Genomic DNA, 72089 nt, shown 5'->3' on the forward strand with positions numbered 1-72089 from the left:
TGTGCTAGCTGGGCCCTGGTCAAAAGTAGTGCATGATATGGGCCCTGGTGTCACGCCCTGACCTTAGAGATCCTTTTTATGTCTCTATTTTGGTTAGGTCAGGGCGTGAGTTGGGGTGGGTATTCTATGTTCTATGTTTTGTAGTTCTATGTTTTGGCCGGGTAGAGTTCTCAATCAGGGACAGCTGTCTATCGTTGTCTCTGATTGAGAACCATACTTAGGCTGCCCTTTTCCCACCTGTCTTTGTGGGAAGTTGACTTTTGTTTAGGGCACATAGCCTTTAGCTTCACGGTTTGTTTTTGTAGTGTTTGTTGTTTTGTTCGGCGTCATTTTTATTTCAATAAAGGAAAATGTACGCTCACCACGCTGCACCTTGGTCCTCTCCTTTTAACGGCCGTGACACCTGGTCTAAAGTAGTGCACTATATAGGGTACTGTTTGGGACGAAGCCTTTGGCTGGGCCTGGACATGCCTCAGTGTGTTGGGAAACAATGTCTGTGCATCACTGTGTAGCTGCTGGTATTATGTAGAGATACTGTAATTATGCAAAACAGAACCGTATTGTATGCAAACTATAACGTTCATGTAGGATAAGACAAAACTCAAATATGCAAGGTTGGCAGTCATCTAATAATACACAGACAAACAACGTTTTTAGTATTAGGTAACGGGGAAGAGAGGAGAGGAGAGTTTCAAGTTGTATTGGTAGTATGTACAGAATACACATAGTATACAGAATACACATAGTATACAGAATACACATAGTATACACCGTCCAACAAAATGCTTATTGCTGAGGAGGAGAAGAAATTAAAGGGGAGAGGAGAGGAAAGGAGAGGAAAGGGGAGAGGAGAAGAAATTAAAGGGGAGAGGAGAGGAAAGGGGAGGAGAGGAAAGGAAAGGGGAGAGGAGAGGAGAAAAAAGGAAAGGGGAGAGGAGAAGAAATGAAAGGGGAGAGGAGAGTAGAGGAAAGGGGAGTAGAGGAAAGGAAAGGAAAGGGGAGAGGAAAGGGGAGGAGATGAAAGAAAAGGGGAGAGGAGAGGAAAGGGGAGAGGAGAAGAAATGAAAGGGGAGGGGCAAGGAAAGGTGAGAGGAGAGGAAAGGGGAGAGGAGAGAGGAAAGGGGAGGAGATGAAAGGAATGGGGAGAGGAATGGGGAGAGGAGAGGAAAGGGGAGGAGAGGATAGGAAGGAAATGTGAGAGGAGAGGAGAGGCAACGGGAGAGAGGAAAGGGGAGAGGATAGGAAAGGAGAGGAAATAGGAGAGGAGAGGGAAGAGGAGAGGAGAGGAGGAGAGGGCAGGGGAGGAGAGGAGAGGAGAGGAAAGGGGAGAGGAAGGGAAAGAGAGGAGAGGAGAGGAGAGGAGAGGAGAGGAGAGGAGAGGAGAGGAGAGGAGAGGAGAGGAGAGGAGAGGAGAGGAGAGGAGAGGAGAGGAGGAATGGAAAGGAAAGAAAAGGAGAGGAGAGGAGAGGAGAGTCAGACTCATATCACTGTACAAGTTCAGAAATCCACCCGGTCAAAAGTTGTTCCTCGCTCCTTCTCCTCTTCTTCCAGGGTCTGATGCTTCTGGAAGTATGAACTACATCTCCACCTAGTGGCCTCTGTATTTATTTCACCTATCAGCTCTGTAAAGGAAACTGAAAAAAGGACAGAGAAATGAAACACGACCCTTGTTCTCATCTGATGTGGCGTCTCTTTTCTCAGCTGATGTTGAAATACGAGCTGTTTCAAGTTTCAACAACTAGAAAGATCCAAAGATCTCTTCTATCCAGACAAGTAAGTGCAGACGTCAGCCAGTCAGCCGGTTTGTATTGAGCACTTCCTTCGTCGGGTTTGTTAACAGTGTCTGTTGTCTCCAGTGAACATGACGGATAACCTCGTCTCACTAAACATTAGGACTATGGCAGGGGTTTGAGAGGAGTTAACTTCATAACATTTCCAACCATAGTAGAGTGCTTTTCCAAACACCATCAGTTCATGTTCAGTTCAGTCCTGAGGGTTTTTAATGGTGTGTGTGTGTGTGTGTGTGTGTGTGTGTGTGTGTGTGTGTGTGTGTGTGTGTGTGTGTGTGTGTGTGTGTGTGTGTGTGTGTGTGTGTGTGTGTGTGTGTGTGTGTGTGTGTGTGTGTGTGTGTGTGTGTGTGTGTGTGTGTGTGTGTGTGTGGACATGTTTAACTATTCTTGTGGGGACCAAAAGAATAGTAAAAAACCCAAATTTGACCAACTGGGGACATTTTGTTAGTCACCACAAGGTCAAATTCTATTTCTAGGGAGTTTAGGGTTAAAGTTAGAATTAGTGTTATGGTTAGAATTAAGTTAAATGTGAGGGTTAGGAGCTAGGGTTAGATTTTGGGTTAGGAGCTAGGGTTAAGATTAGGTTATTGGGTTAAGGTTAGGATTAGGATTAGGGTAAGAGTATGGGTTAGTGTTAGTGTTAGGTTTAGGGAAAATAGGATTTTGAATGTTACTTTGTGTGTGTGCGCGTGTGTGTTTTACTGATGGAGCAATTCAAACAGTTCAAAAGTAGTTCATCCCGAGTTTTAAGTTAGGCCTTGGAAAGTGTTCTCCTTCCCCATGTTTATTGACATGTCTATCTGTCCTCTTTCTCTGCTCTCTCTGTCTGGAAAGTGACACCAGACATCAGTGTTGATGCGTGTTGTAATATACAATAGCCACTAGATGGAGACTTCTCACCACTGACAAGTACTATCCAACCATTTCCCAGGAAAACTTCTCTAAGTTCTAAACGGCACCCAATTCCCTATATTGTGCACTACTTTTGACCAGAGCTCTATGGGCCCTGCTCAAAAGTAGTGCACTATATAGGGGATAGTGTGTCATTTGGAAAGGATCGGCCTCCTCCTAGAGAGCTATTGTGTGTGTTAGGATAGGGTTTGAGCATAACCCTGCACGCTACATATCAGCTGTTACAGTTAAGAGGTGAGTAGTGACAGGGACAGTGTAACTGCCAGGGGACAGGGATGACAGGGTACAGGGACAGTGTAACTGTCAGGGGACAGGGATGACAGGGTACAGGGACAGTGTAACTGCCAGGGGACAGAGGTGACAGGGGACAGGGACAGCGTAACTTCCAGGGGACAGGGATGCCAGGGTACAGGGACAGTGTAACTGCCAGGGGACAGGGATGACAGGGACAGTGTAACTGCCAGGGGACAGGGATGACAGGGTACAGGGACAGTGTAACTGCCAGGGGACAGGGATGACAGTCCACATGGATGACAGGGTACAGGGACAATGTAACTGCCAGGGGACAGAGGTGACATGGGACAGGGACAGTGTAACTGCCAGGGGACAGAGATGACAGGGTACAGGGACAGTGTAACTTCCAGGGGACAGAGTTGACAGGGTACAGGGACAGTGTAACTGCCAGTGGACAGGGATGACAGTCCACATGGATGACAGGGTACAGGGATAGTGTAACTGCCAGGGGACAGGGATGACAGGGTACAGGGACAGTGTAACTGCCAGGAGACAGGGATGACAGTCCACATGGATGACAGGGTACAGGGACAATGTAACTGCCAGGGGACAGAGGTGACATGGGACAGGGACAGTGTAACTGCCAGGGGACAGAGATGACAGGGTACAGGGACAGTGTAACTTCCAGGGGACAGAGTTGACAGGGTACAGGGACAGTGTAACTGCCAGTGGACAGGGATGACAGTCCACATGGATGACAGGGTACAGGGATAGTGTAACTGCCAGGGGACAGGGATGACAGGGTACAGGGACAGTGTAACTGCCAGGGGACAGAGATGACAGTCCACAGGGATGACAGGGTACAGGGACAGTGTAACTGCCAGGGGACAGGGATGACAGGGTACAGGGACAGTGTAACTGCCAGGGGACAGGGATGACAGGGTACAGGGACAGTGTAACTGCCAGGGGACAGGGATGACAGGGTACAGGGACAGTGTAACTTCCAGGGGACAGAGATGACAGGGTACAGGGACAGTGTAACTGCCAGGGGACAGGGATGACAGGGCACAGGGACAGTGTAACTGCCAGGGGACAGGGATGACATGGGACAGGGAGAGTGTAACTGCCAGGGGACAGAGATGACAGGGTACAGGGACAGTGTAACTGCCAGGGGACAGGGATGACAGGGGACAGGGACAGTGTAACTTCCAGGGGACAGAGATGACAGGGTACAGGGACAGTGTAACTGCCAGGGGACAGGGATGACAGGGGACAGGGACAGTGTAACTGCCAGGGGACAGGGATGACAGGGGACAGGGAAGGTGTAACTTCCAGGGGACAGAGATGCCAGGGTACAGCGATGCCAGGGTACAGGGACAGTGTAACTGCCAGGGTACAGAGATGACAGGGTACAGGGACAGTGTAACTGCCAGGGGACAGGGATGACAGGGTACAGGGACAGTGTAACTGCCAGGGGACAGGGATGACATGGTGCAGGGATGACAGGGTACAGGGACAGTGTAACTGCCAGGGCACAGAGATGCCAGGGTACAGGGACAGTGTAACTGCCAGGGTACAGAGATGACAGGGTACAGGGACAGTGTAACTGCCAGGGGACAGGGATGACAGTCCACAGGGATAACAGGGTACAGGGACAGTGTAACTGCCAGGGGACAGAGATGACAGGGTACAGGGACAGTGTAACTGCCAGGGGACAGGGATGACAGGGTACAGGGACAGTGTAACTGCCAGGGGACAGGGATGACAGTCCACAGGGATGACAGGGTACAGGGACAGTATAACTGCCAGGGGACAGAGATGACAGGGTACAGGGCCAGTGTAACTGCCAGGGGACAGGGATGCCAGGGTACAGGGATAGTGTAACTGCCAGGGGACAGAGATGATAGTCCACATGGATGACAGGGTACAGGGACAGTGTAACTGCCAGGGGACAGGGATGACAGTCCACAGGGATGACAGGGTACAGGGACAGTGTAACTGCCAGGGGACAGAGATGACAGTCCACATGGATGACAGGGTACAGGGACAATGTAACTGCCAGTGGATATGGATGACAGGAGACAGGGATGACAGGGAACAGGGACAGTGTAACTGCCAGGGGGACAGGGATGACAGGGAACAGGGACAGTGTAACTGCCAGGGGACAGAGATGATAGTCCACATGGATGACAGGGTACAGGGACAGTGTAACTGCCAGGGGACAGAGATGACAGTCCACATGGATGACAGGGAACAGGGACAGTGTAACAGCCAGGGGACAGGGATGAAGGGAACAGATATGAGAGGGGATAGGGAACAGTGTAACTGACAGGGGACAGGGATGACAGGGGACAGATATGAGAGGGGATAGGGACAGTGTAACTGCCAGGGGACAGATATGACAGGGGACATTTGTGAGAGGGGATAGGGACAGTGTAACTGCCAGGGGACAGGGATGACGGGGACAGATATGACAGGGGATAGGGACAGTGTAACTGACAGGGGACAGGGATGACGGGGACAGATATGACAGGGGATAGGGGACAGTGTAACTGCCAGGGGACAGGGATGACCGGAGAAAGGGATGACATTTTTTACCCCCATTTTTGTGTATGATATTTTTCTTAAATTGTTTAGCAAAAACGATGTGACACGTCTGTAATACTGTCTCTGTTGAAACAACACCAAGAAAACTGTACTAGTCTACACAGAGCACGGCTCAGGTTGTCATGGTAACTAAAACCCTACAGGACCAGTAGCAGAGCCATGATAAGTAGATAAACCAGATAGCATCAGCCCATGCTCCCACCCCACCACCACACACACACACACACACACACACACACACACACACACACACACACACACACACACACACACACACACACACACACACACACACACACACACACACACACACACACACACACACACACACACACACACACACACACTCACCCATGTTCCTACAGTAGGGTGGAACTGGAGTCATCCCTGCCCCTGTCCTAGTCCCTGTGAAATAATTAATGAATTAAACCAGTGAACGACTGCGCTGACTATATTAATCGCCAGCAGCATACTACCCTGCATCCCACTGCTGGCTTGCCTCTGAAGCTAAGCAGGGTTGGTCCTGGTCGGTCCCTGGGTGGGAACAGGGTTGGTCCTGGTCGGTTCCTGGGTGGGAACAGGGTTGGTCCTGGTCGGTCCCTGGGTGGGAACAGGGTTGGTTCTGGTCGGTTCCTGGGTGGGAACAGGGTTGGTCCTGGTGGGTCCCTGGATGGGAACAGGGTTGGTCCTGGTCGGTCCCTGGGTGGGAACAGGGTTGGTTCTGGTCGGTTCCTGGATGGGAGCAGGGTTGGTCTTGGTCGGTTCCTGGGTGGGAGCAGGGTTGGTCCTGGTCGGTCCCTGGATGGGAACAGGGTTGGTCCTGGTCGGTCCCTGGGTGGGAACAGGGTTGGTCCTGGTCGGTCCCTGGGTGGGAACAGGGTTGGTCCTGGTCGGTTCCTGGGTGGGAACAGGGTTGGTTCTGGTCGGTCCCTGGGTGGGAACAGGGTTGGTCCTGGTCGGTCCCTGGATGGGAACAGGGTTGGTCCTGGTCGGTTCCTGGATGGGAGCAGGTTTGGTCCTGGTCGGTCCCTGGATGGGAGCAGTGTTGGTCCTGGTCGGTCCCTGGATGGGAGCAGGGTTGGTCCTGGTCGGTCCCTGGATGGGAGCAGGGTTGGTCCTGGTCGGTCCCTGGATGGGAGCAGGGTTGGTCCTGGTCGGTCCCTGGATGGGAGCAGGGTTGGTCCTGGTCGGTCCCTGGATGGGAGCAGGGTTGGTCCTGGTCGGTCCCTGGATGGGAACAGGGTTGGTCCTGGTCGGTTCCTGGATGGGAGCAGGTTTGGTCCTGGTCGGTCCCTGGATGGGAGCAGGGTTGGTCCTGGTCGGTCCCTGGATGGGAGCAGGGTTGGTCCTGGTCGGTCCCTGGGTGGGAACAGGGTTGGTCCTGGTCGGTCCCTGGATGGGAGCAGGGTTGGTCCTGGTCGGTCCCTGGATGGGAGCAGGGTTTGTCCTGGTCGGTCCCTGGATGGGAGACCAGCTGCTGCTGGAAGTGGTGTAGGAGGGCCAGTAGAAGGCACTCTTCCCTCTGGTCCAAGGAGGTCGCAGTGAAGGGGACATTGCCCTGCTTAGGTCATTCGGATGGGATGTTAAAACGGGTGTCCTGGCTCTCTGTGGTCATTAAAGATCCCATGACACTTATCATAAGAGTAGGGGTGTTAACCCTGGTGTCAGGTATAAATTCCCCACCTGACCCCATTCCATCATGGCCACCTAATCATCCCTCTCATTCCTTATTGGCATAAATCACTCATCTTTCCAGCTGACGTGTGGTGAGTGTTCTAGCACAAAAATGTTGCAGAGCACCACCCAGGTGGGTGGTGGATGAGGTGAGTTTACCCACTTACTAAGTGCTTTGAGTACCTCAGTTGGTAGAAAAGTCCTATAAAAATCCAGTGTATTATTATTAATTAATGGTGAACGAGGCCTGTCTGTATGCATAACAACGCCACTTCATATAATGTTTACATACCCTACATTACTCATCTCATATGTATATACTGTACTCGATACCATCTACTGCATCTTGCCTATGCCATTCTGTACCATCACTCATTCATATATTTTTATGGACATATTCTTCATTCCTTTACACTTGTGTGTATAAGGTAGTTGTTGTGAAATTGTTAGGTTAGATTACTCGTTGGTTATTACTGCATTGTCGGAACTAGAAGCACAAGCATTTCGCTACACTCGCATTAACATCTGCTAACCATGTGTATGTGTTACGGATACCAGGTATCCTGTGTGTGTATTTCTTTTCTCTCCTTCTCCCCTCACAGGTGGCAATCATCCTTCTCCAATCAGTCACCAATCAGTCATCAATCAGAAGACACACCTCCTCCTGTTTCCATTACCCAATCACATCCCCTTTCCCTTGGTTTAAAAACCCTGTCAGTTGTTTTCTCATGAGTTCAGTCTCTCTGTGTAGATCTCTCGTTTGGTTTAGCAACTACATGTCACTTTGTCTGTTATCCTGTGAGTTTTGTTATGGTGTATGATGGTGGGCAAAGGGGGTACCAAGACAAGTCGCTCATGGGCATACACTACCCGTAGGAATACTTTGTCTAAGAACACTAGTTAGAACTGGGCAGACCACCCACTGTATTTTTGGTTAGTTAGCTGTATTGCAGTAGGCTAGTCTAGTTTAGGGGTGTTTTTGGATATTTGTTTCTTTCCTTGGGTCCAGCTCAGCCCCTTTTCCTGCCCCCCCCCCCCCCCCCCCCCCCTTACCGTGTGTTTACCAAATAAACCATGAGTGTTTGACGGTAGATTTGTTGTCTGTGGTTATTTGTTCTCACTGTTACTTTCACTGTTATAATTTGAGTTATGTTACGGGTCTCGTTGCCACCCCCCCCTAGACTGTAGAGCCAAAGGGATTTGTAGCAGTATGTGACAAATAAGATTTGATTTAAGGGAGGGAGACGGTCACTATGCACATGAGTAACTTCACTTGCTACCTGAAGACTTGTGTTAGTACTCAGAGCTAGGCTTTAGCTCAGTCTCCTGTAAAGACAGTCACATTTTAGTAATTTAGCAGATGCTTTTATCCAGAGTGATTTACAGTAATGAGTACATACATTTTCATACTTTTTTTCCCATACTGGTCCCCCATGGGAATTGAACTCACAACCCTGGTGTTAGAAGCTCCATTCTCTACCAAGGATACAGCTCACCAGCTGAGGTTGTGACACCAACAATTAAAGAGTGTAGTGAATTCGGGGGGCATTTTCTACTAAGAATGAACATACTTGCCGATGCCAACCCTGTATCGAATCCCAACACGGCTGCTGTATTTAGCCTTGAATCGTTTTTAATGCTTTCTTGTCCTTACCGTGACAATCTGAGAGTAGAAACGCATCGGGCTTCATCCGACACACCTCGTTCCTCTCAGCCTGTAAATCTGTCATCCTCCGTAAAGTTTTATTATGAAAACCTGTCTCTTTCTGTCAAACCCCTCACCCTCTTCAGGATTCAGATTTATAGAAGGGGAGCCTAAATGTGTTAAACAAGATTTTAACTCCTGTGGTGTTTATATGCTTATCTCAAATAAGAGAAATGGCTTTATATTTATAAATGAAGTTCACATCGAAAACCTAATGTTGTCGAAATTGTTTTAATTGTAAATCAAGCAAGTAATTGAAGACACGGAATTGGAGGAAGATGTGAGAATGACAAATATACTGTTTTAAATCAAGGTGCACAAGGCACACAAGCAGGAACATTAAATAGTTTATAGAATGGAGCATTCAAAGACTGACATTAATAATTGATCAAAATGTAATTAGAGAATTCAGCTAAGAGGAGAATACTTTTGACACCACAGAGGGACAAACAATTCAACACAAATAATTATAATTAACTGATAAGGAAGAAGGATTGATCCCTGGCTCCATCAGAATGCCCAGCCTGTAAGGAACAGAAGACGGAGGCCCAGCCCGTAAGGAACAGAAGACGGAGCTGACGGAGGCCCAGCCTGTAAGGAACAGAAGACGGAGCTGACTGAGGCCCAGCCCGTAAGGAACAGAAGACGGAGCTGACGGAGGCCCAGCCTGTAAGGAACAGAAGACGGAGCTGACTGAGGCCCAGCCCGTAAGGAACAGAAGACGGAGCTGACTGAGGCCCAGCCCGTAAGGAACAGAAGACGGAGCTGACTGAGGCCCAGCCTGTAAGGAACAGAAGACGGAGCTGACTGAGTGTCAGCCGAGCACAGGTGTGGAGGTCATGAACAGAGGCCCAGCTGGTGGTGGAGTAGTCCGTACAGGAGCGGAGGACTGATGCGGTTAGAGGTGTGGAATGGATGCTGGATGGTGGGACTCCTACAAAGTAATCTGATTGGCAGCATGTTTTTCTGCATCACTCTTCATCAATGCCACCAAATACCCAGCATACCACAGAGCATTTTCAACAACCTACTTGAAGGTCTGCTTCCTCTAAAGGCTGAACTGCTTCCTCTAAAGGCTGAACTGCATCTCATGTTGACCCAGCAAGTGTGCCTTGTTGCTGGGTTGCCAACTCTGCGCAGTACAGCCCTCCTGGATGAATGTATCTGCAGATATAGCCCTGGTGTACTCTCTTTTAGAACTATGTCTCCTGAAATGGCAAGCATCCTTACTGTCAAAAATCTAATTAAATCAAATCTTATTCATCCTATATACAGCGGGGTGTAAACAGTGCAATGAAATGCTTACTTTCAAGCTACCTCTCAACATAGCCCTTGTCATACAGCATGTCTTGGAGATATTTGTACGTCTATAACTTTCTCACTCATTATTCACAATTCATCAGGACTATCCGTAATCCTGGTAACATCCACATTCATGTAGAAGTGTTTAGAAACATATTCTATTCTTATTTACAATAAGTGACTCCAAAATGCACAATACATTATCCATGGACTAAGGAGCAACGTTAGCCCGAACAGGAACGTAAGACAGGGGACTGGTGAGCACAGGTGTGGAGTACAGAGGCCCAGGTGGTGGAGTAGCCCGTACAGGAGTGGAGGACAGGGGACTGACAGGGGACTGACTGATAAAGCTGTGGACTGGATATTGGTAGGTCCTGCACTGTCAGGTCCTGAACTTCCACAAGCTCCACAAAGCCCTCATCATCCTCCTCTTGGACATCAGGATCACCGGTCTCCAGTTCCTCAATGGCAGCCTTGTAATCCTGCAGCACCAAACCAGTCTGATCAAAGAGGTACTCCAAACCTATCAGCTCCCCTAAAGAAAAAAACAACATAAATATATGAGAATACACAGGACTGAGAATTTTAATAATTCTATAATAACATTTCACAAAGAGAAATGTGTTGCTGTTTGTATTCAATATAAAAGATGCATTAGATTATTAATTAAATTAAAATGATATTGCCATTACTAGTGTATTTGTGTGGAACAGTGTAAGGAACCATATGTTCCAACTGATGACCTTCCTACTGCACAGAATGTGGGCTATACAGCTTTACCTGCCAGAGCTTCCTGGGCATCCAGAGCAGCAGAGGACGGGCAAAGTACCTCTCCATCTCTACTGAGCTGCAGATGGTGGTGGAGGGCGATCCCACCCCATTTTGTCAACCCTGGCAAAGTCCATCTCTGGAATCCCATTCCCTGGCCACCTGAACAATGCCTTGGACACCCACTTATGGTCCACATCAGGCAAAATGTGTTGCCATCCCTTGGGAAGGCATATGTAAATCTCACTGAAATCAAAAGACAACAACATCCCCAAACGAGAAATAATGAATTGATGATACATTCCCCAAAGAACAGGTCATCATATCGCGAGACATACTGTGTAGGCCTAGTACATCATTTAAAATGCTAGTCATCACTATACATACTTCAAATACAGGCTGAAAAGTAGAACTATTCATTTAATTAGATCAATAATTAAACACCATCAAAATACGATCATCAAATCAAATCAAATCAAGTTTATTTTATATAGCCCTTCGTACATCAGCTAATATCTCGAAGTGCTGTACAGAAACCCAGCCTAAAACCCCAAACAGCAAGCAATGTAGGTGTAGAAGCACGGTGGCTAGGAAAAACTCCCTAGAAAGGCCAAAACCTAGGAAGAAAACTAGAGAGGAACCAGGCTATGAGGGGTGGCCAGTCCTCTTCTGGCTGTGCCGGATGGAGATTATAACAGAACTATGCCAAGATGTTCAAAATATTCATAAGTGACAAGCATGGTCAAATAATAATCATGAATAATTTTCAGTTGGCTTTTCATAGCCGATCATTAAGAGTTGAAAATAGCAGGTCTGGGACAGGTGGCGGTTCCATAACCGCAGGCAGAACAGCTGAAACTGGAATAGCAGCAAGGCCAGGCAGACTGGGGACAGCAAGGAGTCATCATGCCCGGTAGTCCTGACGTATGGTCCTAGGGCTCAGGTCAGGCAGAACAGCTGAAACTGGAATAGCAGCAAGGCCAGGCGGACTGGGGACAGCAAGGAGTCATCATGCCCGGTTTGCCGTGACGTATGGTCCTAGGGCTCAGGTTCTCCGAGAGAGTGAAAGAAAGAGAGAACGAGAGAATTAGAGAGAGCATACTTAAATTCACACAGGACACTGGATAAGATAGGAGAAGTACTCCAGGTATAACCAACTGACCCTAGCCCCCCGACACATAAACTACTGCAGCATAAATACTGGAGGCTGAGACAGGAGGGGTCAGGAGACACTGTGGCCCCATCAGAAGAAACCCCCGGACAGGGCCAAACAGGAAGGATATAACCCCACCCACTTTGCCAAAGCACAGCTCCCACACCACTAGAGGGATATCTTCAACCACCAACTTACAATCCTGAAACAAGGCCGAGTATAGCCCACAAAGATCTCCACCACAGCACAAACCAAGGGGGGGCGCCAACCCAGACAGGAAGATCACGTCAGTAACTCAACCCACTCAAGTGACGCACCCCTCCCAGGGACGGCATGAAAGAGCACCAGTAAGCCAGTGACTCAGCCCCTGTAATAGGGTTAGAGGCAGAGAATCCCAGTGGAGAGAGGGGAACCGGCCAGGCAGAGACAGCAAGGGCGGTTCGTTGCTCCAGAGCCTTTCCGTTCACCTTCACACTCCTGGGCCAGACTACACTCAATCATATGACCTACTGAAGAGATAAGTCTTCAGTAAAGACTTAAAGGTTGAGACCGAGTCTGCGTCTCTCACATGGGTAGGCAGACCGTTCCATAAAAATTGAGATCTATAGGAGAAAGCCCTGCCTCCCGCTGTTTGCTTAGAAATTCTAGGGACAATTGGGAGGCCTGCGTCTTGTGACCGTAGCGTACGTATAGGTATGTACGGCAGGACCAACTCGGAAAGATAGGTAGGAGCAAGCCCATGTAACGCTTTATAGGTTAACAGTAAAACCTTGAAATCAGCCCTTGCCTTAACAGGAAGCCAGTGTAGGGAAGCTAGCACTGGAGTAATATGATCAAATTTCTTGGTTCTAGTCAGGATTCTAGCAGCCGTATTTAGCACTAACTGAAGTTTATTTAGTGCTTTATCCGGGTAGCCGGAAAGTAGAGCATTGCAGTAGTCTAACCTAGAAGTAACAAATGCATGGATTAATTTTTCTGCATCATTTTTGGACAGAAAATTTCTGATTTTTGCAATGTTACGTAGATGGAAAAAAGCTGTCCTTGAAACAGTCTTGATATGTTCGTCAAAAGAGAGATCAGGGTCAAGAGTAACGCCGAGGTCCTTCACAGTTTTATTTGAGACGACTTTACAACCATCAAGATTAATTGTCAGATTTAACAGAAGATCTCTTTGTTTCTTGGGACCTAGAACAAGCATCTCTGTTTTGTCCGAGTTTAAAAGTAGAAAGTTTGCAGCCATCCACTTCCTTATGTCTGAAACACAGGCTTCTAGCGAGGGCAATTTTGGGGCTTCACCATGTTTCATTGAAATGTACAGCTGTGTGTCATCCGCATAGCAGTGAAAGTTAACATTATGTTTTCGAATAACATCCCCAAGAGGTAAAATATATAGTGAAAACAATAGTGGTCCTAAAACGGAACCTTGTGGAACACCGAAATGTACAGTTGATTTGTCAGAGGACAAACCATTCACAGAGACAAACTGATATCTTTCCGACAGGTAAGATCTAAACCAGGCCAGAACTTGTCCGTGTAGACCAATTTGGGTTTCCAGTCTCTCCAAAAGAATGTGGTGATCGATGGTGTCAAAGGCAGCACTAAGGTCTAGTAGCACGAGGACAGATGCAGAGCCTCGGTCTGATGCCATTAAAAGGTCATTTACCACCTTCACAAGTGCAGTCTCAGTGCTATGATGGGGTCTAAAACCAGACTGAAGCATTTCGTATACATTGTTTGTCTTCAGGAAGGCAGTAAGTTGCTGCGCAACAGCTTTTTCTAAAATTTTTGAGAGGAATGGAAGATTCGATACAGGCCGATAGTTTTTTATATTTTCCGGGTCAAGGTTTGGCTTTTTCAAGAGAGGCTTTATTACTGCCACTTTTAGTGAGTTTGGTACACATCCGGTGGATAGAGAGCCGTTTATTATGTTCAACATAGGAGGGCCAAGCACAGGAAGCAGCTCTTTCAGTAGTTTAGTAGGAATAGGATCCAGTATGCAGCTTGAAGGTTTAGAGGCCATGATTATTTTCATCATTGTGTCAAGAGATATAGTACTAAAACACTTAAGTTTCTCTCCCGATCCCAGGCCCTGGCAGAGCTGTGCAGATCCAGGACAGCTAAGCCCTGGAGGAATATGCAGATTTAAAGAGGAGTCCGTAATTTGCTTTCTAATGATCATGATTTTTTTCCTCAAAGAAGTTCATGAATTTATTACTGCTGAAGTGAAAGCCATCCTCTCTTGGGGAATGCTGCTTTTTAGTTAGCTTTGCAACAGTATCAAAAATAAATTTTGGATTGTTCTTATTTTCCTCAATTAAGTTGGAAAAGTAGGATGATCGAGCAGCAGTGAGGGCTCTTCGGTACTGCACGGTACTGTCTTTCCAAGCTAGTCGGAAGACTTCCAGTTTGGTGTGGCGCCATTTCCGTTCCAATTTTCTGGAAGCTTGCTTCAAAGCTCGGGTATTTTCTGTATACCAGGGAGCTAGTTTCTTATGACAAATGTTTTTCGTTTTTAGGGGTGCAACTGCATCTAGGGTATTGCGCAAGGTTAAATTGAGTTCCTCAGTTAGGTGGTTAACTGATTTTTGTCCTCTGACGTCCTTGGGTAGGCAGAAGGAGTCTGGAAGGGCGTCAAGGAATTTTTGTGTTGTCTGAGAATTTATAGCACGACTTTTGATGCTCCTTGGTTGGGGTCTGAGCAGATTATTTGTTGCGATTGCAAACGTAATAAAATGGTGGTCCGACAGTCCAGGATTATGAGGAAAAACATTAAGATCTACAACATTTATTCCATGGGACAAAACTAGGTCCAGAGTATGACTGTGGCAGTGAGTAAAACAAAATCGTTTGTTTTACTTATCTATTATCTCCATAAACTAAACATCATCATTAATGAATATAATAACTCCAAATTAGTATGAAAATAGTGGGGTTAACAGACTATTTTGATGGTCAGAGTAATCGGACATTAAACTAGCTAACGTTACGTTACTTCGATACGGCAGTTTACTAACGCGTTGGACAGCGTTACTGTAGCTAACGTTACACTGTACATATTATTTACCGAGCCGTGCTAACATATTACTGTAGCCTAATACACTGATCTTACCTGCTAGATATTCCGATCGATGATGATGATCAATGAAAACACCAGACAACAAAAAAGTGTAGCTAACGTTACTTCAGAAAATAAAGATAATTCGCGAACAAATTACCTGAGGAAATATATTTTTCCATTGTCCTCTTCTAGCATTTATAGGTCCCGCTATAGCTCATGTTACTTCAGAAAATAAATTAAACTCGCGAACAAAATTACCTGAAAGGAAATACACATTTCCATGGTCCTCTTGACTAGAGTTTAAAGGTCCCGCCATAGCTCTATCCTCATTGGTCAATTCTTGGTTGCTCTGGCGTCTCGGATTGGTTGGCGAGTGCAATTCTTGGTTACTTCTTGGTTGCAGACGGCGATATGATTGGTTGTCGCAACCAGAAATATCCTCGACTCACTGTTGTCACACTGGACCACCCAAAATAAACAACTTCTCACAGAGGGCAGCACTGTAGAGAGAGATAGGAGAGAGAGAGGTATAGGAGAGAGAGAAGAGCGAGCGAGGTGCAGTGCTAGCTGTGCCACTAGAGATTTTTGATTCAAGGCGGCACACAATTGGCCCAGCGTCGTCCGGGTTAGGGAAGGGTTTGGCCGGCAGGGATGTCCTTTTCCCATTGCGCACCAGCTTCTGTGGCGGGCCGGGCGCAGTGCACGCTGACACTGTCGCCAGGTGTATGGTGTTATCTCCGACACATTGGTGCTTCCGGTTGGTTGGGTTGTGTTTCGGAGGACGCACGGCTCTCTACCTTCGCCTCCCGAGTCCGTACGGGAGTTGCAGCGATGAGACAAGACTGTAACTACCAATCGGATACCACGAAATTGGGGTGAAAAAGGGGTAAAAAAAAAAAAACTATTATAATTTAAAAAAAGCTTGATTATCAGCTGAAAGTAGCAGCAGCTTATTTTAATGAGATTGCTATGCAACAGCATGCACTGTGCAGCTTGGAGCTGCCCAACACACATCCTCTTTGAAGTGTTCTGATTCATCTCAAAGGGATAAATAACTGATGTACATGTACAGTGCATTCAGAAAGTATTCAGACCCCTTTCCTTTTTCTACATTTTATGTTACAGCCTTATTCTAAAATGTATCAAATCCATTTTTTCCCTTATCAATCCACACACAATACCCTATAATGACAAAGTGAAAACAGCAACCGGGGAAGAAGGGCCTTGGTCAGGGAGGTGACACTGTACATTATATTCCATGTGAGTTCAAGATGGCGCCGACAGAGATGGTCGCCTCACTTCAAATCCTTAAGAAACTATGCAGTAAATTTTTTTAATGTATTATTTCTTACATTGTTAGCCCAGAAAATCTTAAGTGTTATTACATACAGCCGGGAAGAACTATTGGATATAAGAGCGACGTCAACTTACCAATATTACGACCAGGAATACGACTTTCCCAAAGCGGATCCTTTTTTCGGACCTCTATACTGAAGCATCAGTATAGAGACAAAGTAGAGTCGCAATTCAACGGCTCAAACACGAGACGTAAGTGGCAGGGTCTACAGACAATTATAAATAATTTTTTTAAAAACAAGCCCCGTCGCGGACATCGACGTCCTGCTCTCAGACAAATTAAACAACTTCTTTGCGCGCTTTGAGGACAATACAGTGCCACCGACACGGCCCGCTACCAAAGACTGTGGGCTCTCCTTCTCCGTGGCCGACGTGGGTAAAACATTTAAACGTGTTAACCCTCGCAAGGCTGACAGCCCAGACGGCATCCCTAGCCGCGTCCTCAGAGCATGCGCAGACCAGCTGGCTGGTGTGATAACAGACATATTCAATCAATCTCTATGCCAGTCTGCTGTCCCCACATGCTTCAAGATGGCCACCATTGTTCCTGTTCCCAAGAAAGCTAAGGTAACTGAACTAAATGACTATCGCCCCGTAGCACTCACTTCTGTCATCATGAAGTGCTTTGAGAGACTAGTCAAGGATCATATCACCTCCACCCTACCTGATAACCTAGACCCACTCCAATTTGCTTACCGCCCCAATAGGTCCACAGACGATACAATCGCCATCACACTGCACACTGCCCTATCCCATCTGGACAAGAGGAATACCTATGTAAGAATGCTGTTCATTGACTACAGCACAGCATTCAACACCATAGTACCATTAAAACTCATCATTAAGCTTGAGACCCTGGGTCTCGACCCTGCCCTGTGCAACTGGGTCCTGGACTTTCTGACGGGCCACCCCCAGGTGGTGAAGGTAGGATACAACATCTCCTCCCCGCTGATCCTCAAAACTGGGGCCCCACAAGGGTATGTTCTCAGCACTCTCCTGTACTCCCTGTTCACCCATGACTGCGTGGCCATGCACGCCTGCAACTCAATCATCAAGCTTGCAGATGACACTACAGTGGTAGGCTTGATAAGCAACAACGACGAGACAGCCTACAGGAAAGGAGGTGAGGGCCCTCGAAGTGTGGTGTCAGGAAAATAACCTCTCAATCAATTGGCCCACTATCGTCCGGGTTAGGGGACGGTTTGTCCGGGGGGGGCTTTACTTGGCTCATCGTTCTCTAGTGACTCCTTGTGGTGGGCCGGGTGCCAGCAGGCTGACCTCGGTCGTCAGGTGAACAACCTCCGACACATTGGTGTGGCTGGCTTCCGGGTTAAGCGGGTGGGTGTTAAGAAGCGCAGTTTGGCGGTTCATGTTTCAGAGGACTTATGACTTGATTTTCACCTCCTGAGCCTGCTAGGGAGTTGCAACGTTGTGACAAGATTGAAATTGGGGAGAAAAAGCGGGTAAAATACCACAAAGAAATGTTTTTGAGGCCACTGTATTCTTGGGGAACCTTCAATGCTGCAGAAATGTTTTGGTACCCTTCCCCAGATCTGTGCCTCGACACAATCCTGTCTCTGAGCTCTACGGACAATTTCTTCAACCTCATGGCTTGGTTTTTGCTTTGACATGCACTGTCAACTGTGGGACCTCATGTAGACAGGTCTATGCCTTTCTAAATCATGTCCAATCAATTGAATTTACCACAGGTGGACTCCAGTCAAGTTGTAGAAACATCTCAAGGCTGATCAATGGAAACAGGATGCACCTGAGCTCAATTTCGTGTCTCATAGCAAAGGGTCTGAATACTTATGTCAGTAAGGTTTTTATGTTTTTTATTTGTAATACATTTGCTAAAATATGTAAAAACCTGTTTTCGCTTTGTCATTATTGGGTATTGTGTGCAGATTGATGGGGGCATAGGGATGTAACGTAACAAAAAGTGGAAAAAGTCAAAGGGTCTGAAAACTTTCCAAATGCACTGGTTATCCTTTGCGCCACCCCAAAGATAACACCCTTGATAGGAGCCCTGCTTCAAAGATCCACACACAACACTTTCAAATCCCACATGCTCTTGAGGCGCAGAGCACGCTCCTTCTGTTCCACAGAAACACAAAAAACTAAATAAGCCCACTTGTCATTATTCTCATCAACGTCACCTCATCCAACCAATCCACAATTTTAATAGCGACTTCAAACGGATCTCCCAGGTAACAGTGTCGATCCAAAACCCTTATTCCAACCTTAAAAGACTCAGAACTAGGTTTGGATTTATTCCTTTCCACTACCACTTTACTTCTCTTATTTCCACTGTAATCCAATTCTTCTCACCATCATCTCCACTCCACATGTCGTCCGATTCAAACAGAACATCCGTTTCCGCCATTTTCCCAAAACCAACCCCCCATGGGCCTCCTCCTCTTTCAGTCTTCTTCTTATTCTTTGGACTTTATATGGCAGTTGGTAACTAACTTTATGGGGCATTACCACCACCAACTGGACTGGAGTGTGGACCTCAGTTCATCTTTCAATCAGCCACGTGGGTATATGCTCCTAAAAACCAATGAGGTTTCAATAAGTATAGGGGGATAAAAGGATGTTTCTGTTCAATTTGTAATTCTTTATATGTCCAATAAAAATACGCTACCGTTCAAAAGTTTGGGGTCATTTCAAAGAAATGTCTTTGAAAGAAAAGCTATTTTTTGTACATTAAAATAACATCAAATTGATCAGGAATACAGTGTAGACATTGTTAATGTTGTAAATGACTATTGTAGCTGGAAACGGCAGATTTTTTATGGAATATCTACATAGGCGTACAGAGGCCGTTTATCAGCAACCATCACTCTTGTGTTCCAATGGCACGGTGTGTTAGCTAATCCAAGTCTTTGAAAAGGCTTATTGATCATTAGAAAACCCTTTTGAAGTTATGTTAGCGCAGCTGAAAACTGTCATCCTGATTAAAGAAGCAATAAAACTGGCCTTCTTTAGACTAGTTGAGTATCTGGAGGATCAGCATTTGTGGGTTCGATTACAGGCTCAAAATGGTTAGAAACAAAGAACTTTCTTCTGAAACTCGTCAGTCTATTCTTGTTCTGAGAAATGAAGGATATTCCATGCGAGAAATTGACAAGAAACTAAAGATCTCGTACAACGCTCTTCACAGAATAGCGCAAACTGGCTCTAACCAGAATAGAAAGAGAAGTGGGAGGCCCCGGTGCACAACTGAGCAAGAGGACAAGTACATTAGAGTGTCTAGTTTGAAAAACAGACGCCTCACAAGTCCTCAACTGGTAGTTTCATTAAATACTACCCGCAAAACACCAGTCTCAATGTCGACGGTCTAGAGGCGACTCTGGGATGCTGGCCTTCTAGGCAGAGTTCCTCTGACCAGTGTCTGTGTTTTTTGCCCATCTTAATCTTTTATTTTTATTGGCCAGTCTGAGATATGGCTTTTTCTTTGCAACTCTGCCTACAAGGCCAGCATCCCGGAGTCACCTCTTCACTGTTGACGTAGAGACTGGTGTTTCGCAAGTACTTTTTAATGAAGCTGCCAGTTGAGGACTTGTGAGGTGTCTGTTTCTCAAATTAAAAGTCTAATTGAAACTTGTTTTCAAAACATTATTTAATCACCTTTCAATAACCTATAATTTCCGTTCTCAGAACGTTAATGAAAACTTTCCGGAAACCATAGTAAGACGTTATCAGAACCTCCCTGCAACCTAAAATTGAACGTTCCCAGAACAGGTGAAATTTTCACTTCAGTTCTCAGAACATTCAGTTTCACCGGCCAGGAAACGTATAGCTTCGTTCCCAGAACCAATGGGAAACCAAAAACGTATGTTACCACAACTTCCAAGGAACCAAATGTGCTAGCTGAGTCAAGATTTGCCTCTTATCTTGCCTTTTTCTTGTGTTTAAATGTGTTTAATAAACCCATTTAATCATAGCTGAATATCACACAGAAGCATTGACTGACTAATAATGTATAAAATACATCTAGTTTGATTTCCTTACATTATTTTCCTGTATGTCCAACTCCCACCCATGAATTTCTCGACATCCTTATTTGGGCGGAGAACGTCTTGAATGCATGTGTCATTTCGCTGAAAAGGCGTGAGATGGGTGTGGCTTCCCCACACATATCCAATTAAACCCCATTCATCTGTGGAAAGGGGCGAGGCCGCAGAGTGAAACCCTTGCAGTCTGTGGACGGGAGTTGGTGGAGGGGGCGGGGTTATGAGACGGAAGTGTCTACCGACTGGTCCAGCTGTCATCGACTAGAAGAGACCATTCGCACCGGCTGACTTGGAAATGCAGAAAATGGAAAAAAGCTGAAATATGGCAACATCTAGGAACCATAAGGACATGACGACAATTTAGAGGTACATAATGCACGATCTAGAATGAGTTTCATAAATGTAATGTCATACCAGAGAATTGCACTCAGGTTTGTACTCGTAGTTTGGAATTGCTAAATTATGATGACAACGATTGGTGCTAAGCTATGACATTGAACACACAGGACACGAAACCGACGAGGTCGTTTAAAGATACACATACCATTTAATACCAATATTACCGCAGATCCAGCCCGTATATCGCTGTCGGTGGAATTTTAGGATACATTTAATTTCTTGTCGACATTGTTGCTTATCTGCGTCGATTGCTCGCTAGATCGGCTACAATGTATCTACTGTGGTAGCTTGTCGGCTATTACCCTAGCGGCTTTTATACAGGGAACTAGGCTACCGTATGTTCAGAACAGACAAGAGACGTCATCAGTATTTGCTTTAAATGGTCGCGTCGGAGTTGGTCATTGGAGAAAAAACAAAATCTAGATATTCGGTAGGTGTTGGTGTATTTACCTTACTTATAACGCGCGGGCATAGACCCACTACACTGCATATAGACAGCATATAGATAAACACTGATAATCGCAATGTGTTTGATTGACAGAGCCCAACGCAGCAGCTGTTAGCTTGCTAGCCACATAACGACCTTTGGGAAGTGAAACGTCAACTAACAGTGTAGCCAGCCTGCCTGGTTGGTGCTATGTGCTTCTACCACATCTAACCTACGCAGCTTAACTCGAGTGTTTTCTGTTGTGGCTTGTTAGTGCTACTGCTATGCTTAGTCTGTGTAATTTTATCATGTAGCCTTGGCCTACGGTGGCTGAGCGAGTCAATGATTTCTTCTCATTGAGTTACATCACAGGACTAGCAGGCTGCAGTTGCAGCAAAGTCACTGCAGTTGGCGAGGCTGGTGTTGTTTTGGAAGGCCTGTAGGCTCAAATTGTGGCGTGACAGCCTTTGTATTTATGTCCTCAACCCACCCTCCCTTTCTACCTCACCCACTCTTTCCCCTACATCACCCTTTCCTCCCCCTTTCTCGCTCACGCCTTCACTCCTCACCTCCCCCTCACCCACTTTTCCCCCTTCTCTCCCTCACTCCTCTCCTTCCTCATGTTAAACAGTAGGAAATAGGCCTAGAAGACACTGAGATAAGAAGAACCAAGTTAAGGAGGAAACATCGGCTTTACCCCAGGATTCATAAATGGACGACTACGGCTTCGGAGTCCTGGTGAAGAATAACTGCAGTGGCATTAAATCTGCTTTCCCCGTGAGGATCCCTCCTCACCTCCAACCCCAGCCCTCCCACCTCAATCACCCCGCCAACCCCCCCAGCCCCCCTTCATTCATCAATAGCACCTCAGCCACCAATGGAGGAGGTAGTGCCTGGCTGTTCCCCTCCGTAACACCCCACAGTAACATGCAGGATGAGATCCTTGACTCCGACAAGGCCAAAGCCCTGGACCTGCAGGAGAAGGCCCAGCCGCAGGCCCTCTCCCCTGGGCAGCAAGAGGCCGGAGGTGGCCTAGGGGAGCTAGATGGGTCTCTACCTGAGGACTGCTCCATGGAGAAGGGCTCATTGGAGAGCAGCGGTGGGAAGGAGAAGCTTAGGGGTGGGATGGACTCTCCTCCGGTGCTGGGGGGGTTTGACTACCAGGACAGCCTGGGGATGGCGACGTCTGGAGCCCAGTCCACCACCACTACCTCCTCCCTGACCTCCTTCAACAACTGGTCCCCAACCGTACCCTCCAACCCCTCCCCCGTGGCCAGTGAGGACGTTGGGAGCGGGTTCTTTGGCCCGGCCGGTTCCAATGCTAACGGACCCCCGATGCTTTTCCAGAACTTCTCCCACCACGCCGGGCCCGGCTTCGGAGGGGTGGGGGGTAGCTTCTCCCCCCAGATTGGCCCTGTCTCCCAGCACCACCCTTCTCCACACCCCCACCACTACCACCCCCACAACCAGGGGGTCCCCCCGCAGCACCGCCGTTCCCCAGCCTCCCCCCACCCGCCCCAGCCCTCCTCCCCCCCTCACCCCCACCGCTCTGGAGCCTTCACCCAGCTGCCCCACCTGGCCCCTGCCCAGTCAAAGCCCCCCTCCCCTTGGGGCAGCTACCAGAGCCCTGTCCCCTCCACCCCCACTTCCACGTCCTGGAGCCCTGGAGTGGGGTACGGTGGCTGGGGAGGGTCACAGGGGGTCCGAGAGTACCGCAGGGGCCTCAACGGAGGGGTGACGGCCCTCAACTCCATCTCACCACTAAAGAAGTCTTTCCCCAACAACCAGGTACTCTTCTAGCTAGTTATACAGCACATGTCCCGTTGAACAACCAGGTACTCTTCTACCTAGTTATACTGCAAGTTATACTGCACACCTCCCGTTGAACAACCAGGTACTCTTCTACCTAGTTATACTGCACACCTCCCGTTGAACAACCAGGTACTCTTCTACCTAGTTATACTGCACACCTCCCGTTGAACAACCAGGTACTCTTCTACCTAGTTATACTGCACACCTCCCGTTGAACAACCAGGTACTCTTCTAGCTAGTTATACTGCACATGTCCCGTGGAACAACCAGGTACTCTTCTAGCTAGTTATACTGCACATGTCCCGTGGAACAACCAGGTACTCTTCTACCTAGTTATACTGCACACCTCCCGTTGAACAACCAGGTACTCTTCTAGCTAGTTATACTGCACACCTCCCGTTGAACAACCAGGTACTCTTCTAGCTAGTTATACTGCACACCTCCCGTTGAACAACCAGGTACTCTTCTAGCTAGTTATACTGCACACCTCCCGTTGAACAACCAGGTACTCTTCTAGCTAGTTATACTGCACAACTCCCGTGGAACAAGCTGGCACTGTACTAGATATACAGCACATCATACCTGCTAAGACTGGATGTCCCGAAGGCCTCAGACTGATGAGTAGCTTAACCATAATCATAATGACCTACAATTTAACTAGTAAATTATTTTCCTTCATTTAAATGTTTTGCCAAACTCATTGTGCTTGATTTAGTTGGTTATGATATAATTTATTCACGCCTACAGTCTGTAATCCAGCTAATACTGTTGTCTATTGAGCCTTAATATAAACTGTCTGTCATGCACATCAATGGTACAATCACATGCTACTATCCCACATGTACTACATGGTACAGTCCTACAGAATATTTTCCTGTCTTCCAGGTTCCCTCTCAGAAGTATCTTCGTAACAACACTGGGTTCAACCACAAGGCTTGGATGGAAGACAGCATGAGTCGCACTGACAACTTCCCTTTCCAGGTGAGTACAGAGATGAGCAAACTGTAGAGGGGAAAGTATATTCATCCACTCTTACAGGACAATGAAAGTGGAGTTAAAACATGCTTTTATATTGTTAAAACCAACACATGTAGCCTTGTTAAGGCCTTTTTGATTATGTGCAATACAGTACACATCAAAGTAAATGATAAGAGCAAATATGATCTAGTTACTAGAGTCTAGTAAGTAGATCGTCTGATAACATCAATGACAATCAGGCCAACTAAATGATTCAGCTCACATGTAAGTAACTATGTATAAGACTACATATCCAATAATACATCTGTCATTGTGGTGGTAAGCGAATGCCAGGATGAGGCCTATTCCGGTAATGTTTTCATCCAAAATGGCACAATATTCCCTGTATAGTGCACTACTTTTAACCAGAGCCTGGTCAGAAGTAGTGCACTATATATATAGGGAATAGGGTGCCATTTGGGACGGAAACCCCAGTCTTCTGTCCTTGTTAAAGATGCAGCGCGTTAGAGATGCCACAACGCATGTATGACAAATGTTGACATACTGTCATCTCACTTCTGCAGGCTTTGGCCCTATTTGAAAATCGCAGACATGACCTGGATTTGCGTAAATCTAGTTTTATCTTTCCAGTCACATACAGATCAGTGGTTACTTCAAAGAATGGATTCATTGAAAAGAATTCACTGTTTATCGACAGTTGTCTTTTTCTTTCTTCATCTTTATTTAACCAGGTAGGCCAGTTGAGAACAAGTTCTCATTTACAACTGCGACCTGGCCAAGATAAAGCAAAGCAGTGCGACACAAACAACAACACAGAGTTACACATGGAAGGGGCAGCATGACAGGGGCAGGGGCATGTGATACAAAGCAGTAGATTATCTATCTCTGTAGAATCAGATAAATAGATTTAGTCTGTATTTTAGTTGATAAGCGTCACCAGAAGGTCTCCGTGTAACTGTTTAGAGGGTCTGAAGTACCAGGATAACACGGGTGTCATCTATTATCAAAGCAAAACTCTGTCAAGGGTCTAGATTAGAACCTACCACCTCTGGGTTCTAGAGTCAGAATGGTTCTATTTTCCTGTTCTTACATAGAACACCGCAGGCTAATCATCGTGTTCCCTGTCTCTGTGTCTCTCTCAGCAGGAGAGAACCCGTTCCTTTGATGGCTTCAGCATGCACTCCCTGGAGAACAGTCTGATTGATATTATGAGGGCTGAACAGGATTCCTTGAAAGGTGGGTTTCTCTGTTTCACATAGTATGAAAAAGCACCCTGGGCCTGTATTCACAAAGCATCTCAGAATAAGAGAGGTGTTCTTGAATCAGTTTTCTCTTTTAGAAAATAAGAAATATGATTATATGGTCGGGGGGGACCTGATCATAGATCAGCAGTCCTACTCTGAGATGCTTTGTGAATATAGGCCCTGGTATTCTGGAATACTCCAAGCAATGAGAAAATATTAGCTGGACATACAGTAATGGCATATTTTGTATGTAGAGATAGAAGATTGATGTCACATAATTCTGACTGGTTGGTGAAATGGCTGCTTAGCTCAAATCGCTGCACCAACACAAGTGTGGTTGTACTGAATGCTCATAAAAGATGATACTCTTTGATGTCAGTCTTTTGAACGACGTATCCTGCTGAATTCCTGAGCTGCAGTAGTGCAGAGGAAGCACAGCCATATTTAAGACTGAGTCCTCTGAGTGGTGGGAGTACAGAGCAATACTCTTCTGTCTTAACCTGCTCAATCTCCCAGAGCTATCTGTTGTTGTACCTCTATGCTGGCACTTTCATCTCTGCTCTCCATTCTCTCCACCAACATGAATTAAACATGACGTTTTGTCTCATCCCGTTTCTGAAGACACGTTTTATTGCTAAGACTGTCACTATGTTAATGTAGGCCAGTCGATCCACCCTGATTACGCTCCTATTTCCCCTCTCTGAGCACGTCTCGCAATCGGTTGGCTGTTAAGTCAGAGTTCTCTGGATGCTTTGATGGTTCTGCTGCTCATCTCAATTCTCATTCTCAGTACATCACAGAACAGATACAGTTGTTAGAATGTGGCGGCTGTGTGGAGTTAGAATGTGGTGGCTGTGTGGAGTTCGAATGTGGTGGCTGTGTGGAGTTAGAATGCGGTGGCTGTGTGGAGTTAGAATGCGGTGGCTGTGTGGAGTTAGAATGCGGTGGCTGTGTGGAGTTAGAATGCGGTGGCTGTGTGGAGTTAGAATGCGGTGGCTGTGTGGAGTTAGAATGCGGTGGCTGTGTGGAGTTAGAATGCGGTGGCTGTGTGGAGTTAGAATGCGGTGGCTGTGTGGAGTTAGAATGCGGTGGCTGTGTGGAGTTAGAATGCGGTGGCTGTGTGGAGTTAGAATGCGGTGGCTGTGTGGAGTTAGAATGCGGTGGCTGTGTGGAGTTAGAATGCGGTGGCTGTGTGGAGTTAGAATGCGGTGGCTGTGTGGAGTTAGAATGCGGTGGCTGTGTGGAGTTAGAATGCGGTGGCTGTGTGGAGTTAGAATGCGGTGGCTGTGTGGAGTTAGAATGCGGTGGCTGTGTGGAGTTAGAATGCGGTGGCTGTGTGGAGTTAGAATGCGGTGGCTGTGTGGAGTTAGAATGCGGCGGCTGTGTGGAGTTAGAATGCGGCGGCTGTGTGGAGTTAGAATGCGGCGGCTGTGTGGAGTTAGAATGCGGCGGCTGTGTGGAGTTAGAATGCGGCGGCTGTGTGGAGTTAGAATGCGGCGGCTGTGTGGAGTTAGAATGCGGCGGCTGTGTGGAGCTAGAATGCGGCGGCTGTGTGGAGCTAGAATGCGGCGGCTGTGTGGAGCTAGAATGCGGCGGCTGTGTGGAGCTAGAATGCGGCGGCTGTGTGGAGCTAGAATGCGGCGGCTGTGTGGAGCTAGAATGCACATATTATTCTGCCTTCTAACTGACTTCTGTCTGTTCCTCTCCAGGTCGCTATGGTTTCTCTCACCAGGGCGGAGATGGGTCTTTGCCCATGAATGGTATGGAAATGTTATTTTGCCTCAATACTATAAAGTTTATAGCTTTGTTCAGTCATTCACAATAGTGGTAGTAAATTGGATGCGATTTGTTCATGGGATTTACATTATTTTGTAACCCTGTGCTGTTAAGAGTTGGTATGAAAGGTTGTTGTCTCTTGTTTTACATGCAGCTAGGAGCTATGGCAGACGACGAGGTAAAGCTAAACCCAAAATGTCTTCATGTTTTAGCTTCCATCATATCATTATTTGCAAAGCCTCGATTACGTCTGGTTTGGCCTCGCTGTGTAATAGGGTACTGTTTCAGATGTGTTTTCTTCCTGACTGCTGACTGTTCACTAGGCCCTGACTGAACCCGCAGAGGAAGACTTAAGTCCCCAGGGAGGATTTGAAATTTGTCTTTTTTTTTAACATAAATAAAATGTATTAATTCAATCCAAATACTATAAGCATGGAAGAGTTCCAGGTCATCTTTGTTGCAGTCGTGCTGACTGACCGTCTCACAGATTGCTATATTAATAACGTTCAACACTTGTGGTTGTTATGAGCGCGACAGCAAAAAGAAGATGACCTGACATGATTGCAGACTGCCTGTTTCCTGCTGGGCTTTTGTGACCTGGCTGTGGTAGCTTGTCACTGGACTTTAACAAAGCATTATGTTGCAAGCGCTTGAGGAAATTGTGGTTGGTTTCATGATCATGGTTCTCATTTGTCTTCACAATAAAAATGTATTTGGATAAAATCTTACCCTTTTCCCACAACTGAGTCAAACAGAGCTGAGCAGAGCTATACCAAGCTGGCCTGGTTAAACATTCACAATAATTGCTAGAAGGGACAATGTGTAAATGAAATATCAGAGTCAGCACAGTATGGTTTGGAAAATTATAACCACAAATGGGTGCTAAGTGGCCAAATAAATCCAGGGTGTCTGGGTTAGTACGGTTTGAGTATCTCTTTCTCTCCGCCCTCCAGGTCACTCTAACCTGTTCCCCATGGGGGACGAGCACTCCTTCGGAGAGGACGAGTCAGGTGACCAGGGACTTCCTGGTTTAGGATCCGCCCACTGTTTCCCGCAGCTCAACGGAGAGCGAGTGGAGAGGTACTCACGCAAGGTGTTTGTGGGAGGACTGCCCCCCGATATAGACGAAGGTATTGATCAATGAACAGAATAATACACCTTCTACAATGTTGTTTTGGGGTTAAAAACAATGGTTTGAGAGGTGTCTGTTTTCTATGGTAATGGACCCCGACATATGATGTCATAGAGGCTGTGGACCACTATTGCAGGTTCCTGAAGAGCCTGTGTAGCTGACTAGCTTTGACTCTTTCATTCTCAGATGAGATCACTGCCAGTTTCCGCCGGTTCGGTCACCTGTTTGTCGATTGGCCCCACAAGGCTGAGAGCAAGTCCTATTTCCCACCCAAAGGTGAGTCTGATATGGTCACATTGGCCAGGGAATACTCGGTGCCTGGTAATGAAGGGAATACTCGGTGCCCTGGTAATGGAGTACTCGGTGCCTGGTAATGAAGGGAATACTCGGTGCCTTGGTAATGAAGGGAGTACTCGGTGCCTGGTAATGAAGGGAGTACTCGGTGCCTGGTAATGAAGGGAGTACTCGGTGCCTGGTAATGAAGGGAGTACTCGGTGCCTGGTAATGAAGGGAGTACTCGGTGCCCGGTAATGAAGGGAGTACTCGGTGCCCGGTAATGAAGGGAGTACTCGGTGCCCCGGTAATGAAGGGAGTACTCGGTGCCCCGGTAATGAAGGGAGTACTCGGTGCCCCGGTAATGAAGGGAGTACTCGGTGCCCCGGTAATGAAGGGAGTACTCGGTGCCCCGGTAATGAAGGGAGTACTCGGTGCCCCGGTAATGAAGGGAGTACTCGGTGCCCCGGTAATGAAGGGAGTTCTCGGTGCCCCGGTAATGAAGGGAGTACTCGGTGCCCCGGTAATGAAGGGAGTACTCGGTGCCCCGGTAATGAAGGGAGTACTCGGTGCCTTGGTAATGAAGGGAAATAGATGAAGGTCATGAGAGTATTGAGCGCTTTCTTTCCCCTCTCAAGGTTATGCATTCTTGCTGTTCCAAGACGAGAGCTCTGTCCAGGATCTGATTGATGCCTGTATCGAGGAGGATGGCAAGCTCTACCTCTGTGTCTCCAGCCCCACCATCAAGGACAAGCCTGTGAGTGGAGCTTTACGTGTGTGTGTGTGTGTGTGTGTGTGTGTGTGTGTGTGTGTGTGTGTGTGTGTGTGTGTGTGTGTGTGTGTGTGTGTGTGTGTGTGTGTGTGTGTGTGTGTGTGTGTGTGTGTGTGTGTGTGTGTGTGTGTGTGTGTGTGTGTGTGTCTGGCTAGTGTGAGACAGTCTGTCTGAGTCTCCCACACACCCAGGCATTATTTAAAAATGTTTTTAACTGTAATTAAACTTCTTGGTTGGAGTTGTCTGTCCTCCTTGTCAGTCTAGCACTGCTGGTATAAATAGTTGTGAGATTTCCCCAGGCCACCTCCCTAGTTCAGCCCAGTCCACCCCCCCATGGTTCACATCTAGTTGTATGGACATGGTATGGACATTGAAAGATAATTTTACAGATGTTATATGGAATTTGGTACAGCCTTTTCTAGATGTTGTTTGAGTGTTATATGGGTGTTATATGGGTGTTATCTGAACGTTGTATGGCCATGCCTGTGTGTTCCTCTAGGTCCAGATCCGTCCCTGGAACCTGAACGACAGTGACTTTGTGATGGACGGCTCTCAGCCTCTGGACCCCAGGAAGACCATCTTCGTAGGGGGGGTGCCACGTCCTCTACGTGCAGGTACTGGACTGTGTTTCTGTGAGGAATGGTGGGGGGAGGCAGGGTGGAATGGGGTGAGAGAGTGGAAGAGCTAAAGTCCCTGAGCTACAGTTGTAATACCTAGGCTTTAGCTCAGCAGGCTAACACTGTCTGGCGTGACAGACCCAGTCAGCCACATCATCAGCCTATATGTGTCACTGTTCCAGTGGAGCTGGCCATGATAATGGATCGTCTGTATGGAGGAGTGTGTTACGCTGGCATCGACACAGACCCTGAGCTGAAATACCCTAAAGGAGCGGGCCGTGTGGCCTTCTCCAATCAGCAGAGCTACATCGCTGCTATCAGCGCTCGATTCGTTCAGCTGCAGCACGGCGAGATCGACAAACGGGTGAGTCAGTCTGGTCTTTGGTAGTTTAGCGGAGCCACATACGCTGTGCATTTTGTCCAGGAGAAGAACCATAGAGACCTCACGCACACAATAGCTAAGCTACAAAATGGAGCTGGGTCTGAGCTTCTCCCCTCTAGTTTCTCTTTTGTCCCATTCCATCTGGGTATGTTTAATCTCCTCTTTCTCCTTCTGTCCTCCCCCTCTTCCCCAGGTGGAAGTGAAGCCATACGTGCTGGATGACCAGCTGTGTGACGAGTGCCAGGGGACACGCTGTGGGGGGAAGTTCGCTCCCTTCTTCTGCGCTAACGTCACCTGTCTCCAGTACTACTGTGAGTACTGCTGGGCCACCATCCACTCCCGGGCCGGACGAGAGTTCCACAAGCCACTGGTCAAGGAGGGGGGTGACCGGCCCCGACACATATCCTTCAGGTGGAACTAGGGAGGGTGCCGGGCTATGTTGTAGAAAATAAAAGCACTTTTCTTTTTTCTGGTTCCTATTTAGTTTGGAAAATTAATTTAAAAGCTTATTTTAATCTTTATTTTTATTTTTTATCGGACCTTCTCAGAACAGTAAATGCTAAGAAGAAGGACAACTAAGTGAAAGAAATCCCGTTTTGAATTTAAGTTAAGGTGTGCATGAGTACTTGGATGCATTATTAGATATGAGAAGAAATGTTTCTTCTGACTTGACTGTACTTTCTTTTCTCACATTAGCTGGCGAAGCTGCTTACATTTGTTGTCAAGAGTAACATATAACATTTGAGTGAGCTATGTGCTGCACCTCAATCAGTATATTAACTAGAACAGTTGTGTGTTAGAAGGGTACACTTATTTTAGTTAATTTACGCATGCAGGATTAGATTGCTATTTGTATCGTTAACCAAAGGTTGAGAGTAACTGGTCGGGTTAAAGTTCAATAGTCAAAGAAAACCACTGCAGAAGGGCAGACTGACCGACAATTCCCTTCATCATAAATAAACTGTTCAGAATACATGCAGGATTATTTAAGAAAAGATGATCCTCTCGGGCCTGGCAGCGATTACTGGCATGTGTTTCTAGATCATGGTTTTAAATTGACTCTTTGTAGCCAGAATGGGCAAACCAAAGATTGGCCTAAAAACAAGTGATCAACGGCAGTTGATTATCTGAGGGGTTTAAGGACTATAAGACTCCATTTTCAGGTTCAGGAGGTCAGGAAGGCTAGTGCTGTTTTAAGTTGTTGAGAGAGGGGAGAAACAGTCTTTGGAAAGACAGGTTTCAGCTGACAGACTACAGCCCTAACTGGCTAGGCAGGGCTCAGGTATTGGCAGTAGTATTAGCTCACTTTATATTGTCAGGGATATTAGCACAGGATGCTAACATGCTAATGTTGTAGTACTAGTAGGAATTCACAGTACAGTGGTAGCTAGCTACAGTGTTCCCTGAGTGACTCATAGTATGTAGCCTGGTCCTGGCCTGTATGTGCTTCAGTGTTTAACCAACTCCTCTGCCTATCCTTGTCCAGCTAATTAACACCGAGAGTTGGCTAAAGCACAGACAGACTGGACAACCAGGCTAGTCTAATGGTTGATCTGATGCACTCTCTCTCCCATGACTGGAGTGTAGAGGAAATAGATCCGAACTGTGGCGAATGGATACGCTAGTGGATCCTAGCTGTGGAGGATGAATACGTTAGTAGCGGGACACTCTGAAGAACTTGCTGTCACAGAGATAAAGATATTATTTTATACATGGCCTGCTGATTTTTGTACAGTGTTTTCTAGCTGATTATTTTGTCATGAACATATACATTTATTATGCACTACTTTTCTAAATATGTTTTTCAAGTCATTTTAGGCACATTTTTCACAAGATGGGATAACTCCTTTTGCAATACCTCATTTTTTTCACTTGGTGAGAAATAATTTTGTACCTTTGTTACTAAGAGATCTGCATTTATTGTAAAACTTAATTTAAAAAGAAAAAATTAATGATATTAATATAATTTTCAATTTAGCTTTTTATATATTTAAGTGCTGGTAAATGTTAAATTGTCTGGTCCATTGGTGTGATTGTGTAAAGGAAAGATAAACAGACAGACTACAGATGGTTAGCCAATCGTGTACAGACTTCTCTTTCATAATAATAAACCATAAGTACTGGATCTTAAGGCATGACGAGACCTTTCTAAACTTATTTTGATAGTCTTGAAACATATATTCATATTGTAGTGGGGAAGGAAAATCTAGATGACATTTTTTGGGTGGGTGGATGAGTAAACCCTTATTCCCTTGTATCATCAGAGTGAATGATGACAGGTGTTCTAAAAACTATATTCTCTTTCTGGAACTACCTGAAGGTTCCAGAACGTTCCAGTTATTCTATGCATGCATGACGTAATACAGAATAACAACATGACTATTGGCTAGTGTTAATGCAGGAAACTATTGTAATGCGCTAGAGCGCTTTCCTTTATATTTTTGTTTGAGATTTTGGTTCTCTTTCAGATCACCTCCTAATATCTAGCTTCTCTTTCTCTCCTAAAGTCTGCATCCCTCGCAGACGCACGCAGGCAGGCAGGTAGGCAGACGCAGGCAGGTAGGCAGACGCAGACGCAGGCAGGATACCAGAGTGATAACACTTGTACGAGTTTAGCCATATAGACAACACTTCTTCCTAAAAGAGACTTGATCACTCCACCCCTGTGATGTGGCATGCTTTGGGACATAGACTTGAATGTGTTTCATGTTGCAAGTTAACTTTGAGCCCTTATGTGCAATCCTTCTCTCCTAAAACAGTTTCTCTCATTCTGCAATGTAAACCCATATAAACCATGTAAACATTAAAACAGGATTCTTTTTTTGTCTACTATTGTTCATGCTGGTGTCTGCAAAGCAAAATGTTCTACTAATATATATATATATAGTGTGAATTTATTTTTAAACATTAGTTTTGTGCTTATTCAATGATTATGCTACTGTGATTGAGAAAACATTGTATATACTAGGTTGGTGATGTATTTGTTATATTCTCAATTGAAATGTAACACTTTCATTTGGATCAGATTTTTCTATTTTTTGGGGTGATGTGTTGAACTTGTTGATGTCTAGGTTTTCTAATTGCTGTATTGTGCGCCACATTCAGAGGAATAATGTCTGTTAGTATTACTTGATTGCGAAACATGCCAATAGTTTTTAATGGTATGCTGGGAAGGTTGTATTTATTGATATACCTTTTTTACTTGAGACATCATCTTGATTTTTATTATGTCATTTCACATTTATAAGTTCCGATTTATATATATCCCCCCCCCCCCCCCCCAATTATGTTGTGCTAATAACAGATGTCAGTTTTTATAGTTGGTTTGTAGAACTGAAGAAAAAAGATCTAATGTCATAATCATTTGCAGCCAACTATTTCTAACTGTATGCATACAACATTTGAAGTATGTGTATTGTGAGATGTTGAAAGAATTAAACTCCGCTGTGAGGAGAACAGTGGTTGTGGTCAATTTCTTGAGGAAAGCAAGGCATGTGTGTTGCTAAAAGTGTACATGTACTGGAAAAGGAAAAATGTACACCAGTTCTGTTTTAATTTTTTTTGTACATTCCTTTTGAACCCTGCACCCAAATATGAATTAATATTTGACTCATGCACTACAACACCTCATTCTGTTACTAAAGTGGACACTTAACTGCACTCATGGATTTAAAAACATTGGATTAATATAAATTGGATTGAGGGAGTTTAGCACCATATTATACACCAGTCCATTCCTCCAAGGGGAGTAAGTGTACATTTCATGGAGATTGTTCCTCTTCCTCACAATACCCTCCCCCACCCCCTCCTACATAGTTTTGTTCCTCTTTTTAATTATGTAAAGTGTATTGTGAACTTGACTAGAAGGGTAGAGAATTGGACCACAACCGTTCAGTGCAGCTGTGTGTGATGGTGTGACAGACAGCGACAGTGGTTTCTGACACATCTGGCCTGCTGTGCTGAACCAGGTCAGGCGGGGCTATTTATAGATTCAGGCAGATCCAATCCTCCAGCCCGGACCTTTGGCTCCTATTACCAACAACGACAGATACTGGTCTCAGCAGGCCACTGCAATTACAGTTGAAGTCGGAAGTTTGCATACACCTTAGCCAAATACATTTAAAACTCAGTTTTTCACAATTCCTAACATTTAATCCAAAATGTTTCGGATAGCCTTCCACAAGCTTCCCACAATAAGTTTGGTGAATTTTGGCCCATTCCCCCTGACAGAGCTGGTGTAACTGAGTCAGGTTTGTAGGCCTCCTTGCTCGCACACGCTTTTTCAGTTCTGACCACAAATTTTCTATAGGCTTGAGGTCAGGGCTTTGTGATGGCCACTCCAATACCGTGACTTTGTTGTCCTAAAGCCATTTTGCCACAACTCTGCTTGCAAGTATGCTTGGGGTCATTGTCCATTTGGAAGACCCATTTGCGACCAAGCTTTAACTTCCTGACTGATGCCTTGAGATGTTGCTTCAATATATACACATAATTTTCCTTCCTCATGAAGCCATCTATTTTGTGAAGTGCATCAGTCCCTCCTGCAGCAAAGCACACCCACAACATGATGCTGCCACCCCCGTACTTCATGGTTGGGATGGTGTTCTTTGGCTTGCAAGCTTCCCCCTTTTTTCCTCCAAACATAACGATGGTCATTATGGCCAAACGGTTCTATTTTTGTTTCATCAGACCAGAGGACATTTCTCCAAAAAGTACGATCTTTATCCCGATGTACAGTTGCAAACTGTAGTCTGGCTTTTTTATGGCAGTTTTGGAGCAGTGGCTTCTTCCTTGCTGAGAGGCCTTTCAGGTTATGTGGATATAGATACTTTTGTACCTGTTTCCGCCAGCATCTTCACAAGGTCCTTTGCTGCTGTTCTGGGATTGATTTGCACTTTTCGCACCAAAGTGCGTTCATCTCTAGGAGACAGAACGCGTCTCCTTCCTGAGCGGTATGACGGCTGTGGGGTCCCATGGTATTTATACTTGCGTACTATTGTTTGTACAGATGAACGTGGTACCTTCAGGCATTTGGAAATTGCTCCCAAGGATGAACCAGACTTGTGGAGGTCTACAGTTTTTTTCTGAGGTCTTGGCTGATTTCTATTGATTTTCCCATGATGTCAAGCAAAGAGGAACTGAGTTTAAAGGTAGGCCTTGAAGTACATCCACAGGTACACCTCCAATTGACTCAAATGATGTCAATTAGCCTATCAGAAGCTTCTAAAGCCATGACATGATTTTCTGGAATTTTCCAAGCTGTTTAAAGGCACAGTCAACTTAGTGTATGTAAACTTCTGACCCACTGGAATTGTGATACAGTGAAATAATCTCTGTAAACAATTGTTGGAAAAATTACTTGTGTCATGCACAAAGTAGATGTCCTGACCGACTTGCCAAAACCATAGTTTGTTAACAAGAAATTTGTGAAGTGGTTGAAAAAAATTAGTTTTAATGACTCCAACCTAAGTGTATGTAAACTTCCGACTTCAACTGTACGTGCTATTGAATTTCTGCATGACAAAAATCTTATTTTCATCAATCCATTTGGTAGGCAGTGGCAAATTGTACTGCTCTTTTGGTCAGCGAGTGACAACACTAATGTTCACGAAATAAGTGATTAGCAGCTAAAATTGAGAATGAAATAATTGTGCGTTCTGGCATCCTCATCGTTCTTGCTTCTCTAACTGGATCAATAGAATGTTTACAGACTGGACACATGCAGCTAATCCTAATCCTGCTCGAGGTACGGTACGGGCTGGAGATTCGAGGGGCTGTCCGTTTACTGGCCTAGCTAGCCAGCAGCATTTCTCTAGCTAGCTAATAACTTTAGCTAGCAAATGTTAACTTCAAGTTATTTTTGATAGACAGACATAGAAATAAGATGCCAGGTGCTCAGTTCAAGGCTGTTTGCATGCCAAGTTTTGGATCTCAATCCTCAGGATGTAGTCAAAGATGTACAGCAAATGAAAGAGTACTTGATCGAGTGGCCCCCCTCACAGAGAAGACGAGATGCAGTTGTCAAAGAAAAAGATCAAATTAGCGAAGTGTAACAAACCCGCACTGTCCAAGAAGAAACGAAAGGACGAGAGAACTTCTCTCTCCTCTCCTCCCCAGCAGTGGGCAGCCAGACAGACTGTGTTGAGGACCAGCGGTAGGATGCTACAGGAGCATCAGAGAGAGCCTGGACTCCCTCAGTCAGAGCAGTCAGGTTATACATTTAACTCCGATTGAAGACTAGAGTACAATCTGTAATTGATTATGGATCTTCTCTTTCCCTCTCAAACTCAGGAATGGAATAGTTTTCTTTGTTTCCCTTAAATGTTATTATATGATTTTGTTTTGCCCAAGTTTATGGACAACCTGGAAAATGTGCTGATTTGAGATGGAATGAAGGTTATTTATGTTACCTGTAACGAAACAGGTACTGCACATCTCCAGCAATCTGTTGCTGCAATTTAGTTTATTCTTTAATATACTCTGGTTGAAGAAATTGACTGTTGGTTTTGTTTTGATGGGGAATACAGATTTTCACTGTTGTCATTGGGAAAGAAGAGTTCTGAATTAAAACAACTTCTTGAGTTGGGTGGGACTAAGGTGTAAGAGGGTGTGAACGATGCTGAATGGGTGTAGACAAAGAGCTCTCCAGTAGTAGTACCAAAACATTTAAGGGCCATTTTCTCAAAAGTGGGTTACAAGTTGATCAACATTAAAAGCAGAATTACTTTCCCATTGTTCCTCAACTGCAGTGTATGATATACCATTTTCTAGCTCTGAGTCTCTACTTTAATCCATTGTAAAAAATAAAGAATTAAATACATTTTCAAATGTTGCTACATAATATCGAAGTGGTCGAGCACATTTCCGTTATGTCTGGTGAGCTATAACAGGTCAGCCAACCCTCCTGGAGAGCTCCTTCTGAGTATGCATGCTGTTGCACTAGCCCTTCTTCCTCATGGAGAACCTCTTTTCCACTAGAGGGAAGTGTGTGTGTGTGTGTGTGTGTGTGTGTGTGTGTGTGTGTGTGTGTGTGTGTGTGTGTGTGTGTGTGTGTGTGTGTGTGTGTGTGTGTGTGTGTGTGTGTGTGTGTGTGTGTGTGTGACAGAATACTGTACACTCAGCCACCTAAAAGTTGAATACACAGGTCAGCCACAGCTCAACTTCCTCAGTCAGATGTTCTCAGTAGAGTCTAGAAGTGTCCCAATGGCACCCTATTCCCTTCAGAGTGCGCTACTTTTGACCAGGGCTCATTATAGTGCACTACTTTTGACTAAAGCATCTGGTTCTGTTTCCTGCTCCTTATTAGTGAATTAACAACCCACAGCCAACATGTGGTTCTGTTTCCTGTTCCTTATTAGTGAATGAACAACCCACAGCCAACATGTGGTTCTGTTTCCTGTTCCTTATTAGTGAATTAACAACCCACAGCCAACATGTGGTTCTGTTTCCTGTTCCTTATTAGTGAATTAACAACCCACAGCCAACATGTGGTTCTGTTTCCTGTTCCTTATTAGTGAATTAACAACCCACAGCCAACATGTGGTTCTGTTTCCTGCTCCTTATTAGTGAATTAACAACCCACAGCCAACATGTGGTTCTGTTTCCTGTTCCTTATTAGTGAATTAACCACCCACAGCCAACATGTGGGTCTGTTTCCTGTTCCTTATTAGTGAATTGACAACCCACAGCCAACATGTGGTTCTGTTTCCTGTTCCTTATTAGTGAATGAACAACCCACAGCCAACATGTGGTTCTGTTTCCTGTACCTTATTAGTGAATTAACAACCCACAGACAACATGCGGCTCTGTTTCCTGTTCCTTATTAGTGAATTAACAACCCACATCCAACATGTGGTTCTGTTTCCTGTTCCTTATTAGTGAATTAACAACCCACAGCCAACATGTGGTTCTGTTTCCTGTTCCTTATTAGTGAATGAACAACCCACAGCCAACATGTGGTTCTGTTTCCTGTTCCTTATTAGTGAATTAACAACCCACAGCCAACATGTGGTTCTGTTTCCTGTTCCTTATTAGTGAATGAACAACCCACAGCCAACATGTGGTTCTGTTTCCTGTTCCTTATTAGTGAATGAACAACCCACAGCCAACATGTGGTTCTGTTTCCTGTTCCTTATTAGTGAATTAACCACCCACAGCCAACATGTGGTTCTGTTTCCTGTTCCTTATTAGTGAATGAACAACCCACAGCCAACATGTGGTTCTGTTTCCTGTTCCTTATTAGTGAATTGACAACCCACAGCCAACATGTGGTTCTGTTTCCTGTTCCTTATTAGTGAATTGACAACCCACAGACATGTGGTTCTGTTTCCTGTTCCTTATTAGTGAATGAACAACCCACAGCCAACATGTGGTTCTGTTTCCTGTTCCTTATTAGTGAATTGACAACCCACAGCCAACATGTGGTTCTTCTTATCCTAACAGTAAAATATTGGCAGGTGTAATATGCACAATTGACTATATAAATTGTTGAGCAGCTTCATAATGTTTTGATTTCTAGGCATCATTAGCTGTAGTATTAACAACTAAATCTCGTAATAAATCATGTGGAAATTGAACAAGTTGAGGTGACTAAACTGCTTAGAGTAACCCTGCATTGTAAACTGTCATGGTCAAAACATATTGATACAACAGTAGCTAAGATGGGGAGAAGTCTGTCTTTAATTAAGCGCTGCTCTGCCTACTAAACAACACTATCAACAAGGCAGGTCCTACAGGCCCTAGTTTTGTCGCACCTGGACTACTGTTCAGTCGTGTGGTCAGGTGCCAGAAAATTGCAATTGGCTCAGAACAGGGCAGCACGGCTGGTCCTTGGATGTACACAGAGAGCTAACATTAATAATATGCATGTCAATCTCTCGTGGCTCAATGTGGAGGAGAGATTGACTTCATCACTACTTATGAGAGGTATTGACATGTTGAATGTACCGAGCTATCTGAACTACTGGCGCACAGCTCGGACACCCACGTATACCCCACAAGACATTCCACCAGAGGTCTCTTCACAGTCCCCAAGTCAAGAGCAGACTATGGTAGTCGCACAGTACTACATAGAGCCATGACTACATGGAACTCTATTCCCCATCAAGTAACTGAATCAAGCAGTAAAATACGATTTAATAAACATAAAAATACACCTTATGGAACAGCGGGGACTGTGAAGCAACACAAACAGAGGCACAGACACATGCATACTGTATACACACACACACACACACACACACACACACACACACACACACACACACACACACACACACACACACACACACACACACACACACACACACACACACACACACACACACACACACACACACGCACTATACACACACATATTGTTAGTACCGTAGATATGTGGTAGTGGTGGAGTAGGGGCCTGAGGGCACACAGTGTGTTGTGAAATCTGTCAATATATTGTATTGTTTTTAAAATTGTATAACTGCCTTAATTTTGATGGACCCCAGGAAGAGTAGCTGCTGCCTTGGCAGGAACTAATGGGGCTCCATAATAAATCCCAGGAAGAGTAGCTGCTGCCTTGGCAGGAACTAATGGGGCTCCATAATAAATCCCAGGAAGAGTAGCTGCTGCCTTGGCAGGAACTAATAGGGATCCATAATAAACCCCAGGAAGAGTAGCTGCTGCCTTGGCAGGAACTAATGGGGATCCATAATAAACCCCAGGAAGAGTAGCTGCTGCCTTGGCAGGAACTAATGGGGATCCATAATAAACCCCAGGAAGAGTAGCTGCTGCCTTGGCAGGAACTAATGGGGATCCATAATAAACCCCAGGAAGAGTAGCTGCTGCCTTGGCAGGAACTAATGGGGATCCATAATAAACCCCAGGAAGAGTAGCTGCTGCCTTGGCAGGAACTAATGGGGATCCGTAATAAACCCCAGGAAGAGTAGCTGCTGCCTTGGCAGGAACTAATGGGGATCCATAATAAACCCCAGGAAGAGTAGCTGCTGCCTTGGCAGGTACTAATGGGGGTCCATAATAAACCACAGGAAGAGTAGCTGCTGCCTTGGCAGGAACTAATGGGGATCCATAATAAACCCCAGGAAGAGTAGCTGCTGCCTGGGCAGGAACTAATAGGGATCCATAATAAATACAAATACACACGCCCAGTATATTTACTAAGCTTGTTAGGAGTACAGTACAGTGTTGTGGATGAAGACACTCTCAGGAGGTGAATAGGGTCTAAACAGCCCATTCCAGTGTGAGGTCTGAACAGATCTTCTAATCAGGGCTGTGGTCTGAGACAGAGACTGGTGGTATACCATGGCGGCTCTACCTCCCAACCACACAGCCCTAGCCTCAGCATTGGTCTTGTTGTTCACTGTATTGTTGATGTGGAGAGGCCTCTAACGCTGTGATTGTTGCTAACACTTTTTCTAAAGAAAGGGAGAGCCCCCCCCCCCCCCCAGCCTAGCCTGCTGTTCTGAAGCTCCTAGTGGTGTTTATATGGAGAGGCCTCTGGACACGAAGGAGGTTTCTGGGCTCTTAGGCTAGTCCTGAAAATGGAATGTGGTTGTATTAAAGAACCATTAGGCATAGCCTGAGTGTCAGTCTGTTTGTGCTATCATGCCAACTCCTTGTCATGCCAGACAATAAGCAATAGAGTTGTCAAGAGCCCACACAGATCTGGGACCAGGCTAGGAGAGACCCACCCTGTTACATTAAATGTAGCATGATAAGCTGAAACGGCAACTGCTCCGCCCACAACCGTAAGGCTCTCCAGAGGGTAGTGAGGTCTGCAGAACGCATCACCGGGGGCAAACTACCTGCCCTCCAGGACACCTACACCACCCGATGTCACAGGAAGGCCATAAAGATCATCAAGGACAACAACCACCCAAGCCACTGCCTGTTCACCCCGCTATCATCCAGAAGGCGAGGTCAGTACAGGTGCATCAAAGCAGGGACCGAGAGACTGAAAAACAGCTTCTATCTCAAGGCCATCAGACTGTTAAACAGCCACCACTAACATTTAGCGGCCGCTGCCAACATACTGACTCAACTCCAGCCACTTTAAAAATGGGAATTGATGGAAATTATGTAAAAATGTACCACTAGCCACTTTAAACAATGCCACTTAATATAATGTTTACATACCCTACATTACCCATCTCATATGTATATACTGTACTCTATATCATCTACTGCATCTTGCCATCTTTATGTAATACATGTACCACTAGCCACTTTAAACTATGCCACTTTATGTTTACATACCCTACAGTACTCATCTCATATGTATATACCGTACTCTATACCATCTACTGCATCTTGCCATGCCGTTCTGTACCACCACTCATTCATATATCTTTATGTACATATTCTTTATCCCTTTACACTTGTGTGTGTGTATAAGGTAGTAGTTGTGGAATTGTTAGGTTAGATTACTTGTTGGTTATTACTGCATTGTCGGAACTAGAAGCACAAGCATTTCGCTACACTCGCATTAACATCTGCTAACCATGTGTATGTGACTAATAAAATTTGATTTGATTTGATTTGAAACACTAGTCTACCTGATTGACCACCAAACTCAACTACTATACTGTATTTCCATCATATTGGTTGTGTGTGTGTGTGTGTGTGTGTGTGTGTGTGTGTGTGTGTGTGTGTGTGTGTGTGTGTGTGTGTGTGTGTGTGTGTGTGTGTGTGTGTGTGTGTGTGTGTGTGTGTGTGTGTGTGTGTCTGTGTGTGTGTGTGTGTGCGTCTGTGTGTGTGCGTCTGCGTCCCAGTCGCAATGCTTAGTGCTATTACTCACTTGGGTACATTGGGGATTGAGGATGGGTGGCATTCATCACATCCTAAAGCCACACACACACACGCACAGTCTGTGTAAGTGAGCCATGATCCCAGCCCTGATTAGCCCCAGTGATGCTTACAACAGGCCTCCTCTCTGAATGTCTCTGGTGATTAAAGGTTATAGAAAGAATTGTTGTAAACAATTAGATTTTCTTTCGTTGTTATTTTTGTTTCCAGTCTGATGCCAAGACTACATCTTGTTGAGATCCTGTTCTGTAGTCAGTACCTCCGGTCCAACCCTTCTTCCACTACCCTTCTCCTACCCTTCTACTACCCTTCTAATACCCTTCTACTCCCCTTCTACGACCCTTCCACTACCCTTCTACTCCCCTTCTACTACCCTTCTACTCCCCTTCTACGACCCTTCCACTACCCTTCTACGACCCTTCCACTACCCTTCTACTACCCTTCCACTACCATTCTACTACCCTTCCACTACCCTTCCACTACCCTTCTACGACCCTTCCACGACCCTTCCACTACCCTTCTCCTACCCTTCTCCTACCCTTCTCCTACCCTTCTACGACCCTTCCACTACCCTTCCACTACCCTTCCACTACCCTTCTACTACCCTTCCACTACCCTTCTACTACCCTTCCACTACCCTTCTACGACCCTTCCACTACCCTTCTACGACCCTTCCACTACCCTTCCACTACCCTTCTACTACCCTTCTACTACCCTTCTCTTCCCTTCCACTTCTACTACCATTCCACTACCCTTCCACTACCCTTCTACTACCCTTCCACTACCCTTCCACTACCCTTCTACTACCCTTCTACTACCCTTCTCTACCCTTCCACTACCCTTCCACTTCTACTACCATTCCACTACCCTTCCACTACCCTTCTACTACCCTTCCACTACCCTTCCACTACCCTTCCACTACCCTTCCACTACACTTCCACTACCCTTCTACTACCCTTCCACTACCCTTCTACTACCATTCCACTACCCTTCTACTACCCTTCCACTACCCTTCCACTACCCTTCTACTACCCTTCCACTACCCTTCTACTACCCTTCCACTACCCTTCCACTACCCTTCTACTACCCTTCTCTACCCTTCCACTACCCTCCCACTACCCTTCCACTACCCTTCCACGACCCTTCTACGACCCTTCCACTACCCTTCTCTACCATTCTCTACCCTTCTACTACCCTTCCACTACCCTTCTACTACCCTTCCACTACCCTTCCACTACCCTTCTACTACCCTTCTTCCACTACCCTTCTTCCACTACCCTTCCACTACCCTTCCACTACCCCCCCACTACCCTTCCACTACCCTTCCAATACACTGCATAGTGAATAGTATTCACTACCAGTCAAAAGTTTTAGAACTCCCTACTCATTCAAGGGTTTTTCTTTATTTTTACTATTTTCTACATTGTAGAATAATAGTGAAGACATCAAAACTATGAAATAACACATATGGAATCATGTAGTAACCAAAAAAGTGTTAAACAAATCAAAATATATTTTATATTTGAGATTCTTCAAATAGCCACCCTTTGCCTTGATGACAGCTTTGCACACTCTTGGCATTCTCTCAACCAGCTTCACCTGGAATGTTTTTCCAACAGTCTTGAAGGAGTTCCCACATGTGGTATTTCATAGTTTTGATGTCTTCACTGTGATTCTACAATGTAGAAAATAGTCAAAATAAAGAAAAACCCTTGAATGAGTAGGTGTTCTAAAACTTTTCACCGGTACTGTACATTCTCTGCAGATCTTCTCACACATATATACATGTAGGGTACTTCTACCATACTGTATATGCCAATGACATCCTTTAAACTTGTTGAGCAAGGGGGTGGAGGAGGTGTTGAGTTATTTTAGTCTGATGGACAATTACATCTTGTCAAGGTGTTATGTCATGAGGTGTGTGTCTGTGTGTGTGTGTGTGTGTGTGTGTGTGTGTGTGTTGGTTTGACTTTGCTCGTTTGACTTTGAAGATAAATTACATTTCGGATGTTACCATAGGGCATTTGACATTTAAACTGCCATAATTTGCTAAAAGATCAGACGCACTCAATCGTTTAAAAGCAGAGCTGTCCTCCTTTAAACGGTTGGTGTCTCAAGTGCCTTGTAATTAACATAGTTTTAAATGTTGTGTAGTTAGAATTTTTTTTAAAAGAAGGAGAGAAAAAAAGCGAATATACATACCCCGTATAGGGCTAAATGTAAGAAAAGAAATGTGACAAATGCCTTTCTATGTTCTGAAAAGGCATGTAGAGTTCTGGTGGAAGTCATCAAAACTCTGCAAAGATTTATTTATTTATTTTATTTTTACCGTTATTTTACCAGGTAAGTTGACTGAGAACACGTTCTCATTTGCAGCAACGACCTGGGGAATAGTTACAGGGGAGAGGAGGGGGATGAATGAGCCAATTGTAAACTGGGGATTATTAGGTGACCGTGATGGTTGAGGGCCAGATTGGGAATTTAGCCAGGACACCGGGGTTAACACCCCTACTCTTACGATAAGTGCCATGGGATCTTTAATGACCTCAGAGAGTCAGGACACCCGTTTAACGTCCCATCCGAAAGACGGCACCCTACACAGAGCAGTGTCCCCAATCACTGCCCTGGGGCATTGGAATCTTTGTTTAGACCAGAGGAAAGAGTGCCTCCTACTGGCCCTCCAACACCACTTCCAGCAGCACCTGGTCTCCCATCCAGGGACTGACCAGGACCAACCCTGCTTAGCTTCAGAAGCAAGCCAGCAGTGGTATGCAGGGTGGTATGCTGCTGGCCAAGAAACAACATTTGATTTAGATGTGTGGTATGAACATTTTTGTGATTTTGTTATATTCTGAAATGGGAAAAAATTTTGCGAATAAAGAATACTCCCCGGGAAGTCCAGGAAAGTTTATAAGCCAAACAAACCTTATTGGAATTATGAGTTAAGGGATCTATGGTCAGTAATGCGCAAGGCTGAGTACTTGTTTTTACAGTGTAAAGATGGGAATACAAGACAACAGTGTAGGAAGGAATTTAAAAAAAAAACAGCATGGGTTTGATGAAAGACTGGGCCTATTCAAACGGAGATATCAGAGAGGGCAGTTATTACACCTTGGGGAGATACAGACAAGAAATCCTCAACAGTTTTGGAGCCAAATAAACAAGTTAGTACCAAAACGACATAAGAAAATTCCAATGGAAGTCAGAGAAGAGCAGGGGGGCTGAACTCTGATATTACACAGGTACTTAGGAGTGGGAGAAGGGCATATTTTGAGGAAGAATTTTCAAAAGACATTTGTTCCCAGAGAACTAAACTGGAAAATACAGTGTTAGAACCTTCTTATATATTAGTAACCCGTATTTAAATGAGGAGCTGTCAGTGGCAGAAGTTAAGAAGTTGATTGAAGCTGTAAAACGTGGGAAAGCGTTTGGCATTGATGAACTGCCTAATGAGGTTTTAAAATCCACTAAATTAATTGACGTCCTATATGATTTTCTCCAAATATGTTTTGAGTATAGTATTCAGCCATCCACTTGGTATAAGTCTATAGTGAATCCCATTCCCAAATCTTCAAGAAATGACCCGAGAGTGCCACTGAACTAAAGAGACATACGTTTATTAAGTACGGTTGGTAGATTATATTCATCCATCCTCAACAATATGTTAATTACATTTTTAGAGGATCAAAACATGGTGGAAGAACAAAATGTTTTTTGTAAATCCAGAGCCTGTATAGATCATATCTTCTCGGTCTGTACAATAATCAGTAATAGATTACACGAAGAGAAGCCTCCTTTTGCATGTTTCATTGATTTCCAGAAAGCTTTTGATTTTGTAAATAGGGATCGTTTAGCCTATAGTTGGTTAAAGACAGGGGGTTGATGGGAAATGTTATCACACAATCCAGTCTCTTTACAAAGTATCAATTGCTTGTGTGCGTGTTAATGAATATGGTACAGATTGGTTTCCAACAGCCTCGGGTGTGAAACAAGGAGAAGCCTTATCACCCACTTTGTTTGCTTTGTTTATAAATGATATTAAAACAGTTACATGTTGGAGTAAGATATGATGATGAAATGCTAGGTATCATTTTATATGCTGATGATATTATTTAGATGGAAGGAACAGAACAAGACCTGGGGCGGCAGCGTAGCCTAGTGGTTAGAGTGTTGGACTAGTAACCGAAAGGTTGCAAGATTGAATCCCTGAGCTGACAAGGTACAAACCTGTTGTTCTTCCCCCGTTAACAAGGCAGTTAACCCACTGTTCCTAGGCCGTCATTGAAAATAAGAATTTGTTCTTAACTGACTTGCCTAGTTAAATAAAGGTTAAAAAAATGTTATTATGTGCAGTCAATTGATGTAAAAGATGGAGACTCATGATCAACCAGACAAAAACACAGATAATGACTTTTTAGAAAACCAGATACTCTTAGTGTTTTTCAGTTTTATTTTGGAGAAGACATTCTTGAGCTTACTAGCAATTATAAATGTGGGTATTTTTATTGATGAACATGTTACCTATCTATACGAAACATCTGCCCTGGCCGACTCAGGAAGTAGAGCTCTTGGGGGAGTTATAGGAAAAACAAAACCACTCAAAGATATAGGTTATGCTACGTATTCCAAACTGTATCGGACTTTGTCCTGTTCTGGACTATTCTGTAGGAGTGTAGGGTGCTAAGAGGTATTTTTGTCCATAACAGAGCAGTACGTTACTTTTTAGGTGTCCACAAGTTTGCACCTATACTTGCAATAACTGGGGACATGGACTGGGAACCCTGTGAGGTGAGATGGAAGGCATGTATGGTGAGACTTTGGAATAGACTGTTGGATATGCCCACTGCCAGAATAGCTGGACAAGTTTTCCAATGGGATCTATCCATAGGGAGCCTGGGCAACTGAAATGTCCGAGCTTTTTCAACAGTCTGACTGTGAATATCTGTACAAAAAACAAAATAAGGGAGACATAGATATGATTATAAAACAACTGTTGATGCAATATGGGAAAAAATGGGTGGAGAAGATTAATCATAAACCCAAATTGAGAACATTTTGTTTGATTAAGGTGTGAATTTGTGTATGAGAGATATATTATGTATAACCTACCTAAAAGCAAGAGATCGCTATGTGCACAGGTAAGATCAGAGATATTGCCCCTGCGTATTGAAACAGGTCGGTATTGGGTTGAAATGGAGGAACAAAGACTATGTAACTATTGTGACCTAGAAGAAATAGAGAATGAAACTCATTGTATCCTCTATTGCCCTTTCTACCACAATATACACTTGCTCTTATTCCAGAAAGCACACCAGATATATCCTGGCATTATGTGGCTGAGTGATGATGAGAAATTTCAATTGTTTTTTGTCCATTGTGTATTTCCATTTGTGGAATATTTAGATAAAGCCTGGAATAAAAGAAAAAGGGCTGCCTATAATTAAATTGTACAAATATTTATCTTCTTTGTGGTAAATGGCATGTGTGTATATAGATGGTGTATAGGCTTGTCTCCATTATGAATCTTCTTTGTGGTAAATGGCATGTGTGTATATAGATGGTGTATAGGCTTGTCTCCATTATGAATCTTCTTTGTGGTAAATGGCATGTGTGTATATAGATGGTGTATAGGCTTGTCTCCATTATGAATCTTCTTTGTGGTAAATGGCATGTGTGTATATAGATGGTGTATAGGCTTGTCTCCATTATGAATCTTCTCTGTGGTAAATGGCATGTGTGTATGTAGATGGTGTATAGGCTTGTCTCCATTATGAATCTTCTTTGTGGTAAATGGCATGTGTGTATATAGATGGTGTATAGGCTTGTCTCCATTATGAATCTTCTCTTTGTGCCCAGACTGGGTTCAAATGCCTTCTGTTTAATTTTTCTGTATTTATTTATCTGTATATGTTATATATGTATGTATGCATGTGTATATATACAGTGTGTATGTATGTACAGTTGAAATCGGAGGTTTACATACACTTAGGCTGGAGTCATTAAAACTCATTTTTCAACCACTCCACAAATTTCTTGTTAACAAACTATAGTTTTGGCAAGTCGGTTAGGACATCTACTTTGTGTATGACAAGTAATTTTTCCAACAATTGTTTACAGACAGATTATTTCACTGTATCACAATTCCAGTGGGTCAGAAGTTTACATACACAAAGGTGACTGGGCCTTTAAACAGCTTGGAAAAATTCCAGAATATGATGTCATGGCTTTAGAAGCTTCTGATAGGCTAATTGACATCATTCGAGTCAATTGGAGGTGTACTTGTGGATGTATTTCAAGGCCTAACTTCAAACTCAGTTCCTCTTTGCTTGACATCATTGGAAAATCAAAAGAAATCAGTCAAGAACTCAGAAAAAAAAATGGTAGACCTCCACAAGTCTGGATCATCCTTGGGAGCAATTTTATTCTTCAAATAAAGTGGTGATCCTAACTGGCCTAAAACATGGAATTTTTACTAGGATTAAATGTCAGGAATTGTGAAAAACTGAGTTTAAATGTATTTGGCTAAGGTGTATGTAAACTTCCGACTTCAACTGTAAGTATGTTTACTATTAAACTGCTCTAGGGATGTAGTTATTGTTTGGATAACCTTATTTACTATTATGTATTGATTTCTACCCTTAATGTTTTCACTCTTTATGCAATGCGCAATGTAGAGACCCCCGGAAGAAGAATTATCATTTAATTACCATTTTTGTCTCATGTTTGTCTCAATTAATCCCATAAGGGATGGGTTGTCAATTGGTGTATGACATGAAAATAAAATGTTATTAATTGCTTATTTTGTGCAGTAGATTACAGTAGGTGAGAATAAAGAACAGCACCTTTGAGATCCATCAAGGAAACATAAAGCAATAAATGTTAGACAATCGAGTCTAAACGCCCAGGAGAAACACACACACACACACACACACACACACACACACACACACACACACACACACACACACAGCCTAAACGCCCAGGAGAAACACACACACACACACACACACACACACACACACACACACACACACACACACACACACACACACACCCGACCCCCTCCAACCTTCCATGAGATAATCACTATTATATTTCAGCTTTCCCCTCTTCCTTGGTTCGCTGAGTCATTCTGTTGTCTTTTGTTGCGTTTCATTGCAAATGTTTCAGTACATGAGTTTACATTGGGCAACCATAATGTCCTGTATTTTTCCAAACACTGTAATTGCTCTAATGGGAAATTAGGTCTGATTTTGTTGACAATGCTGGTTGTAGTTCCAGCCTGTTTTAGGGCCCCAGGGGTTATATTGATGAGTTCCAGCAATGCAAAACTAAACACACCATCAATTGTTCCCCGGAAAGTGGTTACAATTTGGGACATTTAGTGACTGGTGGTCACTGCAGTTTGATCATTTAGAAATGACAGACCAGAGGAAAACAACATGGTTGTTCAGCGTACACACACACACACACACACACACACACACACACACACACACACACACACACACACACACACACACACACACACACACACACACACACACACACACACACACACACACACACACACACACACACACACACACACAAATACGACTGTACTGTGAGAGCATTTTATACGGTGTGTTTATTCACTGTGGTCTAGAAAGCAAATTGTCTTTAAGGAGTGGTTATATTATAATATCCTAATTCATCCCCAAGCAGCCATGCCCCTGTGTGCCCCAAATGGCACCCTATTCCCTAAATAGTGCACTACTTTTGACCAGAACCCTATCTAGGGAAAAGGGTTCCATTTGAGACGCAGGCCCTGTTTGCTCCAAATTAAGCAGAAAGCTCTCTTTCCCAGTTCATTTCTACTTAGGAATAAACTATTTTCATTGTTGTTTTTATGATTAAAATCCTAGATCTAAACTGTACTTACAGTATAATTAAATCAAAATGTGGGTGAAGTTAACGTGAAGTTTATTTTGACTTTCGTTGTCAAAACCCTTTTCTGTGGACGCAGTTTGACAAAATGAAAAATTAGTCTTAGATTATCTTGTCTATTGAAGTCTGGAAATGGTCCTTCCAGCCACATTGAGAGGAACAGTGTGGGTCAGGCTGTTTAGAAGAGGTTGTTCAGCTCAGTGATTTGCCTTTTTAACCTGTCTCCAGACCTGTTATTACTGAGAGCTCTCTGACACTTTCAGAAAACCATGTATTTTCATGTTCTTCTAACTTTTAACCCTCCTTAGAGTTGACAGCTGTAATAGGGGGGTTGTCTTATTGTGACCAGTCTATAGAGGAGGACATCCATCTTACAGTAACTTCGGCCTGTAACTACAATCTGGTTCTCCTCGATTCTAATCACAGCAACCCTCCATAGCTCAGACACACCAGTAGGATTGTCAAACGTTTGCCTGCCGACAGTACTTAGCAACTCTGAAAAAGTGTCGGCAGTCACTCTTTTGTGTACACGCAGCAAATAGCTTGAAGTCTTCAGCCTCTCAGCCATTTTAAAACAATCCAAACCAGAAGGTGGGAGTAGCGTTGTTTAGCAATGCGTGTCTGTGTGTGCTGCTTAGTTTATGGTCTCAATTAACTGTGCTAATGTTTCTATTTAGTAAAAAACCCTTGTTACTAGCCAGACAACCACAACTAGATAATTACCTAGCAAGAAGATGAAGAAACAATTTAATACACTCTTCACAATCTCGTACTACCAGTGCCAGCCCATAGACAAATGTTTAGCTAGCTAGCTAATGTTAGCATATTCTCTAGCTAGCACAACATAGCTAGCTAGCTAGCTAGCTAGCTAAGGACACTGCACTAACGCAGGCAGCTGTTTCATGGAAAATAATCCATTGTGAGTTAATTATAATGTCAATACTAGCTAGTGGTTAGCTAGCTTGGAGGAAGTATTTAGTGTATTGTGTCTCTGCACTTAGCTAGCTACCATCCCATAGCCTACAATGCATATGAAGTGTAACTGTCTCATGATATTTAACCGTGGATGTACAGAGAAAATTAACTGTTTTTTCCTTTTTCTTGTCACTCCTATTGGCCCCTCCCACGTGGGGGTTTGTGCTCTCTGATTGGTTCAAAGTCAAGTTGTTGGCCACTGTTCTAGCAAGAGAAGGAAAGGCCTCCCATTGTGATAAGTACGTAACGTATCAGCAGACAAAAGGGCAGTGAGATTCTCGAGTGTTTCATGCTTAAGGGATTTTGTCCTTGCTACTGACACCTCTGGCTAGTTTCTGGGGTGGATTAGACCAGGGTTTTTAGTGAAGCAAGTATTGTGGTAGAGAAAATGCCATTACATTTTCTGTACAACAATATAGACCCTTCCCTTGGTTTCTAGAATAAGAGACTGTAGCCTATTGTGACCTCAGGCTAGCTTCTGGGGTAGATTAGAGCAGGGTCTATGCTGAAGCAATTAGGATCAAATATCATCAAGCAGAACACTGCATTCAAATAGAATTGCATTAAAGAGGAGACAGAGTAAAGCTGCTAGTCTACGCCCCATAGCCATTCCTTCCCCCTGGTCTCTACGTCTACGCCCCATAGCCATTCCTTCCCCCTGGTCTCTACGTCTACGCCCCATAGCCATTCCTTCCCCCTGGTCTCTACGTCTACGCCCCATAGCCATTCCTTCCCCCTGGTCTCTACGTCTACGCCCCATAGCCATTCCTTCCCCCTGGTCTCTACGTCTACGCCCCATAGCCATTCCTTCCCCCTGGTCTCTACGTCTACGCCCCATAGCCATTCCTTCCCCCTGGTCTCTACGTCTACGCCCCATAGCCATTCCTTCCCCCTGGTCTCTACGTCTAGGAAACCGTGTATTTTGGTTTCCTAATGGCTAGAGCTACACAAGCTTAACTCTGAAAGGTGGAACAGACAGAGAGTTGTGTGTGTGTGTGTGTGTGTGTGTGTGTGTGTGTGTGTGTGTGTGTGTGTGTGTGTGTGTGTGTGTGTGTGTGTGTGTGGCAGTGGTAATTGTATGGTATCAAATCAATGGAACTGAGGGTTGTAATGGTCTGGAACTCAGGGCTCACACTGACCTTTAGGTGGACAACCAGAGAGACCAGAGAGATGAACACATTCCCTTAAGGCTGGCCGTCTGTCTATCTGGGGAGGAGGGGACAGTGTCTATCCCCAATCAGACAGACCCCTGCTGGGCTTGGCGTGGCCACTCTGCCCCCTTAACCAGGGATAGGAACCAGAGGAGAGGAAAGAGGAGAGAAGAGATGAGAGGAGATGACTAATGGGTGGAATCTAAGGATGTCAACATATCAATGAACACATGCTTTTCTTGTGCTCTGATATCAACCGCTCTTCTCACTCAACTGCCTTTCTAGCTAATTGCCTCTTCTCATCAACTAAACTACGCACAAACACACACACACACACACACACACACACACACACACACACACACACACACACACACACACACACACACACACACACACACACACACACACACACACACACACACACACACACACACACACACACACACACACACACACACACACACAGAGCGAGAGAGAACACACACTTCACAGTAAGAAACCGCGGGGATGAAAGAGAGGCCTTTAATTGACTTGCATGTGTTTACATGAGGCTAGGGCTGCATGGTGGTGTAAACACATTGATTCACACACACACGCACACACACACACATATGTAAGTGCCTCCAGTGTGTCTGGACTGTGCTCTGTAATCAGTTGAGCATTAGTGTTGTGGTGTCAGCCCCTCGCTCCCCCCTGCATCATTAGGCCTTCATGATTCTCTCTCTCGCTCTGTGTGTGTGTGTGTGTGTGTGTGTGTGTGTGTGTGTGTGTGTGTGTGTGTGTGTGTGTGTGTGTGTGTGTGTGTGTGTGTGTAATTTATTTCACCTTTATTTAACCAGGAAGGCTAGTAGAGAACAAGTTCTCATTTACAACTGCGAGATAAAGCAAAGCAGTGAGACAAAAACAACAACACAGAGTTACACATGGGATAAACAAACGTACAGTCAATAACACAATAGAAAAATCTATATACAGTGTGTGCAAATGTAGTAAGATTAGGGAGGTAAGGCAATAAATAGGCTATAGTGGCGAAATTCACGCATCATTTCTAGATTTTCCATATTATGCATTTGTTTGAATAGCGTCCTTGATCTCTACAGGACAGAGCCACTTTGTTTTGGAAGACAGATGATATTTTTTATTATTATTATTATTATTATTATTATTATTATTATGTCCTGGTACAATACATGGCCAAAAGCATGTGGACACCCCTTCCAATTAGTGGATTCGTTGATGACAGGTGTATAAAATCGAGCACACGGCCATGCAATCTCCATAGACAAACATTGGCTGTAGAATGGCCCGTACTGAAGAGTGACTTTCAACGTGGCACGGTCATAGGATGCCACCTTTCCAACACGTCAGTTTGTCAAATTTCTGCCCTGCTAGAGCTGCCCCGGTCAACTGTAAGTGCTGTTATTGTGAAGTGGAAACGTCTAGGAGAAACAATGGCTCAGCCACGAAGTGGTAGGCCACACAAGGGGACCGCTGAATGCTGAAGCGAGTTGCGCGTAAAAATCGTCTGTCTTTGGTTGCAACACTCACTACCGAGTTCCAAACTGCCTCTGGAAGCAACGGCAGCACAAGAACTGTTCATGAAATGGGTTTCCATGGCCGAGCAGCCACACCCAAGCCTAAGATCACCATGCACAATAAAAGCGTCAGCTTGAGTGGTGTAAAGCTCGCCGCCATTGGACTCTGGAGCAGTTGAAACACGTTCTCTGGCGTGATGAATCACGCTTCACCATCTGGCAGCCCTATATGGGTTTGGCGGATGCCAGGAGAATGTTAACAGCCCCAATGCATAGTGCCAACTGTGAAGTTTGATGGAGGATGAATAATGGTTTTGGGCTGTTTTTTAATGGTTCAGGCTAGGCCCCTTAGTTACAGTGAAGGGAAATCTTAATGCTACAGCGTACAGTGACATTCTAGATGATTCTGTGCTTCCAACTTTGTGGCAACAGTTTGGAGAAGGCCCTTTCCTGTTCCAACATGACAATGCCCCCGTGCACAAGGTGAGGTCCATACAGAAATCGTTTGTCGAGATCGGTGTGGAAGAACTTGACTGGCCTGCACAGAGCCCTGACCTCAACCCCATCAAACCCTTTTGGGATGAATTGGTTCAACGACTGCGAGCCAGGCGTAATCGCCCAACATTAGTGCCGACCTCACTAATGCTCTTGTGGCTGAATGGAATCAAGTCCCCGCAGCAATGTTCCAACACCTAGCGGAAAGCCTTCCCAGAAGAGAGGAGGCTGTTATAAGAGCAAAGGGGACCAACTCTATATTAATGTCCATGATTTTGGAATGAGATGTTCGACGAGCAACTTTTGGACATGGAGTGTATATCTGAGCTTCAAACAGTCCCACACACAGACACACTCCCTAGCCTGACAGCTCTGCTCAGTCTGTGAGACGATAGACTGAGGTTATTGTGAGCGGGCGCCACACACCTCAGGAAGGTAGTAATTTACCTTCATTACCCTTAAATCCTGCTTAAAGGAGCCGGATTCCACACGCCTAATTACAAGGTGTTAATAACAACCTTGTAATGACAGTCATTTACTAACCTACCTGCCTCCAACCAAATGCCTCGCTCTCACAGTGGAGTGAGTAAGCTGAGATGAGGGTTGAAGTAGAAAAACAAACTTACTGCATCCCAAATAGCACCCTATTCCCTATATAGTGCACTACTATTGACCAAAGCCATATCGGCCTTGAGCAAAAGTAGTGCACTGCATAGGGAATAGGGTGCCATTTGGGACCCTGGCTGACTGACATAATTCTTATTGATTACGATTGTGATTAACTACCAAAGTGGTATTTGAGGTCATAGCGAGTTTCAACATGAGTAGAGAGACTTGTCAGGGCTCCATGGTGCAGCCAGAGATGTGGTAACACAACAGTTAAGTTGTCTCTCTGATCCGCTTTCATCTTTCTGCCACCGACCGACGCCCAGAGACAAGTTATGATGACACATAGGCCTACACACACACACACACACACACACACACACACACACACACACACACACACACACACACACACACACACACACACACACACACACACACACACACACACACACACACACACACACACACACACACACACACACACAAACAATCAAGCTAATAGCAGAGAGGGAGATACAGTAGAAGGCCTCTAAGATACCACTAGAATCAGTCCCCCTATCAGCAGCACTGGACTAGTCTGCACTGAGATGACCCTGGCAAGAACACTCCCATGATTGTCCCCCACGATGAAATTGGGGAGGGGACTGTGGCTCTGTCTCCGTCCATCACAAGTGATATCTCAGACAGCACTAGCCCGATTTGGACGAAACTTGGATAAATGATGCATCTTTCCATAGAGATCTGGCATTTACAAGAGTACACTGATTGACCCAAGGCGGGAGTTTAGGGCACTGCAACAGGGCACTGCAGCATTCGTGGGGGACGACATGTTTACTGTCGCCTTGTTTCTATTAATGTGTAGACGAGTGGGTTGTTAGGGAACAAAACCGACGTGTGCACAACTTTGGGGCAAAACAGATGGTTGGCTTAGAGTGAAATGATTGTTGACAACATGTAAACTATATTTATTCTCCAAATGTTTATTGAAAACATAAATACATTTGCAAAATGAGCATTTGCTGTCTCTCAAATATATTGTTACACTTGTTGGTTAGCCTGCTAGTGAATTTTAGCGGTATTAGCATACGTGACAAGCGTCAAAACATGACATGGTATCAATAACAAGCTGAAACGAGTCATCTACGATTCCCCACATGGCAGCTTCTTGTCTTTGTTGCTAGGTATCTGACCGTTCAGAATCATAACAACACAAGGCCTTCAGCCCCATGGATGCATGTGCATCAATTTCATGATGTTGTCAGCCAACCTGCTGTCTATGTACTGCACTGATAGAGTATTTTATTAAATGTGCTATTTTTCATCATATTAATGTCCATCATTTGTTGAATGTAGCATCTTTTTCCAAATATTAATTCCTAAAATATAAATTATATTATTTATTCTGGGAAAACGGGGTAAGGCAGGCTTAATCTACATATATGTTGGAATAGCCTTCTTTGAGGGAGCAACAATTGAAAAATAGTTCTCAGCAATTTTCCATCCACCTCCTCCTCCTCCTTCTCACGCAATTAGCTGTAAATTAGGCTCTTATTTACTCGACCTCGTGTTTACCCTGAGTGTAGTCTGTCTCGAGGGTGTCTTTAACCTCAAGACCCAGGACCACACCCAAATCCCCGAAACTCACAGGCCAATCACAAGTCTCCTTCCTCTTCTACAGTTTTGTCAGGGTTTGAATTGGTTGAAAGTCCCAGTGCTATAAACAAGTGTTCTCATGAGTTTAGACACAGACTCCAGAAGTTGTTGTCCTCTCCGCGGATAACAGTTGAGATGCGCATATTATTATTACCTTTAGGACAAGTTGAATGTGTTCGTCAACATCTTATTTTAGCATAATAAGAAGCATGGATTCTCCAGTAGATTCGACAGATGGATTTTCAACCTATGAGGACACTCTTCGACCACCGACGCAGCTCAAGGAGCGAAAAAAAACAGAATCACATTTACCTTTCAGTGTGGATGCGATCATGTTGGATAGAAGAATTTCTGGCGACGGAGGGAGACGCCACAGCGGTACGATAATCTCTCCCCTGGGGAATTACTCTATATCCGTGTCCAGAGAGATGTCTAGTGAAGAAGACTTTCCTCACAACTTTGACCCGTCTTCTTCGACAGTTAAATCAGAGACGTCGGGACCAGGGGACTTTGCGTCCAATTTGGCTCCAGTGCTCAGTAAGTGCTCAACCTTCATTAACTTCAAGAGTTAATGAAAAGCCTATGGCCTGGTAACTTTTGGTCCCATGGTGATCAATTGGGAAATATCCATTATGTATGTTTACTAATGTATTTTAGAAGTTGTAGCCTATGTGGAAAAAAATATATATTTCTGAGTTTGAATGGTATAAAACTATTGTACACTGTCTACAGATCAATACCAGTTCTTTATAACCATTCAAAACACTGCATATCATCAGGGGAGAAGGCTAAATGTATTTATTTGTGTATATACACTGAGTGTACCAAACATTAGGAACACCTTCCTAATATTGAGTTCCACCCCCCTTTGTGCCCTCAGAACAGCCTCAATTCATCAGGCCATGCACTCTACAAGGTGTCAAGTGTTCCACAGGGATGTTGACTCCAATGCTTCCCACAGTTGTGTCAAATTGGCTGGATGTCCTTTTGGTGGTTGACTATTCTTGATACATACAGGAAACTGCTGAGTGTGGAAAAACCTAGCAGCGTTGCAGTTCTTGACACAACCCGGTGCACCCGGCACCTACTACCATACTTAAATATTTTGTCTTGCCCATTCACACTAAATGGCACACATACACAACCCATGTCTCAAGGCTTAAAATCCTAATTTAACCTGCCTCCTCCCCTTCATCTACACTGATTGAAGTGGATTTAACACGTGACATCAATAAGGGGTGATAGCTTTCACCTGGCTTAACCTGGTCAGTCTACAGTATGTCATGGAAAGAGCAGGTGTTCTTAATGTTTTGTACACAGTGTATTTTGATTCATGTTCTCTTTCTGTCTATTAGTGACATGTTTAGGCTAATGGCTGTTGACAAATACCACAAACACTCATTATGCCTTTAATGATACATCCCTCTGTCTCCCCTCCCTCCCCCCTCCCTCCAGACCAGCTCAGTCCCTCCTTGAGAAAACACAAGACCAACAGGAAGCCCCGGACCCCCTTCACCACCTCCCAGCTCCTGTCCCTGGAGAGGAAGTTCCATCAGAAACAGTACCTGTCCATTGCAGAGCGGGCTGAGTTCTCCTCCTCCCTGTCCCTCTCAGAGACCCAGGTCAAGATCTGGTTCCAGAATCGACGGGCTAAAGCCAAGAGACTACAGGAGGCAGAGGCGGAGAAACTCAAGATGGCCGCCGCAGGTGTTGGATCCAAGCCGGGGTTCTATCCCCCGGCGTTCTCCTCACTGCCGTTCCCCCTCTGTGTCAGTCTGGGGGGTCTGGGTGGGTGGGTCTCAGGGATGTACGGAGGACAGGGGTTCCCCTTCAGACGCACCCCTCTGTTAAAAACAGAACCACATCTGGGGGTGTACACCTCACCTATGGGGTACGGACTGTTCCACCTGTCCTGAAAGGTTTGTGTGTGTGTGCGTGCAAATGCGATGAACCTCACAACAAGATTTCAAATTATACACTAACTCTCAGGGATGCCTTGAATATATTGTGCTGGACCAACTTTGATATATTCAACAGATGTGTAAGTGTGCATGGTTATACGGTACCTTGTGTTCCCTGCTTTGTTACGGAAGAGACGAGCGCATCAGAACACCCAATAGTTCCAACACCCATAGTACCAGCTCCATTGCAGGGTAATTGTTCATGTATTCTATAGCCCTGACCACCTGACCTGTGCTGTATTTGCCAAAGTTTGTTGGATCGTTTCGTAGGATACTGATCCACCGTGTGTCTGATCACTACCTAAATACCAGATTAGCTCTATAATAACATATTTATTGAATAAATGTAATCTAATATATATTTTATGAAATGTATCTACAAGTGTAAATATTTTGTGGTCTGATGTTGAAAATAAAATGTTATTTGTTGATCTTGATATGGGGGTTTACCTTCATCTGTTCTATTTTCAATTAATTTTATTATGCTTCTACAATGTCTGGTAAATACAAAGAACAAATTGCTTAAATTCTCCACAATTTCATATGTAAGTGGATTGTTTAATCACGTATCGATCTGATTGTTTGATAAGACCTTTACCTTTGTAGCTTTAAAACATGTGTAGTATAGGCTAATTCACCTCATTTAGGGGGTAACAGTTCTAATACTTTTTTAGAGTGAGTAAGATTCAAGCCCTGTTATACCTGGTTCAACATTCATCATTTGTTCTTATCTTGTCTACATTCTGATTGTGCACACATTTTCAGACAGGTAGACGATTGAAAGACGCATTTTGATCTGATTGGGATATTCCTGACCACCTCCGAAGGTAGTCAGGCACGCAAAGGTAGACAGATCTGGACAGTGAAACCGTTTAAATTATCATTCACCTGCCCTTTTAAAATCATTGACTGGTGGAGCCATTGACTTATGGCATCAATGTGTCTTAAAAGAAATAAACATTATTTTGAAAGATTAGGTGTCAAATATTTTGCATACAGGAAGGGACCAGGAAATCTGGTCACAATGCGGACACAGTGGATGAATAAGAAAAACATTTTAATGCCATGTGTAGATCAGGACAAAGGACGCATGTTAGAGCCAGGTATAAATTAGGTTTTAGCATTAGGGAGGTTTAACCAGTTAGGTCAGCTAATAGCTAGATATATTAAACCAGTTAGGTCAGCTAATAGCTAGATATATTAAACCAGTTAGGTCAACTAATAGCAGATATATTAAACCAGTTAGGTCAACTAATAGCAGATATTAAACCAGTTAGGTCAGCTAATAGCTAGATATATTAAACAAGTTAGGTCAACTAATAGCAGATATATTAAACCAGTTAGGTCAGCTAATAGCTAGATGTATTAAACCAGTTAGGTCAGCTAATAGCTAGATGTATTATTACTGTAATAATGTTTGGGAACTTTGAAGTCGGCCCCTCCCCCACTGAGGCTTTTCCTCAAGCTGGCGGTCTTAGAGGAAATGAGCCAATGTCATTACATAAGAAACCATAACACATTAGACCAATCATCTATGGTATTTAACGCCTAATTATTTTTAAAAGTCTTTAAACTGAAGAATGTGTAGCTAAATGCTTAGGGTCTTACTGAACCGCCCTGGGTTGCATTCCTTAGGGAAAACCGTAGCGAAACGCTTTGCAACGGAAAACAAAAACAAAACTTTGCTTATTGGAAAAGTTCAGGTAGTCCTTCCCTGTTTCAGTCTACTTCTATTTGTTGCTTAGTGAATACGACCCAGGTTATTGCTGAAGCAGTGTGAATGTCTTTGGAAGCCTGGTGCCAGACCTGTATGTACCTTAACTGCAGCCTGACTAGAGGAGTTGGTTAAAGTAAAAACAGATCTGGGGTCAGGTTGTGTGTTTGAGTCTGTGTGTGGTGACCCCCACACATCTGGGTGGCCAGATAAAGTGGTGCTTTTATCCTGGGACTCATATTTACATTGCTTAATTGACTTTAAACACGTTGAAAATTTGTGCATTTTCTGCAAATGACACTTCTCATTGAGTTGATTGTTGGCACGTGTTCCATATCTCGTCGCAGCACAGAGACTCGGCTCGATGCATTGAGTTTGATTGTATCCATCCACAAACTGTAGACCTTTGATAAACACACCTCTCTCTCTCTCTTCTTGAACTCTGTAACTGTGCTAAATGCCGAGCTCAACCCAGCACATTCCTAATTGTGCTTATCCTCTGATTTGGAGTCCAATGCTGTGTGAAATTATGTGTGTGTTTAGTGATAAGGAGTTGAGGGATATTATATGAGTGGGTTGATTCTCCCTTCCTCACTTATCAATCTACTGACACACACACACACACACACACACACACACACACACACACACACACACACACACACACACACACACACACACACACACACACACACACACACACACACACACACACACACACACACACACACACACACACACAAACAAAAGCACATTCTCACAGGCTGAGCTGGCTCCACTGTATGGTACACTGACTGTCTGATATAACTGGTATAAATTATGTTTCGTTTGAAAATGATTGGCTGTATTCAACAAAAGACATGAATATACATTTGTGTCTACATTTTGTGTCCTGCAGTTTTACCAACGTCCTCCAGATGTAGCAATTTCCTATTTTTGTAGTCGGTTATGGCACAGTAAGTCATCAGCTTGGCTCTCTTTATGTATTGTTGTACCAGCTCATCTCCCTATTAGGGTTAGTGTTAGGCTAGAGAGAATAAACAGTATATAGGATCTGAAGACATAGACATCCTCAACGAGTTGAAGACTAACAGATCATAAGGCTAGAGAGAATAGACATCCTCAATGAGTGGAAGACTAACAGATCATAAGGCTAGAGAGAATAGACATCCTCAACGAGTTGAAGACTAACAGATCATAAGGCTAGAGAGAATAGACATCCTCAACGAGTGGAAGACTAACAGATCATAAGGCTAGAGAGAATAGACATCCTCAACGAGTGGAAGACTAACAGATCATAAGGCTAGAGAGAATAGACATCCTCAACGAGTTGAAGACTAACAGATCATAAGGCTAGAGAGAATAGACATCCTCAATGAGTGGAAGACTAACAGATCATAAGGCTAGAGAGAATAGACATCCTCAATGAGTGGAAGACTAACAGATCATAAGGCTAGAGAGAATAGACATCCTCAACGAGTGGAAGACTAACAGATCATAAGGCTAGAGAGAATAGACATCCTCAACGAGTGGAAGACTAACAGATCATAAGGCTAGAGAGAATAGACATCCTCTTTTTTTTTTTATTTTTTTATTTTTTTTAATTTTATCCCCTTTTCTCCCCAATTTTCGTGGTATCCAATCGCTAGTAATTACTATCTTGTCTCATCGTTACAACTCCCGTACGGGCTCGGGAGAGACGAAGGTCGAAAGTCATGCGTCCTCCGAAGCACAACCCAACCAAGCCGCACTGCTTCTTAACACAGCGCGCCTCCAACCCGGAAGCCAGCCGCACCAATGTGTCGGAGGAAACACCGTGCACCCGCCCCCCTCAGTTAGCGCGCACTGCGCCCGGCCCGCCACAGGAGTCGCTGGAGCGCGATGAGACAAGGATATCCCTACCGGCCAAACCCTCCCTAACCCGGACGACGCTAAGCCAATTGTGCGTCGCCCCACGGACCTCCCGGTCGCGGCCGGCTGCGACAGAGCCTGGGCGCGAACCCAGACTCTGGTGGCGCAGCATAGCACTGCGATGCAGTGCTCTAGACCACTGCGCCACCCGGGAGGCCCCTAGAATAGACATCCTCAACGAGTGGAAGACTAACAGAACATAAGGCTAGAGAGAATAGACATCCTCAATGAGTGGAAGACTAACAGATCATAAGGCTAGAGAGAATAGACATCCTCAACGAGTGGAAGACTAACAGATCATAAGGCTAGAGAGAATAGACATCCTCAACGAGTTGAAGACTAACAGAACATAAGGCTAGAGAGAATAGACATCCTCAACGAGTGGAAGACTAACAGATCATAAGGCTAGAGAGAATAGACATCCTCAACGAGTTGAAGACTAACAGATCATAAGGCTAGAGAGAATAGACATCCTCAACGAGTGGAAGACTAACAGAACATAAGGCTAGAGAGAATAGACATCCTCAACGAGTTGAAGACTAAAAGAACATAAGGCTAGAGAGAATAGACATCCTCAACGAGTTGAAGACTAACAGATCATAAGGCTAGAGAGAATAGACATCCTCAACGAGTGGAAGACTAACAGAACATAAGGCTAGAGAGAATAGACATCCTCAACGAGTTGAAGACTAACAGATCATAAGGCTAGAGAGAATAGACATCCTCAACGAGTGGAAGACTAACAGAACATAAGGCTAGAGAGAATAGACATCCTCAACGAGTTGAAGACTAACAGAACATAAGGCTAGAGAGAATAGACATCCTCAACGAGTTGAAGACTAACAGAACATAAGGCTAGAGAGAATAGACATCCTCAACGAGTTGAAGACTAACAGAACATAAGGCTAGAGAGAATAGACATCCTCAACGAGTTGAAGACTAACAGAACATAAGGCTAGAGAGAATAGACATCCTCAACGAGTTGAAGACTAACAGATCATAAGGCTAGAGAGAATAGACATCCTCAACGAGTTGAAGACTAACAGAACATAAGGCTAGAGAGAATAGACATCCTCAACGAGTTGAAGACTAACAGATCATAAGGCTAGAGAGAATAGACATCCTCAACGAGTTGAAGACTAACAGAACATAAGGCTAGAGAAAATAGACATCCTCAACGATTTGAAGACTAACAGAACATAAGGCTAGAGAGAATAGACATCCTCAACGAGTTGAAGACTAACAGAACATAAGGCTAGAGAGAATAGACATCCTCAACGAGTTGAAGACTAACAGAACATAAGGCTAGAGAGAATAGACATCCTCAACGAGTTGAAGACTAACAGATCATAAGGCTAGAGAGAATAGACATCCTCAACGAGTGGAAGACTAACAGAACATAAGGCTAGAGAGAATAGACATCCTCAACGAGTGGAAGACTAACAGAACATAAGGCTAGAGAGAATAGACATCCTCAACGAGTGGAAGACTAACAGAACATAAGGCTAGAGAGAATAGACATCCTCAACGAGTTGAAGACTAACAGAACATAAGGCTAGAGAGAATAGACATCCTCAACGAGTGGAAGACTAACAGATCATAAGGCTAGAGAGAATAGACATTCTCAATGAGTGGAAGACTAACAGAACATAAGGCTAGAGAGAATAGACATCCTCAACGAGTGGAAGACTAACAGATCATAAGGCTAGAGAGAATAGACATCCTCAACGAGTGGAAGACTAACAGATCATAAGGCTAGAGAGAATAGACATCCTCAACGAGTTGAAGACTAACAGAACATAAGGCTAGAGAGAATAGACATCCTCAACGAGTGGAAGACTAACAGATCATAAAGCTAGAGAGAATAGACATCCTCAACGAGTTGAAGACTAACAGATCATAAGGCTAGAGAGAATAGACATCCTCAACGAGTGGAAGACTAACAGAACATAAGGCTAGAGAGAATAGACATCCTCAACGAGTGGAAGACTAACAGATCATAAGGCTAGAGAGAATAGACATCCTCAACGAGTGGAAGACTAACAGAACATAAGGCTAGAGAGAATAGACATCCTCAACGAGTGGCAGACTAACAGAACATAAGGCTAGAGAGAATAGACATCCTCAACGAGTGGAAGACTAACAGAACATAAGGCTAGAGAGAATAGACATCCTCAACGAGTGGAAGACTAACAGAACATAAGGCTAGAGAGAATAGACATCCTCAACGAGTGGAAGACTAACAGATCATAAGGCTAGAGAGAATAGACATCCTCAACGAGTTGAAGACTAACAGAACATAAGGCAAGAGAGAATAGACATCCTCAACGAGTTGAAGACTAACAGATCATAAGGCTAGAGAGAATAGACATCCTCAACGAGTGGAAGACTAACAGAACATAAGGCTAGAGAGAATAGACATCCTCAACGAGTGGAAGACTAACAGATCATAAGGCTAGAGAGAATAGACATCCTCAACGAGTGGAAGACTAACAGAACATAAGGCTAGAGAGAATAGACATCCTCAACGAGTGGCAGACTAACAGAACATAAGGCTAGAGAGAATAGACATCCTCAACGAGTGGAAGACTAACAGAACATAAGGCTAGAGAGAATAGACATCCTCAACGAGTGGAAGACTAACAGAACATAAGGCTAGAGAGAATAGACATCCTCAACGAGTGGAAGACTAACAGATCATAAGGCTAGAGAGAATAGACATTCTCAACGAGTTGAAGACTAACAGAACATAAGGCAAGAGAGAATAGACATCCTCAACGAGTTGAAGACTAACAGAACATAAGGCTAGAGAGAATAGACATCCTCAACGAGTTGAAGACTAACAGAACATAAGGCTAGAGAGAATAGACATCCTCAACGAGTTGAAGACTAACAGAACATAAGGCTAGAGAGAATAGACATCCTCAACGAGTTGAAGACTAACAGATCATAAGGCTAGAGAGAATAGACATCCTCAACGAGTTGAAGACTAACAGAACATAAGGCGAGAGAGAATAGACATCCTCAACGAGTTGAAGACTAACAGAGCATAAGGCTAGAGAGAATAGACATCCTCAACGAGTTGAAGACTAACAGAACATAAGGCTAGAGAAAATAGACATCCTCAACGATTTGAAGACTAACAGAACATAAGGCTAGAGAGAATAGACATCCTCAACGAGTTGAAGACTAACAGAACATAAGGCTAGAGAGAATAGACATCCTCAACGAGTTGAAGACTAACAGAACATAAGGCTAGAGAGAATAGACATCCTCAACGAGTTGAAGACTAACAGATCATAAGGCTAGAGAGAATAGACATCCTCAACGAGTGGAAGACTAACAGAACATAAGGCTAGAGAGAATAGACATCCTCAACGAGTGGAAGACTAACAGAACATAAGGCTAGAGAGAATAGACATCCTCAACGAGTGGAAGACTAACAGAACATAAGGCTAGAGAGAATAGACATCCTCAACGAGTTGAAGACTAACAGAACATAAGGCTAGAGAGAATAGACATCCTCAACGAGTGGAAGACTAACAGATCATAAGGCTAGAGAGAATAGACATCCTCAATGAGTGGAAGACTAACAGAACATAAGGCTAGAGAGAATAGACATCCTCAACGAGTGGAAGACTAACAGATCATAAGGCTAGAGAGAATAGACATCCTCAACGAGTGGAAGACTAACAGATCATAAGGCTAGAGAGAATAGACATCCTCAACGAGTTGAAGACTAACAGAACATAAGGCTAGAGAGAATAGACATCCTCAACGAGTGGAAGACTAACAGATCATAAAGCTAGAGAGAATAGACATCCTCAACGAGTTGAAGACTAACAGATCATAAGGCTAGAGAGAATAGACATCCTCAACGAGTGGAAGACTAACAGAACATAAGGCTAGAGAGAATAGACATCCTCAACGAGTGGAAGACTAACAGATCATAAGGCTAGAGAGAATAGACATCCTCAACGAGTGGAAGACTAACAGAACATAAGGCTAGAGAGAATAGACATCCTCAACGAGTGGCAGACTAACAGAACATAAGGCTAGACAGAATAGACATCCTCAACGAGTGGAAGACTAACAGAACATAAGGCTAGAGAGAATAGACATCCTCAACGAGTGGAAGACTAACAGAACATAAGGCTAGAGAGAATAGACATCCTCAACGAGTGGAAGACTAACAGATCATAAGGCTAGAGAGAATAGACATCCTCAACGAGTTGAAGACTAACAGAACATAAGGCAAGAGAGAATAGACATCCTCAACGAGTTGAAGACTAACAGAACATAAGGCTAGAGAGAATAGACATCCTCAACGAGTGGAAGACTAACAGAACATAAGGCTAGAGAGAATAGACATCCTCAACGAGTGGAAGACTAACAGAACATAAGGCTAGAGAGAATAGACATCCTCAACGAGTTGAAGACTAACAGAACATAAGGCTAGAGAGAATAGACATCCTCAACGAGTGGAAGACTAACAGAACATAAGGCTAGAGAGAATAGACATCCTCAACGAGTGGAAGACTAACAGATCATAAGGCTAGAGAGAAAAGACATCCTCAACGAGTTGAAGACTAACAGATCATAAGGCTAGAGAGAATAGACATCCTCAACGAGTGGAAGACTAACAGATCATAAGGCTAGAGAGAATAGACATCCTCAACGAGTGGAAGACTAACAGATCATAAGGCTAGAGAGAATAGACATCCTCAATGAGTTGAAGACTAACAGAACATAAGGCTAGAGAGAATAGACATCCTCAACGAGTTGAAGACTAACAGAACATAAGGCTAGAGAGAATAGACATCCTCAACGAATGGAAGACTAACAGAACATAAGGCTAGAGAGAATAGACATCCTCAACGAGTGGAAGACTAACAGAACATAAGGCTAGAGAGAATAGACATCCTCAACGAGTTGAAGACTAACAGAACATAAGGCTAGAGAGAATAGACATCCTCAACGAGTGGAAGACTAACAGAACATAAGGCTAGAGAGAATAGACATCCTCAACGAGTGGAAGACTAACAGATCATAAGGCTAGAGAGAAAAGACATCCTCAACGAGTTGAAGACTAACAGATCATAAGGCTAGAGAGAATAGACATCCTCAACGAGTGGAAGACTAACAGATCATAAGGCTAGAGAGAATAGACATCCTCAACGAGTGGAAGACTAACAGATCATAAGGCTAGAGAGAATAGACATCCTCAATGAGTTGAAGACTAACAGAACATAAGGCTAGAGAGAATAGACATCCTCAACGAGTGGAAGACTAACAGATCATAAGGCTAGAGAGAATAGACATCCTCAACGAGTTGAAGACTAACAGAACATAAGGCTAGAGAGAATAGACATCCTCAATGAGTGGAAGACTAACAGATCATAAGGCTAGAGAGAATAGACATCCTCAACGAGTGGAAGACTAACAGAACATAAGGCTAGAGAGAATAGACATCCTCAACGAGTTGAAGACTAACAGAACATAAGGCTAGAGAGAATAGACATCCTCAACGAGTGGAAGACTAACAGATCATAAGGCTAGAGAGAATAGACATCCTCAACGAGTGGAAGACTAACAGAACATAAGGCTAGAGAGAATAGACATCCTCAACGAGTGGAAGACTAACAGAACATAAGGCTAGAGAGAATAGACATCCTCAACGAGTGGAAGACTAACAGAACATAAGGCTAGAGAGAATAGACATCCTCAACGAGTGGAAGACTAACAGATCATAAGGCTAGAGAGAATAGACATCCTCAACGAGTGGAAGACTAACAGAACATAAGGCTAGAGAGAATAGACATCCTCAACGAGTGGCAGACTAACAGAACATAAGGCTAGAGAGAATAGACATCCTCAACGAGTGGAAGACTAACAGAACATAAGGCTAGAGAGAATAGACATCCTCAACGAGTGGAAGACTAACAGAACATAAGGCTAGAGAGAATAGACATCCTCAACGAGTGGAAGACTAACAGATCATAAGGCTAGAGAGAATAGACATCCTCAATGAGTTGAAGACTAACAGAACATAAGGCAAGAGAGAATAGACATCCTCAACGAGTTGAAGACTAACAGAACATAAGGCTAGAGAGAATAGACATCCTCAACGAGTGGAAGACTAACAGAACATAAGGCTAGAGAGAATAGACATCCTCAACGAGTGGAAGACTAACAGAACATAAGGCTAGAGAGAATAGACATCCTCAACGAGTTGAAGACTAACAGAACATAAGGCTAGAGAGAATAGACATCCTCAACGAGTGGAAGACTAACAGAACATAAGGCTAGAGAGAATAGACATCCTCAACGAGTGGAAGACTAACAGATCATAAGGCTAGAGAGAAAAGACATCCTCAACGAGTTGAAGACTAACAGATCATAAGGCTAGAGAGAATAGACATCCTCAACGAGTTGAAGACTAACAGATCAAAAGGTTAGAGAGAATAGACATCCTCAACGAGTTGAAGACTAACAGAACATAAGGCTAGAGAGAATAGACATCCTCAACGAGTGGAAGACTAACAGAACATAAGGCTATAGAGAATAGACATCCTCAACGAGTGGAAGACTAACAGAACATAAGGCTAGAGAGAATAGACATCCTCAACGAGTGGAAGACTAACAGATCATAAGGCTAGAGAGAATAGACATCCTCAACGAGTGGAAGACTAACAGATCATAAGGCTAGAGAGAATAGACATCCTCAACGAGTGGAAGACTAACAGATCATAAGGCTAGAGAGAATAGACATCCTCAATGAGTTGAAGACTAACAGAACATAAGGCTAGAGAGAATAGACATCCTCAACGAGTGGAAGACTAACAGATCATAAGGCTAGAGAGAATAGACATCCTCAACGAGTTGAAGACTAACAGAACATAAGGCTAGAGAGAATAGACATCCTCAATGAGTGGAAGACTAACAGATCATAAGGCTAGAGAGAATAGACATCCTCAACGAGTGGAAGACTAACAGAACATAAGGCTAGAGAGAATAGACATCCTCAACGAGTGGAAGACTAACAGATCATAAGGCTAGAGAGAATAGACATCCTCAACGAGTTGAAGACTAACAGAACATAAGGCTAGAGAGAATAGACATCCTCAACGAGTGGAAGACTAACAGAACATAAGGCTAGAGAGAATAGACATCCTCAACGAGTGGAAGACTAACAGATCATAAGGCTAGAGAGAATAGACATCCTCAACGAGTGGAAGACTAACAGAACATAAGGCTAGAGAGAATAGACATCCTCAACGAGTGGAAGACTAACAGAACATAAGGCTAGAGAGAATAGACATCCTCAACGAGTGGAAGACTAACAGAACATAAGGCTAGAGAGAATAGACATCCTCAACGAGTGGAAGACTAACAGAACATAAGGCTAGAGAGAATAGACATCCTCAACGAGTGGAAGACTAACAGAACATAAGGCTAGAGAGAATAGACATCCTCAACGAGTGGAAGACTAACAGAACATAAGTCTAGAGAGAATAGACAGTATATAGGATCTGAAGACAGAAACATTCAAAACGCTAAACTGTGATGTGGTTAGGTAGATCCCAGGTGACAGGTGAGTCAACGAGTTGAAGACTAACAGATCATAAGGCTGTGATGTGGTTAGGTAGATCCCAGGTGACAGGTGAGTCAACGAGTTGAAGACTAACAGATCATAAGGCTGTGATGTGGTTAGGTAGATCCCAGGTGACAGGTGAGTCAACGAGTTGAAGACTAACAGATCATACCATAAACTTTAACAAGTAAAGGAAGTCACATAGTTTATGATAATCCCAGTTTTATTTTACTGCATATCAGTCGATCACTTTGTTTCCATCCAAGGTGGAAGGCAGGACTGTGATGTCAATCACCAGTCAATTGAGGTAATAACGTGAAGGAATGTCATTTTGTTTGTATTTTCCAATGCCATATAGAGACCGTGTTGCACATTCACAGCCTGGTAGGAGCAGACTGATCACTGCATTCACCACAAAACAAGCAATTCAAAGCACCTGAACTCAGACTCTTCTAGCTGTGAAAATTCCCCAGTCTGAATTCATCCCTACCCTCCTCTCCTAATCTGTGTGATTGACGTGCGGTTCAGTGTGAAATCAGGAGCCAAACGGAGAGATTCCATTGAACAAAAGAAAAAAAGATCAGTGTACACAAATGAGCTCAGTATAGATGCAGGATGAAATGGGACATAAAAGGAACTGGATGAGAAGAGGCAGAGGCATACCCAAAGGGGGCACATGGGCACGTGCCCCTTCAGATTTGTCCTGCTTTATATATATATATTGTTGTTGTTGTTTCTCTGTAATGCTACTAGCCACCTATAGCAATTTTATAAGGTTGGCTTTAGCTAGCCCAGATAGGTTCCCCATCTCCCAATCTCATAACTAGCTACCAAGAAGACATATCAATCTATCAATCAAGTTAGAGGAACTTGTCTAACTATCTTAGCTGGCATGCCTGCTGGCAAGATTGGTCGACTTTAGAAAAGCAAGCAATTACTAAATGTACTGAATAAGACTCACATTCCTTTCCATCTTTTACCCGGATTTTAGCAGAGAAGCATATTTAGTTTCTTTAAAAAATAACCACCAGTCAAAAGGATACAGATAGCTCAAAAGATATGCTGAGATATGAAGAAAAATATACATCATTTTTTACATAGAATGAAGCATAATGATTATGGCTCATTGCAGGAAAAAGCTGTTTCAGGTGTTTGAAAAGGGCAAAATGCAGCTATCCAGCTATCCTCACCTCTGTACCACCCCCCAGCTATCCTCACCTCTGTACCACCCTCCAGCTATCCTCACCTCCGTACCACCTCCCAGCTATCCTCACCTCCGTACCACCCCCCAGCTATCCCCACCTCCTGACCACCCCCCAGCTATCCCCACCTCCGGACCACCCCCCAGCTATCCCCACCTCCAGACCACCCCCCAGCTATCCCCAACTCCGGACCACCCCCCAGCTATCCCCACCTCCGGACCACCCCCCAGCTAGCCCCACCTCCGGACCACCCCCCAGCTATCCCCACCTCCGGACCACCCAGCTATCCCCACCTCCTGACCACTCCCCAGCTATCCCCACCTCCGGACCACCCCCCAGCTATCCCCACCTCCGGACCACCCCCCAGCTATCCCCACCTCCGGACCACCCCCCAGCTATCCCCACCTCCGGACCACCCCCCAGCTATCCCCACCTCCGGACCACCCCCCAGCTATCCCCACCTCCGGACCACCCCCCAGCTATCCCCACCTCCGGACCACCCAGCTATCCCCACCTCCGGACCACCCCCCAGCTATCCCCACCTCCGGACCACCCCCCAGCTATCCCCACCTCCGGACCACCCAGCTATCCCCACCTCCGGACCACCCCCCAGCTATCCCCACCTCCGGACCACCCCCCAGCTATCCCCACCTCCGGACCACCCCCCAGTTATCCCCACCTCCGGACCACCCAGCTATCCTCACCTCCGGACCACCCCAGTTATCCCCACCTCCGGACCACCCCAGTTATCCCCACGTAGAGGTATTGGATCCATACCTCATAGAAGTTGGAAAGAAGTGAAGAAAGAGTCTTTGTGTTCTTTTAAGTGCTGTCATTAGGGCAGACACTTTGATCTGTTTCTTCAAAGCTGCTACAGTGAACAGGTGTGTGTGTGTGTGTGTGTGTGTGTGTGTGTGTGTGTGTGTGTGTGTGTGTGTGTGTGTGTGTGTGTGTGTGTGTGTGAGAACAGGTGTGTTTCATTGAACAATCAGTGCTTTATTCTTTATCCTGGCAGCAAGAGATTTGGGTTCTGATACTAGCCGTGTCTCCGGATGTATTATTGTGTGTGTGTGTGTGTGTGTGTGTGTGTGTGTGTGTGTGTGTGTGTGTGTGTGTGTGTGTGTGTGTGTGTGTGTGTGTGTGGAGAGATTTGGGTACATGCTGT

General features: G+C 44.5%; 4 protein-coding genes across 10 annotated transcripts; 3 read left to right on the forward strand and 1 right to left on the reverse strand.

Moving 5' to 3' along the window:
* Positions 1 to 6050: 6050 nt before the first annotated feature.
* On the reverse strand, positions 6051 to 8898 carry LOC139581929 (anti-sigma-I factor RsgI2-like). The gene is made up of 2 exons (XM_071412122.1): positions 8872 to 8898; positions 6051 to 6605 (listed from the first exon to the last, which is right to left on the reverse strand). Exons 1-2 carry the CDS (start codon positions 8896 to 8898, stop codon positions 6051 to 6053), a joined length of 582 nt encoding a protein of 193 aa, XP_071268223.1.
* Positions 8899 to 20791: 11893 nt separating this feature from the next.
* LOC139581670 (cytoplasmic polyadenylation element-binding protein 4-like) lies at positions 20792 to 33846 on the forward strand. Of its 7 annotated transcripts, none has more exons than XM_071411678.1 (12): positions 20792 to 20944; positions 22036 to 23192; positions 24102 to 24197; positions 25340 to 25430; positions 27148 to 27198; positions 27369 to 27392; positions 28168 to 28344; positions 28533 to 28622; positions 29258 to 29376; positions 29891 to 30005; positions 30191 to 30372; positions 30584 to 33846. In XM_071411678.1, the coding sequence occupies exons 2-12, from the start codon at positions 22116 to 22118 to the stop codon at positions 30809 to 30811; spliced, it is 2250 nt and encodes a 749-aa protein (XP_071267779.1). In that variant the 5' UTR covers positions 20792 to 20944; positions 22036 to 22115; the 3' UTR covers positions 30812 to 33846. The 7 variants fall into 7 exon arrangements, with proteins under 7 accessions (XP_071267779.1, XP_071267781.1, XP_071267776.1 ...); XM_071411675.1 differs by having other exon boundaries at positions 20793 to 20944; positions 25337 to 25430; XM_071411677.1 differs by having other exon boundaries at positions 20845 to 20944; positions 22039 to 23192; positions 25337 to 25430.
* A 22721-nt stretch (positions 33847 to 56567) lies between these two features.
* Positions 56568 to 58940, forward strand: LOC139581672 (homeobox protein MSH-D-like). The gene is made up of 2 exons (XM_071411683.1): positions 56568 to 57079; positions 57998 to 58940. Exons 1-2 carry the CDS (start codon positions 56713 to 56715, stop codon positions 58456 to 58458), a joined length of 828 nt encoding a protein of 275 aa, XP_071267784.1. The 5' UTR covers positions 56568 to 56712; the 3' UTR covers positions 58459 to 58940.
* An 11900-nt stretch (positions 58941 to 70840) lies between these two features.
* LOC139581930 (proline-rich protein 2-like) lies at positions 70841 to 71684 on the forward strand. The gene is made up of 2 exons (XM_071412123.1): positions 70841 to 70870; positions 70959 to 71684. The coding sequence occupies exons 1-2, from the start codon at positions 70841 to 70843 to the stop codon at positions 71682 to 71684; spliced, it is 756 nt and encodes a 251-aa protein (XP_071268224.1).
* Positions 71685 to 72089: the final 405 nt, after the last annotated feature.

This window comes from Salvelinus alpinus, chromosome 7 (genome assembly GCF_045679555.1).
Source record: "Salvelinus alpinus chromosome 7, SLU_Salpinus.1, whole genome shotgun sequence".
Taxonomy (NCBI): Eukaryota; Metazoa; Chordata; class Actinopteri; order Salmoniformes; family Salmonidae; genus Salvelinus; species Salvelinus alpinus.

What these genes read in the sequence shown, in the direction of transcription:
- LOC139581929 (XM_071412122.1), bottom strand. Translation starts at nt 8,898, where the DNA reads ATGCGTTTCTACTCTCAGATTGTCACG. An exon ending in TCTACTCTCAGATTGTCACG is followed by an intron (nt 6,606 to 8,871) that starts GTAAGGACAAGA and finishes GCTCCCATCCAG; the next exon opens with GGACCGACCAGGACCAACAC.
- LOC139581670 (XM_071411675.1), top strand. Translation starts at nt 22,116, where the DNA reads ATGGACGACTACGGCTTCGGAGTCCTGGTGAAGAATAACTGCAGTGGC. An exon ending in GAGCTATGGCAGACGACGAG is followed by an intron (nt 27,393 to 28,167) that starts GTAAAGCTAAAC and finishes TCCGCCCTCCAG; the next exon opens with GTCACTCTAACCTGTTCCCC. An exon ending in CCACCATCAAGGACAAGCCT is followed by an intron (nt 29,377 to 29,890) that starts GTGAGTGGAGCT and finishes GTGTTCCTCTAG; the next exon opens with GTCCAGATCCGTCCCTGGAA.
- LOC139581672 (XM_071411683.1), top strand. Translation starts at nt 56,713, where the DNA reads ATGTGTTCGTCAACATCTTATTTTAGCATAATAAGAAGCATGGATTCT. An exon ending in CAATTTGGCTCCAGTGCTCA is followed by an intron (nt 57,080 to 57,997) that starts GTAAGTGCTCAA and finishes CCCTCCCTCCAG; the next exon opens with ACCAGCTCAGTCCCTCCTTG.
- LOC139581930 (XM_071412123.1), top strand. Translation starts at nt 70,841, where the DNA reads ATGGCTCATTGCAGGAAAAAGCTGTTTCAG. An exon ending in GCAGGAAAAAGCTGTTTCAG is followed by an intron (nt 70,871 to 70,958) that starts GTGTTTGAAAAG and finishes ACCACCCTCCAG; the next exon opens with CTATCCTCACCTCCGTACCA.